Genomic DNA, 60,948 nt, shown 5'->3' with positions numbered 1-60,948 from the left:
GAGCATATGGGCAAGATTCACCAGCCAGATACCCAGGAAAGAATTTTCTATAGTAACTCAGAGCTCACCCCATCTAACATCCCATCACAGGCCATTGGGCCTATTTACCATGAATATTTAAAGATCAATTAATTACCAAAAATCATGTTATCCCATCATACCATCTCCTCCATAAACTTATCGAGTTTAATCTTAAAGCCAGATAGGGCTTTTGCCCTCACTGCTTCCCTTGGAAGGCTATTCCAGAACTTCACTCCTCTGATGGTTAGAAACCCCTTCATCTAATTTCAAGTCTAAACTTCCCAATGGCCAGTTTATATCCATTTGTTCTTGTGTCCACATTGGTACTGAGCTTAAATAATTCCTCTCCCTCTCCGGTATTTATCCCTCTGATATATTTATAGAGAGCAATCATATCTCCCCTCAACATTCTTTTAGTTAGGCTAAACAAGCCAAGCTCCTTGAGTCTCCTTTCATAATACAGGTTTTCCATTTCTTGGATCATCCTAGTAGCCCTTTTCTGTACCTGTTCCAGTTTGAATTCATCCTTCTTAAACATGGGAGACCAGAACTGCACACAGTATTCCAGGTGAGGTCTCACCAGTGCCTTGTATAACGGTACTAAAACCTCCTTATCTCTACTGGAAATACCTTGCCTGATGCATCCCAAGACCACATTAGCTTTTTTCACGGCCATATCACTTTGGTGGCTCATAGTCATCCTATGATCAACCAATACTCCAAGGTCCTTCTCCTCCTCCGTTACTTCTAATTTATGCGTCTCCAGCTTATAACTAAAATTCTTGTTATTAATCCCTAAATGCAATACCTTACACTTCTCACTATTAAATTTCATCCTATTACTATTACTCCAGTTCACAAGGTCATCCAAATCTTCCTGTATGATTTCCTGGTCCTTCTCTAAATTGGCCACTTTTTGTGCCGAGGTCAGTAATAAAAAGATTAAATAAGATTGGTCCCAAAAGTGATCCCTGAGGAACTCCACTAGTAACCTCCCTCCAGCCTGACAGTTCACCTTTCAGTAGAACCCACTGTAGTCTCCCTGTTAACCAATTCCTTATCCACCTTTCAATTCTCATATTGATCCCCATCTTTTCCAATTTAACTAATAATTCCCCACATGGCACAGTATCAAACGCCTTACTGAAATCTAGGTAAATTAGATCCATGTTTCCTTTGTCTAAAAAATCTGCTACTTTCTCAAAGAAGATCAGGTTGGTATGGCACGATCTACCTTTTGTATGTAAGCAGTGTCAGGATGAGCTCCACCCTGACATCTGGTGGTGAGGTGTGGCAAGTTGTGGAAAAGAACTTCAGAGGCCGATCTCATTTGCATAGGCACACCCAGCCCGCCTAGAATGAGACCATAGCTGCCCAAATGGTCACTTTGGCTGCTGTGGGATCCCCAGTGTCTCTGTTATTGGGGCAGGAAGAATAAATTGTTATTACCCTGATTATGGGAATCAAGGACAATGGAACTGTACTTGGCCTTTGGTATGGTGGAGGGACTCACCATCAACTGAGTAACACTCGCTAGGCAAGGGACATGGGTTCTAAAACTATGTGAATTGAGAGACTTGATGGGTATTAGTATGTGGGCCTGTTTTTGAGGGCCTGAAGCACCAATTGCACCGCTGTCTCTCTCCACTGTAGAATGTCAGAGCTAATTTTGATTTCATTAAAAGTCTAGTTACAGGCTGCTGAGCTCACTTTGGGCTGACAGTGTACCAGCACTAGGGCTCCCCTACTACAAGCTGAAATCACTGAGTGTTGTGTTAAGTAGTGGGGGAGCCTGACGATATATTGTGGAGCAATTTGCGGGATGGCTGGAGTGCCTTGTGGACAGGCTGGTGAAGCAATTTGATGTGGCGCAGCTTGTGGATGGCAGGAGCTGCTTGTGGGCTGCGGAGCGGAGTGGAGTGCAGCTGAGTGAAGGAGTTTGTGGGGCGGCTGGCGGAGTGGAGTGGAGCGGAGCAGAGCTATGGAGCTGTGGGGCGGTCATCTTCAGATCATGTAAGGTGCCTCTTACCCCCGTCCCATCTCCACCCAGGTTGGGAGGTAAAGCTCTGCAGATAAACTTTCGAACTCTGGGGCTGCCCTGACCAGGGACAGAGACTTCTGGGTCATTGGACTTTTGGGACTTTGGGTGATTTGGGGTTGCTGGACTCAAAAACCAAAGGGAAAAGGGCATGCCCCAATTTGCTTGGGGTGGGTTTTTTTTGCTCATGGGTTGTGTTATGAATCCTGCTGGTGGTGTTTCCCCAACATAATGCCACATTGTTTCTCTCTGTTATTAAAAGGCTTTTTGCTACACTCAGACTATGTGCTTGCGAGAGGGGAAGTATTGCCTCTTGGAGGCGCCCAGCGGGGGTGGTATATATTTGTCCCAGGTCACTGGGTGGGGGCTCGAGCCGGTTTGCATTGTGTTATTGGAATGGATCCCCTAGATATTGAACCTGGCCCTTGTTGCTGCCAACTCTGACGGGCAGAAGGGTTACATTTAAAACTATTTTGTATTTTGTCCCATTTACCATTGACTTCAATGTTCCTTAACTACTTTCTCCTTCAAAATTTTTTCCAAGACCTTGCATACTACAGATGTCAAACTAACAGGCCTGTAGTTACCCAGATCACATTTTTTCCCTTTCTTAAAAATAGGACCTACGTTAACAATTCTCCAATCATACAGTACAACCCCTGAGTTTACAGATTCAATAAAAATTCTTGCTAATGGGCTTGCAATTTCATGTGCCAGTTCCTTTAATATTCTTGGATGAAGATTATCTGGGCCCCCTGATTTAGTCCCATTAAGCTGTTCAAGTTTCGCTTCTACCTCAGATATGGTAATATCTACCTCCATATCCTCATTCCCATTTGTCATGCTACCATTATCCCTAAGATCCTGTTTAGCCTTATTAAAGACTGAGGCAAAGTATATGTTTAGATATTGTGCCATGCCTAGATTATCCTTGAACTCCACTCCATCCTCAGTATTTAGCAGTGCCACTTCTTCTTTCTTTGTTTTCTTCTTATTTATATGGCTATAGAACCTTTTACTATTGGTTTTAATTCCCTTTGCAAGGTCCAACTCTACTTGACTTTTAGCCTGTCTCACTTTATCCCTACATGTTCTGACCTCAGTAAGGTAGCTTTCCTTGCTGATCCCTCCCATCTTCCACTCCCTGTATGCTTTCTGCTTTTTCTTAATCACCTCTCTGAGATGCTTGCTCATCCAGCTTGGTCTACAACTCCTGCCTATGAATTTTTTCCACTTTCTTGGGATGCAGGCTTCTGATAGCTTCTGCAGCTTTGATTTAAAGTAATCCCAGGCCTCCTCTGCCTTTAGATCCATAAGTTCTTCAGTCAAATCCTTACTAATTGCCTTAAGTTTTGTAAGTCAGTCCTTTTGAAATCAAAAACCCTAGTTGCAGATTTATTTTTGTTAATCCTTCTGTTCAGTTTGAACTGAATTAGTTCATGATCACTTGAACCAAGATTATCCCTTACAACTATTTCTTCTATGAGGTCCTCACTACTCACCAAAACCAAATCTAAAATGGCATCCCCTCTAGTCGGTTCAGCAACTATTTGATGAAGGAATCCATCAGCTATCGCATCTAGGAAAATCTGAGCCCTATTATTATTACTAGCACTCGTCCTCCAGTCTATATCTGGGAAGTTAAAGTCTCCCATGATGACGCAGTTTCCATTAGTATTTACTTCATTAAAAACATTAAAGAGGGCTCTATCCATATCCAATTAGATATTAGATCAAATTAGATCCCGGCGGTCTATAGCACACCCCAAGCACTATCCCAGGGGAGGCTCTAATAGTTTTCTTCCCCAATGTAATTTTTGCCCAGACAGACTCTGTCTTATCCCTTCCATCGCTTCTTATTTCGTTACATTCTACCTCATCATTGATATACAATGCTACTCCACCACTTTTACCTTTATTTCTGTCTTTCCTAAACAGCACATACCCTTCAATATCCTGTCCCCTCTTGCTGGTCTAGAGCTTTGTCATCTAGTCCAACCCCCTGCTCAAAGCAGGACCAATCCCCAATTAAATCATCCCAGCCAGGGTTTTATCAAGCCTGACCTTAAAAACTTCTAAGGAAGGAGATTTTGGGCAAGTCACATGCTCATGCCCAATTTCCCTCAGTCATTGCAGGAAGCCATTACCTACACTCCAGACAGCACGTTTACATGACAGTCCACTCAGTGTAGATGGGCATCTCCCGTGGTCCATTGTCAACCAAGTGTTTCTTGATGAGCCACTTAATTTGAATAGTCCCTCCAAGATCTGCTGAACATTACCTTGTGGGTGTTATCCCAGGAGCAAACATTTGAAATCCAAGTATAGAGCCAATACTTATAACTTCACATACAAAAATGACACATGCATACAGATAGCATAATTATAACCAGCAAATCATAACTTTTTCATAGACACCTCACTCAACAGCCTTTGTAAAATATTTGCTGCAAGTATATAGCAGTGGTTGCAACAATGAGCTATATGGTTATATTTTAATCAGATAATATCACAGTTAATTTTTGAGCGCTTGTTCAGACCTGAGGCACCAAGTACCTGCTCCCTCCTGCACAGCCGGAAAAGGGTGTCTAGCCCTGCTTTCACATGGGGTGAAGCAAGGGACACACACATGCTAAGGAACCATGTCAGTTGGGGTATGAACCAAATATGAGGGAGGGGCCACCTGCTTACAAACACACTACAGGTCTGTAGTGTAGACAGGGCCCACTTCTCTGTCTCATTTTCTCACCCTGTAAAATTAACATAATAAGTCCCATCTCGTTGAACTCCGTTTTATCATTGGGGAAACTGAGGCAGACAGTGGTGAAATGACTTATTTGTGGTCACAGTGACTCAATAGCAAAGCCAGAAATAGAAAATGGCAGGTCTTCCTGATAGCCAGTCCTGGGCCCTTGCTCTTGTTATCCTGACTTCTTTTTTTGAACGTCAGTCACAGCCTCTCTACAGGTTTTTCTTTATCTCCATTTCCCTTAATTCCATGTGGAAAGATTTTCTCTTATCCAAATTGGCTCTAATGCCTGTGGATGTCTGTCCAAAAGATGTGCTCTGCCTCAATCAGAAGGTATGGGCTTGATGGAGGAACCACTACGGCCTGTGTTATACAGGAGGTCAGACTAGATGGTCATAATCATCTTTTCTGGCCTTAAAATCTATGCATCTAGGCATTTTTCTGCTACTATTGAAAGAATTCCGGACATATTTTCTGTCATTCACTTGCAGTTGGAATAATTTAAATACAGTAAAAGGATTTCTTCTTCCATTGTGTCCTGAGCACTTTTGATTGCAAACAATGTATGTTAAACCAACAGGTCATAATTTCAGATTGTCACAGAGTGAGATGGTTCTTTACAGAGGTGGGGCTCAGCTGCACCTCTGCAAGGTTTAGCCACCTCTCAAAGAAGAGGGAATGAGTGTAGGGGTCACCTGACAAGGGGCAACGTGTCATAAATATAAAGGGAAGGGTAATCCCCTTTGAAATCCCTCCTGGCCAGGGGAAAGCTCCTCTCACCTGTAAAGGGTTAAGAAGCTAAAGGTAACCTCGCTGGCACCTGACCAAAATGACCAATGAGGAGACAAGATACGTTCAAAAGCTGGGAGGAGGGAGAGAAACAAAGAGTTTGTGTGTCTGTCTATATTCTGTCTTTGCCGGGGATAGACCAGGAATGGTGTCTTAGAACTTTTAGTAAGTAATCTAGCTAGGTACGTGTTAGATTATGATTTCTTTAAATGGCTGAGAAAAGAACTGTGCTGAATAGAATAACTACTTCTGTCTGTGTATCTTTTTTGTAACTTAAGGTTTTGCCTAGAGGGGTTCTCTATGTTTTGAATCTAATTACTCTGTAAGGTATCTACCATCCTGATTTTACAGGGGGGATTTCTTTATTTCTATTTACTTCTATTTTTATTAAAAGTCTTCTTGTAAGAAAACTGAATGCTGTTTCATTGTTCTCAGATCCAAGGGTTTGGGTCTGTGGTCACCTATGCAAATTGGTGAGGCTTTTTATCCAACATTTCCTAGGAAAGGGGGGGGTGCAAGTGTTGGGAGGATTGTTCATTATTCTTAAGATCCAAGGGTCTGTAGTCACCTAGGCAAATTGGTGAGGCTTTTTACCAAACCTTGTCCAGGAAGTGGGGTGCAAGGTTTTGGGAAGTATTTTGGGGGGAAAGACGTGTCCAAACAGCTCTTCCCCAGTAACCAGTATTAGTTTGGTGGTGGTAGCGGCCAATCCAAGGACAAAGGGTGGAATATTTTGTACCTTGGGGAAGTTTTGACCTAAGCTGGTAAAGATAAGCTTAGGAGGTTTTTCATGCAGGTCCCCACATCTGTACCCTAGAGTTCAGAGTCGGGGAGGAACCTTGACAGCATGTGATTAGGAACCAGGCCTTCTGGGAGATATAAGGACAGCCTGTGCTGAGCCTGGACTGAGATCCCAGGGAGTTCAGACTTGGTCCAATCTGTTAAGGGCCAGGAAAGAGCCACAATGAGCTCACTGGAAGAGGCCCTGTGAGGAAAAGACAGAATAATTTTGGGGATAGGGCAGATGACCCAACTGGTTTAGGCTCTCAGGGACAGACACCCACAGGGGGTTGTGGGGGCTTATGTTCTCCTTCCGCACGGTAGGTTTTCTGGAGGAGGAAACTGATGCAGTGAGGGGAAGGGAATTGACCCCAAGGCCACACTTGTGAGTCTGTATCATAATACATATGCACAATGGAACTGCACTAAGGTTGTACTGACACCAGAGAAAGTCCATTTTGAGGTCCCCAGACTTCATTTTGTATCCCTGGCTTCCATTTTGAATAAGCAAGAGTCACTCCACCATTAGATGGAAGCTGCAGGTCACATAGCGCTAAATATAGAATTGGCAGGAAAAAGGTAGTAAAACAATGACTCAGCAGATCATAATACCGTCAGATAAATAATGGTTGCAAGTCTAAAAACAGAATTGGCAGTTAGCAAAAGAAGAGAAACAAATAGGATGATGCCATGTGTCTAAAAATAGAATTGAAAAAGGTATAAAAGTCAGTGTGTCAGAACAGTCGGTCATGCCTGACCAACCTGATTGTCTTCTATGAGGAGATAACTGGATATGGGGAAAGTGGTAGACATGATATATCTTGACTTTAGCAAAGCTTTTGATATGGTCTCCCACAGTATTCTTGCCAGCAAGTTAAAGAAGTATGGACTGGATGAAAAGACTATTGCCAGCAGATCGAGGGAAGTGATTATTCCCCTCTATTCGGCACTGGTGAGGCCACACCTGGAGTATTGCATCCAGTTTTGGTCCCCCCACTACAAAAGGGATGTGGACAAATTGGAGAGAGTCCAGCGGAGGGCAATGGAAATGATTAGGGGGCTGGGGCACCTGACTTACGAGGAGAGGCTGAGGGAACTGGGCTTATTTAGTCTGCAGAAGGGGGGGGGGAGGAGGGAGTTGATAGCAGCCTTCAACTACCTGAAGGGGGGCTCCAAAGAGGATGGAGCTCGGCTGTTCTCAGTGGTGGCAGATGGCAGAACAAGAAGCGATGGTCTCAAATTGCAGTGGCGAAGGTCTAGGTTGGATATTAGGAAACACTATTTCACCAGGCGGGTGGTGAAGCACTGGAATGGGTTCCCGAGGGAGGTGGTGGAATCTCCATCCTTAGAGGTTTTTAAGGTCAGGCTTGACAAAGCCTTGGCTGGGATGATTTAGTTGGTGTTGGTCCTGCTTTGAGCAGGGGGTTGGACTAGATGACCTCCTGAGGTCTCTTCCAACCCTGATATTCTATTAATTTGGTTAGGACTGTTTGTTTATTTTTATCAAAATAGTTGTCCTGGCAAAACTTCTATTGCAGACAGTTACATCTTTATAAAAGTGCCTTAAATCAATATAGCTTATTTCCCTCCCTGTACTGGAATAGCTATACTAGTGGTATAAAGCAACTTTATACTGATCTGTGTCTGCTTTGTACTACTTTAACTATACTAGTAAAGCTCAAGCAGTACAACTTCCTAGTGTAAACAAGCCCCTGCTCACCCACACCTGTGCACCTTTATATTAAATTTTTTAAAAGGTCAGGTTCTTGCTAACAGGGAAGAGAGATTGCCTCCCAACAGGAAAAATGACACTCAGATACGTGGCCCTCAGATACTGTGCGGACGGGCACCCATTGAAAATGAACCAGATGCATAGTTGCCTGGTTATGACAGCCACACTGCCATTCATCTGGTAGCATCAGCATTAGGTGCCAGGGTATTTGTAATTTGAAATTAGAGTCGGTCAGAACACAGAATTTCCAGGCTGTGGGAAATTCTGACATCTTGAAATTTACATTTTTGTCCTGCATAGGGACAAAAAGTTGAAATCTTGAAATATCTAGCAGATTGGAAATTCTGAAATATTTTTATTTTGAAATACCAAAGCATCCCTATCAAAAAAAATTTATTTGAGAATGTCAGAACACTGATATAAAATATTTAATATATATTAAATATATGCATAATAAATTTAATATTAAAATTAATATATTATAAAAGACAAGATTAAACGAAAAAATCAGAACAAAACAAAATACCCTATTTTCATTTTGTATGGTTTCAAAACTCTTCTGTTGGAAACTATGCTGAAATTGGCATGTTCCTGTGAAACATTTTGCTTTTGTCAAAACACCATATTCCAGAGGGAAACTGTCCCATCTAATTTTTTTGACCAGTTCTACTTAAGTGATTTTTTTAGTTCTTTGTAGTCTAAGATGAAGCCTACTCAACCCCACCATTTGAAGATGGACCTAAATTCTGCATCTTGGCAGGGGGTTAGACAAGATGACCCTTGTGGTCCCTTCTAACCCTATGGTTCTGTGATTCTATATCAGGGCCTGGAGTTTAAGGGTCTGTGTATGCTGAAGAAACATTTAACTGACTTTAAAAACAGCACTGCTAAACTGATTTTCGACCCTGTGAGTGCTGTAGTAGAGACCAGCTTCCAGGCTGTTTAAGGCAGCATGACCTACTTTTAGTGAATTAGTTTTCTGACTGAGAGTGCTCCAAGCACCCTAAGAACTGGCTGAAGTAGATGACACTTTTAACAGGTCTAGAGGACAGATTCAGGCTAATCAGCTTCGGTCTGGACTATTTTAGCAACAGTGTGAATGAGGACAAACTAAAAGAGTTCAACTGGCCATTCTGCTACTGTCCAACAACGCACCAGTGGCATTTCAAAATCTCCCACAAAGCACTGTGTCTGAGAGCTGAAATAGTAATTGTGGGGTAGGTATCCAGAGAGTGTTGATAATGCAACAGCTTAAGAGCAGAACTATGCAGACGTGATGCAAAACTGCAATGGTTCTTGAACTGATCCAGTGTGGCTGGGGTGGGAGCACCGACATGGGTCGGTTCCAGATGGTTCAGTCCCCTAGTGCGAGGTTAACCTCGCACCAGCAGCAGGAGTGTCAGAGCACTCCAAGCAGAGCTGGGCACCAGGGATGGGGTGAGGCAGAAATCCATTAATCTGGTTTGCGGCTATCCGGCTGGTGAACTGCTCTTGACTTAGCTGGACAAGCATTGAAGCCTAAACTCCCTGCATTGCCAGAGCTGTTTCCCTTCTGATGCCTTTGCGAATCTGGAGAGGAAATTCCCAGCAATAAAACCCACTGAGGGCTTCCAAGGGGGAAATTGCAATCAAAAACAAATCCGCAGTGCTCAGCAGCTTCTAGTCCCTCCCCCACTCCCCAGTGCCCGTCCCTCCCTGTTCCAGCCCCTCCTGCTGCAACCCTGCTAGAGAAAGCCAGGAAGGAGGAACTCCTGTTGCTGACTGGTTGGCAGCCCTGCAAGTGGAAATATTCTGAATGCAGCAGCCATGGCCTCAGGAAATAACCTGATGGAGAAGCTCCAAGACGAAGTGTCCTGCTCCATCTGCCTGGAGTATCTGAGGGACCCTGTGACCATCGACTGCGGGCACAACTTCTGCTGTGTGTGCATCACTGACTATTGCGAGAGGTGGGAGGGCTCCACAACTGAGGTGTTCTTCTGCCCTCAGTGCAGAGGAGGGTTCCTTCAGACCACGTTTAGGCCCAACAGGCAGCTGGCGAACATTGTGGAGGGCATTGAGCAGTTGGCACTGCAGCCAGGCAAGGAACCCAAGGAGAAGCTGTGTGAGAAGCATGGCAAGAAGCTGCGTCTCTTCTGCGAGGATGATGGGGAGGCCATTTGCCTGGTGTGCGACAAGTCCCGGGTGCACCGCTCCCACACTGTGATCCCCATCGAGGAGGCTGCCCAGGACTACAAGGTAGGAGCAGTGACAAGCATCCAACTAGCCAGAGCCATGAGAGGGGTCGGGGCTGTTGGGCAAAGCTCCAGGGATGTGCTCCACCCCCATTCCCAGTCCCCTGAGTTCTGGGCTCTTAGGAGCCTGGGCTGTGGTTCCTGCCTGGGGTTTTAGACAGGGAAGGTGCCTGTCTCTGACCTAAGCCCTGGGCCCTGGTTAGGGGGTCCCATCTGTAGCCATGGAGTTCTCCATTCTCCAGAGCCCATGAACAGAGTTCTCTCAGCCAGAGAGGGCATCCACAGAGCAGCTGTGAGGGGCTCTCTCCCCAACACAGAGCTTCCCAGGCTGCGACCCCACCCCCTGCTTGAGCAGGTTGGGCACCCAGCCCAAGAGCATGTGAACAAACTGATGGAGGACATGGTTCTACACTGCTACTGGCCCTGGAGCTGGGCCCCTCACCACTGCTGCCACAGAGCTGGGCACTGGCTGTCTGCCCCCTTACCACTGCCTTGTGAAGCCAGGCTCTGGCCTCCCCCTCACTGCTGCCCTCCAGAGATGAGCTCCATCTGGCCTCCCCCTCACCGCCGCCCCCTGGAGGCGAGCCCTGTCTAGCCACCCCCTCACTACCACTCCCTGGAGGCGAGCCCCGTCTAGCCACCCCCTCACCACTGATCACCGGAGACAAGCATTGTTTATCTTCCCCCTCACTGTGGTGCTGGAACAATTTGTATAGTGAGTCATTGAGCCACACTGTAAACCCTGTATAAAATGGAAACCACTTTAAGCCAGGGGTGCTGCCGCACCCCAGCACCCGCAGTTCCAGCACCTATGACTCCCTCCCTGGAGACGGGCCTCATCTGGCCTCCCCCTCACCACTGCTACCTGGAGGTGAGTCCTGTCTGGCCTCCGCCTCACTGCTGCCCCCTGGCGGGGAGCCCCGTCTATCTGACCCTTCACTGCTGCCTCCCAACCCAGAGCCGGGCCCCATCTAGCTGACCCCTCACTGCTGCCCCCCCGGCAGAGCCAGACCCTAGGTGGCTGTGCACTCACCACTGTCCCCTGGAGCCGAGCCTGAGCCCTTGTTTTGGAATGGATAACTGCCGAGAAGAGGGGAGCAGGACCCCTGCCCAGTCACCTGTGACAGCCCTGGGGTGCCAGCCTCTCTGCTTCTTCCCCTGACTAGTTCAATGGTCGCTATGGGAGTGAAGGATGCTGTGAGGGACCCATGCCCTTACCCAATGCTCCACAGGTCGAGGAGCGGTTCTCTGTAGCCATTGGAGCCCCATTTCGGAATCCTTCTTTGAGCCCCCCAGTAGAATGGATTACCTAGGGAGGTGGTGGAATCTCCAAGGCCCGGCTTGACAAAGCCCTGGCTAGGATGATTTAGTTGGGGTTGGTCCTGCTTAGAGCAGAGGGTTGGACTAGATGACTCCCTGAGGTCTCTTCCAACCCTGACATTCTATGATTCTATAATTCTAAGTGGGCACTGGGAGGATTCAGCCCCATTTTCTCCCCACAGATGAAACTGCAGGAAGCTCTGGATCTTTTGAGACAAGTGATGGGAGAGATTGCAAAGCTCCAGGCCCAAGAGGGGAAGAAAACCGCCCAGTGGAAGGCAGGTGTCGTGAGTGTGATCCCACCACAGCCTCCCCTGTGCCATGGGACTGGGTGCCCCAAGCAATAGCATGAGGGTCTGGCACATTTGCTAAGGGGGGACATTCACACTGAGTACCTGATTTTTTGCTCACATTGGTTTTACTTCAATTTAACTCCAGTGGCTCCTGATTTTTCCCTGTGTAACTGAGATCAGAATCAGGCCCCAAGACTATAATGGAGCATCCCGGTGGGACACGAGTGGAAAATTCCCTCCAGAGGGGACTATGACATAAGTCTGGCAGAGCGGGGGAGGGCACCGTTGCTGCATTGTTCCCAGGAGAAGAGCATACAGCAGAATGACATCACAGTCACACTCCTCAGCCTCTGCTGCCAGCCTGAGGCTAGCTTACCTCAATCACAACAGTTTATCATAATGGGCCCCTCTGGCAAGGTGTGAGGCCTGCTTGGAATGTGTGTGTCCCCCAAACCCAGCTCTGTTAATAGTTGGAGCCCCCCACATTTTGCAAATGAATCTGTTTCCCCAGTATCCTGGAAACTGATTGAGTCACTTTCAAACTGTCCTGCCCAGGCAGTTGTGCAAGCCCTGCCCATTGCACAATCCGAGGGACCAGGAAGTGCTGTGTCACCGCAGAGTCTGAGCAGCTCTTGTACTGGGCTTGCTCCCAGCTCTGCTCCGTCCGAGGGGGGGCAGGGCCCAGCTTCGTGGTGCATGGCTCAGTCTGACTCCCTGCCATGGCGTTTCTGAGGCGTTCCTGGCCCTGTTGGCATGGCATGGAACCAAAGTACTGCTGCACCAGGCCAGCCGGATAGGCTTAGCCAGAGCCAGCCCATTAGTTACACATAGCTGGGAGGGGCTTTGTAGAGCCCATGGCACACTGCAGTGGGGACTGCATGGCTCAAGGGCTGATGATAGGATATGGAGTCTTTCACCCCTTTCCAGGTCCAATCCAGCAGTGACTGAAAGTTGTTGCTGGCTGATGATCTCTCTAGTGACTCATGGACTGAGTTTGGGGCGGTTCTCAGTCCACTTGCCAGCAGACAAATGTCCACGACACAAAAATACCCACACCTGCAACTGACATCAATTGGCATCTTGTTGGCAAACAAACAAGGGAGGGTAGATCTCAACCTTTCAATCCCGCCCACAGGTTGCATAATGTGTGTGTGGGGGAAGGCGGGGCGCAGGGGGATGTGCACTGCCCCTGCCCATGTAGAGTGGACCTTACCTCTGGCTGGTTCATCAGGCTGCGGAGCTCGTGGCTGTGCAATCACTGTGCTCCATTATCCTTTGGCTGGCATTCCCTCCTGCCCTGCTGTGGGGCCGAGGTGGCATGCCAGTGCAGATGAGCCCAGAGGAGTCTGTGTGCCCAGAGCTGGAACTGCAGGAACTGTGTGCCGAGCAGGAGCCATTCCTGCCCACTGCCTGTGTAGCCTCACCCACTGGAGCTGACCAAACAGCCATTTTCTGTGGGAAAACCTCTAGCACAAACAATTTCCACCAGCGCCATTAATAGCTCAAGAATAGAGGGTGGGGAGGGTTGAGGCTAAGGGGCATGGTGGCATGATGGCAGGGACAAGTGGGGATGACAGAATGAATGGAGGGGCACCCTAGGGGCAAGGGGGACAACAGCAGGGACAAAGGGGCAGTTTGTTACAGTGTGCTAGGAGCATATTATTATAGCATGAAACAGGGGTGGCCAAGCTTACCGGCCCTCTGACCCACATACGACAATCTTCAGAAGTTCAAGAGCTGGGGCCCGGTGCTCGGGGCTTCGGGCCCGGTGCTCGGGGCTTCAGCCCCACAGGAGGTGCCTGCCGGGGTTTGGGGCTTCAGCCCCACTCCTGCTGAAGCCCTGAGACCCCCATCCCTGCTGTGCAGAAACCTCTACCCCACCATCCCACTGCAAGGCAGAGGTCCCAAGCTCCCTGCTGAAGTCTGGTAGGTGGAGAATGGGGGAGCGGGGGGAATGTGGGGAGGCTCTGTGAGCCACACTTTAATGCTAAAAGAGCCACATGCGGCTCATGAACCAATTTGGCCACCCCTGGCATAAAAGATCCCACAGGGCCCAACCCTTCTCCTTTAAACCCCCAGCAAATGGGCCATGGTTCCCAACCCACAACCTTTAGACCACCAGTAAATGGCCTGTGCCCAACCCACCACCTACAGATCCCCAGGAAACAGCCTGTGAGGCCCAACCCACCTCCTCTAGATCCTCCCAGTAAACAGCCCACCAGCCTACTACCTACTACCCCATAACCCTCAGCAAACTGCCCTGTTGTCAAATTTGGCCTTACCCCACTGGGGTTCCTTCCTCCCTCACATGGTTTCTGCCCCTGCAGGAGAAGGTGAGGGAGCAGAAAAAGCTCATTGTAGCTGAGTTTGCCAAGCGCCATCGGGCTCTAGAAGAGGAAGAGCAGCTGCTTGTGTGCAGGCTGGAGGAGGAGGAGGAGGAGACTCTGCAGAAGCTTCGGGGGAATGCGGCGTTCCTGGTAGAGCAGAGCTCTAGCCTGGCCCAGCTGATAACGGAGATCGAGCAGAAGTGCCAGCAGCCAGCCACTGACCTGCTCAAGGTGAGAGCCCCTCTCATGGTGTGATGAGCTTCCTCCGGGTGCCATATGGGACTGGGATACCACTGAGCCCGCCTGTCCCACCAGCTTGGGTTCCCCTTACTCTGTGCTGCTGTGACAGGCTCTCAAGCCCCCTTCCAGCACACACACAGGTAGGAACACACCCAGCGGCGGTTATATTCACCCAGATGCTGAGATCTGCTCTGCCTGGGACGCTCAGCTAGGGAATTGCCCAGCACTCAAATGTACAACGCCTCTGGAGTGTAGACCCAAAATTGTATCATCTTGCGCTGCACAGAGAACTGTACAGCGTAAGCTCATTGAAATCTGCTCCCTCCCACAATGTGGAGTAAGATATGCACAGCTTTTTGCCCCCCACCCCAGTTATGAATTCCACAAACTGGTTTTAGAGAAAATAAAATAAAAACGAGTTTATTAAGTGATTATAAGGGATAGCAAACAGATCAAAGCAGATTACCTAACAAATGAAACCAACACACAAGCTAAGTTTAATATACTAAAGAAACTGGTTTTAACTAGCAAATTCTCACCCTAAAGGTTGTTTTAGGCAGATTGCAGAGGTTCTTGAAGGCAAGCTGCTCTTGCTTTCATCTTAAAACTCCAAGTATTTCTTTCACAGGCCAGACACCCGCTAACCTGGGTTCAGTCATTTCTTCCCCAGTTCAGTCTTAGGTGATTACAGCAGTCATGTTTGGCATAGGCGCCGACTCCATGGGTGCTGCGGGGCTGGAGTACTCACAGGGTAAAAATTAGCAGGTGCTCAGCACCCACCGGCAGCCAAGCTCCCCTCGCCCCGCCTCCTCCCTCTCTCCCAAGTGCGCCGTGTCCCTGCTCCTCCCCCTCCCTCCCAGTGCTTCCTGCCGCCTGGCTGCCCACTCACTGTGGGGAGGTTTGTAACAGGGAAGGGGAGCAGCCACTGGAGCAGCCTCCCAAGGCCCTTTTGGGGCATAGGTGCTGACTTCTGCTCCTGCCGGTGGGTGCTCAACCCCCCTCTGCCCCCAGCCCCACCCCGACTCCACCCCTTCCATGAGGCCCCGCCTCTGCCCTGCCCCCATTCCAACTCCTTCCCCGAAGTCCCTGCCCCAACTCCACCCCCTCCCTGCCCCTATTCCGACTCCTTCCCCAAATCCCTGCCCTGGCCCTGCTTCTTCCCTGCCTCCTTCCCTGAGCGCACCACGTTCTCACTCCTCCTCTCCCCCCCCCCAGAGCGGCCAAACAGCTGTTTGGTGGCAGCTGGATGGGAAGTGCTGGGAGGTAGGTGGAGGAACGGGGACGCAGCGCGCTCAGGGGAGTAGGCGGAGGAGGAAGTGGGACAGGGGGGAGGGGAGCTTGGCTGCCGGTGGGTGCGGAGCACCCACTAATTTTTCCCCATGGGTGCTCCAGCCTCGGAGCACCCATGGAGTTGGTGCCTATGCTTTGGGGTCACTGTGGGGAGCCTCTGACCTGGGCGATGCTGGATGGTCAGAATGGTACCTCCTGGCTGTGACCTCTGTGGGTCTAAGAACGTTTAATTTTCAGTAACACCCCCGGTCTCATGGGCCGTTTTCAGCTACTTCAAGCCAGCCAGCTGCCAGTCCCAAGGGACCTTCCTGCTTGCTTAGCATCGGAGTGACTCAATGAGACCATTGGTTGGGAGGATCAGTAACACTTTGTGTTCCAGCAATACCATTGGAAATCCTGAGACTCCCGAGACTCTTTCTGCGCTCGCTGGAGACCGCCCCCCATACCTCCTGATTAAGTCCAGTTTCAGAAAGGCATGATCTGCTGAGGCCACAACAAGGCACAGTGCTGTGCAAGACAGGGCTGGGAGCTGGGTTGCTGCAGTTGGTGCTTCACGCTGCAGTTAAGAGCCCTCTCTCTCAGTGGCACTTATCTGGCTGCCCTGGTGTCAGAGCCTCACAGTCTTCAATGCATTTATCCTCACACACCCTGTGAATAAGGCAGTGCTGTTATCCCCATTGTACAGACACTGAGGGCCAGAGAGACTCAGTGATTCACCCAAGCAGTGAATGGCTGAGCCAGAAACTGAACTTCAATTTCCTGAGCCCAAGGCTGGTACCCTGACCACTCACCATCCATCCCCTGGTGGCTGTTTTCTACCAGGTACATTTCCAAGCCTCTTTGCAAGAGAAGAAGAAACTGAATGTTTTAAAAAATGAAAGTCGAGCTTCTTCTTTATGTTCCCAGGCCCAGATTTTTCAAGGTATTTAAGGTATTGAAATCAGTGGGAGTTAGGCACCTAAATACCATGGAGGATCTGGGTCCCAGGCCCTGTACATTAGGGAAGTCCTTAGCCATGGGCTTCCTTGGGCTGCAAAGGCTGGAAGAGTGAGAGAGAGAGATGAATCTGGAGAAGGCAGGATGCTGGACTGGCTGGGCAAAGATCTGGCTTGGCATTGAAAATCCTCACTAAGAGGAAGACCTTTAATTGCTTTGTGTTTTCTCTCCCTTTAGGATGTGAAAAGCACGTTGATCAGGTAGGAGAGACATTTCAGGTCCCCATTGTGTTCCTGTTAGAGGCATCATAGATGGGCCCTATGGCTGGCTGTTGTATGCTAAATAGCTAACGTCTTCTCCTTAGGAGCCACAGTGTGAAGCTTCAGGAGCCAGAGGCCGTTCACATGGAGCTACAGGATTCCTATGAGGTCCCCAGGGTGATGGAAACACTGCAGAAATACGGAGGTAAAGGAGGGCAGATACAAAGGGGGCAACCAGGAGCTGGGCATGGCAGTCTATGGGAAGGGAATGCAGGGGAGCTCAGGGGGCTGTGTGATTTGGGGTTCATGGACAGGGGTGAAAGTAAAATTGATCTCTTACCATTACGGGGGGGGGCGTGGCTTCAGCCCCCACCAGAAGGGCTGGGGTCTTGGGCAGAAGGGGTGGGCCTGGGGCTTAGCATCCCCCAGCCCATCTGCGCTGCCTGGCCTGCGCTGCCCGGGGCTCCGGCCACTGATGTGGAGCCTGGACCCTTTTAAATCGCCAGCCCCGGGGCGGCTGCTCCTTTTGTGCCCCCCCCCCCCCCCCCCCCGCCGCCGTCGGTGGCCCAGGGAGATGGAAAAGGGGAGACGACATTAAAGTGTTGCCACGGCAGCGCTTTAAGCAGGGTCCTTTGCCGCGGCAGCGCTTTAACGTCGCTGCCCCTTTTGTGCCCCCCCCCCCGTTGGCAGTCCTGATGGGGGGGCGCAAAAGGGGCCGCCAATGGGGGCGCAAAAGGGGCAACAACGTTAAAGCACTGCCATGGCAGCGCTTTAAGCAGGGTCCGTTAAAGTGGTGCCATGGCAGCGCTTTAAAGTCAGCTGTAAGGGCTGGTACCGGCAGTCACTTTTTACCGGTGTGCCGTACCTGCCCTACCACCTTACTTTCACCCCTGCACATGGGTCTCTGGGTCAAAGGCTTGAGCCCCCAGAACAAAATGCTCAGGTGAAGGTTTATTTAGTGTGTCGATGAAAGGGGCAGAGGCCCGGGGAGGAAATACAGGGCCAGAGAAGAACCACAAGTGCCAAGCACAGAAGTGTGTGTGTGTGTGTGTGAGAGAGAGAGCATGTGTGCTTGTGGGTGTGACTGCATATATGAGTGTGTGTGTGTGTATTAGACAGATGTGTAGCTCATCAGCTCTGCTCGCAGGGCCTGTGTGCATCTCCTAGATCTGCCTGCAGTTTTATGCTTGGACAGAGCCCCAAATCCAGAGCAAAACCATCATGATTTGCCTGGATCCAGGGCCAATCTGGGTTCCCCCACCTACCTCAGCCAGGGATTTTCAGAGAAGAAGCTCCTAAGCCCAGGAGACATAGGGCTGATTAGCCCCTACTGGAGCCAGGAGGCGCAACAGTGTCCTTTGTACAGTAGCTGAGGTCCCAGGTGCAGACCCCTCACTGCCCAATGCAGCCCTCCTGCCCAGAAACCAATCCAGCTGTGCTGTGTGGAATCCCCTATGTAGATGCCCGGCTGGTGGGTCATTCTCACATGCTCAGAGTCACGATTTGGCAATTTGGGATTGAGGAGGATTTTGCCCACATCAGACTGGCAGATACCTGATGGGTGGGGCAGGTGTTCCCCTTCCTCTGCAGCAGGGAGCAGGGATCACCTGCTGGGATCATCTGGGCAGATCCTACCTAATTAATTTCCTGCCCTGGCAGGGACCTTGGGCATTGGCAACACCTCGGTCTCTTCTCTTCTCTGCCTGTGGCCTACAACAATGGAGTCTCCTGGGGACTGGAATGCTTTGGTCTGACTGAAATCATTGGGCTGTTTTAGACATGTTCTTAGTGTCCAAACTGAGAAATAAAATCTCCCTTTGTATAAACAGTGTGGTTGTGTTCTCTGCTTCCAGAAGAGGCAGACCTTTAATTGCTTTTGTGACCATGTCGATGGCCTGACAAGTGCCCCAGTGCACTTCTGAAAAGTGCATTTCCTATCTACTCTTCCTACCCAACAAAGATGGTTTGGGTGGAATGAACCCTTCATTGCCTATGAGGAGTGATTAATAAGACTGGGACTTTTCAGCTTGGAAAAGAGACGACTAAGGGGAGATATGATAGAGGTCTATAAAATCATGACTGGTGAGGAGAAAGTGAATAAGGAAGTGTTATTTACTCCTTTTCATAACACAAGAACTAAGGGTCACCAAGTGAAATTATGAGGCAGCAGGTTTAAAACAAACAAAAGGAAGTATTTCTTCACACAACAGTCAACCTGTGGAACTCCTTGCCAGAGAATGTTGTGAAGGCCAAGACTATAACGGTGTTCAAAAGAACTAGGTAAGTTCATGGAGCATAGATCTTAAGAGGCATAAGAACAGCCACCAACAACTATTAGCCAGGATGGGCAGGGATGGCATCCCGAACCTCTGTTTGCCAGAAGCTGGGAATGAGCGATAAGGGATGGATCACTTGATGATTACTGGTTCTGTTAATTCCCTCTGGGGCACCTGACATTGGCCACTGACAGAAGACAGGATACTGGGACAGATGGACCACTGATCTGACCGAGTATGGCCGTTCTTATGCCTCCTAAGATCTAGTGGCCCCTTATAGCCTGACCTAGTTATCACAGCCCAAAAATTTCAATGTTACCCCCATATCAAGCCGAGTAACCTGTTTGACTAAAGCATCTTCCAAAAGGCCTCCAGGCTGGATTTGAAGACCCAGCCCAAGAGAAGGATAATCGATCCCCTTCCCCTGTGTCTGTCTGCTTTCACCTTCAGATACAGCTTCTTGCTCTAACTTTCTCCTCTAGACTGAAGAGCCTTTTAGATCCCAGTATTTCTCCCAAGGGAGGTACTCCGATACCTCTCAATTGTGTTGATAAACTGAACAGCCTGAGCTCCCTGGGTCTCACTGGAAGGCACTGAAGGCATTCTCCAGCCCTTGAACCATTTCTAAACCCCTTTCTGCACCCTCCTTAATTTTTCAACACTTATTTAAATTAGGGCTCTCAGTTAATTGCAGTTAAGTCCCACAATTAATTGCAATTAAGTGCACTGTTAAACAATAGAATGCCAATTGTAACATATTAAATATTTTGGATGTTTTCCTACACTTTCAAATATATCAATTTCAATTACAACATAATACAAAGTAAACAGCACTCTATTATTTTTTATTACAAATATTTGCTTTGTAAAAATGATGGAAAAAATAGTATTTTTCTATTCACCTCATACAGGTACTGTACTGCAATCTCTTTCTCATAAAAGTGCAACTTACAAATGTTATTGGGGTTTTTTGTTGCATAATTGCACACAAAAACAAAACAATGAAAAACTTTAGACCCTACAAGTCCACTCAGTCCTACTTCTTATTCAGCCAATTGCTAAGAGAAAGAAGTTTGTTTACATTTACAAGAGATATTGCTGCCCACTTCTTAAATACAGTGTCACCTGAAAGTGAAAACAGGCATTCAAATGGCATTGTTGTAGATGTCTGTGATGCTCTGTACCTCAGAGGAACATCCTACATCCCCATGTTCATCTTTATAAAATGATTACGTGGTATCCAATGCAAAGTTTGTCATGTTGGGTGTCTTCAGAAGGCTCAGAATGCACTGAGCATGTTTGTTAGAGTAATGTTATATTAAGGTTATAATTTCATGTTTCTAGTTATGCGGCTGAAAATGTATCCTCATGGCTTAAAGCAAGCCCGTGCAAAAACATGAACAGAGAGGCAGTTCGCACCTTGTGAGGGCAAGGATGGGACCAGCCCAGCCCAGCCTCACAGGAACAATGGATACTAGCTCAGGCAGCAACAAAATAATCTGTTAGACCAGGGATCTCAAACTCAAATCACCAGGAGGGCCACATGAGGACTAGTACATTGGCCCGAGGGCTGCATCACTGACAGCCCCCCTCTTCCACAAGGCCCCGCCCCTTCCCAACCCCCATTCCAACCCCTTCCCTGAATCCCCACCCCTGCCTCGCCTCTTCTCCGCCTCTTCCTCCGAGTGCACAGCTCCCTGCTCCTCCCCACTCCCTTCAGGAAAGCGCTAAGCACCACCAAACAGCTGTTTGGCGGCAGGAAGCACCTGGAGGTAAGCAGAGGAGCAGGGATGCGGTGTGCTGGGGGGAGGAGGAGCGGCAGGAGGGGAGCTTGGCGGGCTGCAGGAAATAACTGGGGGAGCAGGGCGGGGAGCTTGGTGGGTTGCATTAAATAAACCTACAAGCCGCGTGTTTGAGACCCCTGTGTTAGACCCTGGAGGGAGTCACCCCCTTCCTTTGTGCAGTTTGGGACTTCAATGAGGTAATGCTCACTTGACTCTGAAGATGGCAGGAGGAAAGAAAGGACATGGCAAAATATCTCTCCCTTTTATCATGCTCTCTGTCTTCCACCAACGTTGACAGACACCACCAAGCAACTGAAGAGCTGACCAAAGAGGAGAGCCTGAATGAAAAGTAATCAGCCAGCCTGTGGTGAGAAGCATCTAGGTTTGTAAGGACATTGAAAGTGTTAAGATCAGCTTAGGATGCGTTTTACTTTTATTTCATTTGACCAAATCTGATTTTGTTATGCTTTAACTTGTAATCACTTAAATCTAGCTTTATAGTTAATAAATCTGTTCCTTTATTCTACCTGAATCAGTGCATTTGGTTTGCAGTGTGTCCGGAACTCGCCTTGGCAGAATAAGTATGGTACCTATCAATTCCTTTGTTAAATTGATGAACCCATATAAGCTTGCAGCGTCCAGCGGGCATAACTGGACAAGGCAAGAAGGAGGTTCCTAGGGTTGTGTCTGGGCCCGGAGATATTGGCTCGTGTCATTCAGTTGCACAATCCAAGGAGCAGCTTCCATGCCACAGGCTATGTGTGAACAGCCCCGGAGTGGGGGTTGTCACAGCAGAGCGGGGTAAGGCTGGCTCCCAGAGTCAAGGATTGGAATGACCTAGCAGATCACTGTTCCAGATAACCCCAGGGGAACGTCACAGGCTTCCACTCTTCCCTAAAGGTAAGTCCTATGCCCTCAGTGCCTCAGACTGAGCCTCTGGGCTCCAGCATGCCTGCTTCATACCGTGGGCTCTGCCCAAGGGCTCCAAGTGAAATAGAATCCTCTTCAGACCCTGCCCTTGGCAGGGATCGTTGCACCTCAGCAAGTCTTTGTCGTAACACCAGGCAGCCTTTTCAAAAGAGGTCAGAGCTTCTTGTGTGTTGGAACACAACAGCAGGAAGCCTTATGGTAGCACAGCGAAGCCATGGTAAAGAAAGGTCAGAATTCAGGCAGGCCGCTGTTATGGTGCTACCTAGCCAAGCTCCTCTCTCTGTGTCAGTCCCCTGGGACAGCTAGTATGTCTCTCCAAAGGCCAGCTTAGATCTGTGTGTACAGCACCTTTGGTCACATGAAGTGTCATTTTGATGGGCAACTGAAATCCCAGGACATGGTGCTGCTGAATCTGTACAAGCGCATCTTCCCTAAATGGACTTATGACCCGCACATGCTGGAGCTGGTACCGTGGGTGAGAAATGAACAGCAGCTCCCTGTGCAGGAGGTGGAGATGGAATAACCCTCCAGGCTTAGCATGGCTGCTGTGGTTCGCACCTTCTGCACCCCACATGGGTGCCTGGGTGTTCCAAGCCCCGTGAGAACTAGGGAGAACTGCTCTGGACTTGTTAATGCTGTGTCTTTCCTGGGGTTTGTGTCCAGCATTCACGCTGGCTACTGCAGCATTAGATCTGGCTCACAACTGCCAATGCCCTGGCCACCAATGTTAGTTTATTTTAATGGCAAATATATCTTCACTTTAATTAAAGTCCAAGTCCCCAGCTTTCTTGCGGGGGGCAGAGGGGGTGGCTGGATCGAGTTATTGTGCACAGGGTATTGTGCACATTGGGCCTGCAGGCTTTGTTCATTCCCTCCTGCCAGGCTAGAAGCTCCTGAAGGTGCATGAGGGATTGTGTGTTTTGCCCCCTCCCCTGCCATGTGTGTGTAACTTGAGAACATAGAAACATAGGCTGCCATATGGGGTCAGACCAGTGGTCCATCTCGCCCAGCATCCCTGGCAATGTGGGCATCATAGTGCTAATGGGGCAGGTTCATGCGGTGGAACGCCAATTCTGGGCTCGGGAAACAAGCACAGACTGGTGGGACCGCATAGTGTTGCAGGTCTGGGACGATTCCCAGTGTCTGCAAAACTTTCGCATGCGTAAGGGGACTTTCATGGAACTTTGTGACTTGCTTTCCCCTGCCCTGAGGCGCAATAATACCAAGATGAGAGCAGCCCTCACATTTGAGAAGCGAGTGGCAATAGCCCTGTGGAAGCTTGCAATGCCAGACAACTACCGGTGAGTCGGGAATCAATCTGGAGTGAGCAAATCTACTGTGGGGGCTGCTGTGATGCAAGTAGCCAACGCAAACAAAGATCTGCTGATATCAAGGGTAGTGACCCTGGGAAATGTGCAGGTCATAGTGGATGGCTTTGCTGCAATGGGATTTCCTAACTGTGGTGGGGCCATAGACGGAACCCATATCCCTATCTTGGCACCAGAGCACCAAGCCGGCGAGTACATAAACCACAAGGGGTACTTTTCGATAGTGCTGCAAGCTCTGGTGGATCACAAGGGACGTTTCACCAACATCAACGTGGGATGGCCAGGAAAGGTACATGACACTCGCATCTTCAGGAACTCTGGTCTGTTTCAAAAGCTGCAGGAAGGGACTTTATTCCCAGACCAGAAAATAACCATTGGGGATGTTGAAATGCCTATAGTTATCCTTGGGGACCCAGCCTACCCCTTAATGCCATGGCTCATGAAGCCATACACAGGCAGCCTTGACAGTAGTCAGGAGCTGTTCAACTATAGGCTGAGCAAGTGCAGAATGGTGGTAGAATGTGCATTTGGACTTTTAAAAGGGCGCTGGTGCAGTTTACTGACTTGGTTAGACCTCAGCAAAACCAATATTCCCACTGTTATTACTGCTCGCTGTGTGCTACACAATATCTGTGAGAGTAAGGGGGAGACGTTTATGGCAGGGTGGGAGGTTGAGGCAAATTGCCTGGCTGCTGGTTACGCACAGCCAGACACCAGGGTGGTTAGAAGAGCACAGCAGGGCGCACTGGACATCAGAGAAGCTTTGAAAACCAGTTTCATGACTGGCCAGGCTACGGTGTGAAAGTTCTGTTTGTTCCTCCTTGATGAACCCCCCAGCCCCTTGGTTCACTCTACTTCCCTGTAAGCTAACCACCCTCCCCTCCTCCCTTCGATCACCGCTTGCAGAGGCAATAAAGTCATTGTTGCTTCACATTCATGCATTCTTTATTCATTCATCACACAAATAGGGGGATAACTACCAAGGTAGTCCAGGAGGGGTGGTGGAGGAGGGAAGGACAAGGCCACACAGCACTTTAAAAGTTTAAAACTTTAAAACTTATTGAATGCCAGCCTTCTGTTGCTTGGGCAATCCTCTGGGGTGGAGTGGCTAGGTGGCCGCAGGACCGCGTTCTTGGGCGTCTGGGTGTGGAGGCTATGGAACTTGGGGAAGAGGGCGGTTGGTTACACAGGGGCTGTAGCAGCGGTCTGTGCTCCTGCTGCCTTTTCTGGAGCTCAACCATATGCTGGAGCATATTAGTTTGAACCTCCAGCAGCCTCAGCATTGATTCCTGCCTCCTCTCATGACGCTGCTGCCACCTTTCAGCTTCAGCCCGTCACTTACTCTCTTCAGCCTGCCACCTCTCCTCCCGGTCATTTTGTGCTTTCTTGCACTCTGACATTGTCTACCTCCACACATTCGTCTGTGCTCTGTTAGTGTGGGAGGACACCATGAGCTCAGAGAACATTTCATCGCGATTTCACCCTGCACCCATCCACATGACGAAGCCCTTTTTTTCGACTTAAAGGGCTCTTAAAATCGATTTCCTTACTCCACCCCCGACAAGGGGATTAGCGCTGAAATTGGCCTTGCTGAAATTGGCCATTTCATCGCGTTTTTTTCGCCTTCTAATCTTTGCTAGTCTCTGGGAAGGAGAAGATCCTGTGATCCTTGAAACACATGCAGCTGGTGGAGAGGAAAAAAAAGGGACAGTGGTATTTAAAAAGACACATTTTATAGAACAATGGGTACACTCTTTCATGGTAAACCTTGCTATTAACATTACATACATAGCACATGTGCTTTCGTTCCAAGGTCGCATTTTGCCTCCCCCCAGTGTGTGGCTAGTCCCTCCACCCTCCCCATAGGTAACAGCTGGGAACATTTCTGTTCAGCCATAGGCAAACAGCCCAGCAGGAATGGGCACCTCTGAATGTCCCCTTAAGAAAAGCACCCTATTTCAACCAGGTGACCATGAATGATATCACTCTCCTGAGGATAACACAGAGAGATAAAGAACGGATGTTGTTTGAACGCCAGCAAACATACACTGCAATGCTTTGTTCTACAATGATTCCCGAGTACGTGCTACTGGCCTGGAGTGGTAAAGCTACTGGTGGACAGAATAAGGCTGCCCTCCCCAGAAACCTTTTGCAAAGGCTTTGGGAGTACATCCAGGAGAGCCGCAAATGCCAGGGCAAATTAATCATTACACATGCTTGCTTTTAAACCATGTATGCTATTTTAAAAGGTACACTCACCAGAGGTCTCTTCTCCACCTGGCGGGTCCGGGAGGCAGCCTTGGGTGGGTTTGGGGGGTACCTGCTCCAGGTCCAGGGTGAGAAACAGTTCCTGGCTGTCGGGAAAACTGGTTTCTCCACTTGCTTGCTGTGAGCTATGTACAACTTCATCATCATCATCTTCCTCGTCCCCAAAACCTGCTTCTGTATTGCCTCCATCTCCATTGAAGGATCAAACAACACGGCTGGGGTAGTGGTGGCTGAACCCTCTAAAATGGCATGCAGCTCATCATAGAAGTGGCATGTTCAGGGCTCTGACCCGGAGCGGACGTTGGCCTCTCTGGTTTTCTGGTAGGTTTGCCTCAGCTCCTTAAGTTTCACGCAGCACTGCTTCGGGTCCCTGTTATGGCCTCTGTCCTACATGCCTTGGGAGATTTTGACAAAGGTTTTGGCATTTCGAAAACTGGAACGGAGTTCTGATAGCACGGATTCCTCTTCCCATACAGCAATCAGATCCTGTACCTCCCGTTCGGTCCATGCTGGAACTGTTTTGCGATTCTGGGACTCCATCATGGTCACCTCTGCTGATGAGCTCCGCATGGTCACCTCTGCTGATGAGCTCTGCATGGTCACCTGCAGCTTGCCACACTGACCAAACAGGAAATTGAAATTCAAAAGTTCGCGGGCCTTTTCCTGTCTACCTGGCCAGTGCAACTGAGTTGAGAGCGCTGTCCAGAGCGGTCACAATGGAACACTCTGGGATAGCTCACGGAGGCCAATACCGTCTAATTGTGTCCACAGTACCCCAAATTCGACCCAGCAAGGCCAATTTCAGCGCTAATCCCCTTGTCGGGGGTGGAGTAAGGAAATCGATTTTAAGAGCCCTTTAAGTCGAAAAAAAGGGCTTCGTCGTGTGGACGGGTGCAGGGTTAAATCGATTTAATGCTGCTAAATTCGACCTCAACTCCTAGTGTAGACCAGGTCTAAGACTGTAACTCGTGTATGTGTGTATGTTTACCTGCTTTAAGCCTGTAAATAACTCTCATTTCTTTTTCTTAACTAATAAATCTTTAGTACATTTATTATCAGATTGGCTACAAGCATTCTTTGATATAGAATCGGAAATGCTGTTGACTTGGGGTAAGTGATTGGTCCTTTCGGACTGGGAGTAACTTGAATATTGTTGTGATACTTTTAGTGTGAGGAACCATCGATCACAAAGGCAAGCTTTGTGATGGTTAACCCACAAACCAGACTGACCACATGTCAGGAGACCGGGTTGTAGGCGGTCAGGCATAGTGGTCAGAGTGGCAGTCATGCCTGGTGGTGAGTGTCCAAATGCCAAAACCAGGGACTGATACAGGGCCAAAACCAAGAAGCAGGTCCAAAGATTAGAACTAGAATCAGAATTCAAATGCTAGAGCCAAGAATCAAGTAGGGTGACCAGACAGCAATTGTGAAAAATTGGGACGGGGTGGGGGGTAATAGGAACCTATATAAGAAAAAGACCCCGAAATCAGGACTGTCCTTATAAAATCGGGTACTTCTGGTCACTCTAGAATCAAGACAGAATTGGAGTCAGGAATCAGAGCCAAGGGTCAGAACCAGATCACCGGGGGCAGGGAAGTTGGGAGCAGGGCTGGTTCTGAGGCAGGAGCAAGGCTGGGTGTAGGACAGGATCTGGGCTGAAGCTGTGGAGGAGCAGAGCAAAAGCAGGGCTTGGCAAGAGCTGAGCACAGGGAGGCAGAGAATCACTGAGCACCCAGCGAGCAACTGCTGCTGCTGAGTTTAAGAACCAGACAGCTAACTTCTTCAGCCAATCTGGCAGGGTGGTCCAAGCAGGACAGTGTTGGAGGATGGTGCTGTGGGGAAGGCGAGCAGAGCTTCATCATCATGGGCTTGCTTCTGGACGGCGCCGTGCCTTGTGGTGCCGGAGGTCTATCTTGCCTGGTGGGAAACTGTGGTGCCACCATGGCAATCAAGTCCCTGGCCACCTCAAACGTGTCCAGGATGGAAGGGAGCTGCTGCTCCTCCACCTGGCACTCTCTAGCAGGAGAGTCCAACGGCACCAGACTTGACAGATCTCTCTTGCAGGCCCAGAGTCGACGGTGCTGATCCCTGCGCAGGACGCATACTGCTTATGCTGTCAGACTCAGTGCTCTGACCATGGGTGAGTGCCCTCTATTCGTCTTCTTGTGCTGCTTAGGTGGCACTAGTGAGTGCGAGCCGTAGTTTCTCTAACAGAGGCCAGAGCGCTGTGTACAGAGGTGCTTAATGCCAAGTCCTGCTCGCCCAGAGCCGGCAGGGGACAGAGGGCTGCCTCCATAAGGAGTTCTTTGAGCCTGAAGTCCCTTTCTTTCTTTGTTCTCAGGCGGAGAACTTTGCAGATCTTGAAGCGATCTGTTTGATGTGCCTCCCCCAGACACTTTAGGCAGGAGTCATGGGAGTCACCCATTGACATGAGCTTGTAGCAGGTCCCGCACGGCTTAAACTCTTGGGATGGAGGCATGTGCCGAACCCCAAGAGGGGAGAGAATTGGTGTTCGGGGAACCCCCCACTTCTATTGAACTAATTACTGAAAACTAACACTAACTAATTAACTATTTACAGGTTAACAGAAAGTCCAATCACTGGGGAAACTGCTTGCGGAGACAAGAGAGACACACAGCTCCAACGACCGTCACAGGCAGTAAGAACGAATTGAAGAGGTGGCAGGTCGGCAGGGACCTATATACACCGCCATGAAGGTGCAGCTCCGGGGGCTCCACAGCTGACCCGACGGGTACTGCTTGGGGAAAAACCTTCCGACGACTGTGCACGCAGCATATGCACACCTACTTGGAATCGACATGAGCAAGCACTCGAAGAACTTGGCAGATTCCCCCACAATGAAACCCTAATGCAGGGCAGCTTTACCGTTAATCTGTGTGTTAGATTAGGAGTCAGCAAGCACCTGACAGGGCTGTAGCCATGGGTGGGCCTGAGTGGGCTGCGGCCCACCCACTTAGCATCCAGGCCCACCCAGATCGGGGCTGGAGCCCCCCGAATCCACAGGCTGGGACTCCCAACACCGGGTCGGTGTCCATCCGTGTCCCGCTCCTGCCAGCACCACATGCTGCTGCCCTGGTCTCCAGCCCTGCCCCTGCAAGGTACACCCCCGCCCTCCCCCAGGCAGCCTCATGGTCAGGTGCCTGCTGAGCAGTGAAGGACGGCTGGAGATGGCGGGGGAGGCAGGTCTGCCTATCCCCAACCGCCCCATCATTGCCCGCCCAGTTTCCCTGTCCTAGCTACGCCACTGCCTGTAAAGCTTTTCCTACAGAAGGAAAGTGCTCTCTTCAAATCACCACTCTGCCAGCAAAAATAGCTGAAGACTGGTTCTTATCACCCTTCCCTTGAAATTTCAGCAAAGCCTTAAATACAGGCCCTGGCAGAATTCATCTGAAAGGAGATCCCAACACAGGTGTGGTGAAGTCAAGGGGTACTCAGTCCGAATAGCAGAGGGTACAGTTTCTCAACCAAGAAACAGGCCTTCTATCCCCAATATTCAGCTAAGCTCTATTCACGCTACCTCTACCACTACCCGACCCCAGAAAACGTCCCATTGAAAAGCGGCTCTCTGACAAGGCCCCCTTTGTACACTGGAAAGTGATCTCAGCAGGATTAGAATTAAATCCCATTTCCTTTACCCTTTTTAAGAACACTAGTACAGCTGTTTTAGTCTCCAGAGTGCTTTAGAAGCATTCCCAAGAGCCCCTGTGTGAGACAAGTCATCCCATCGTACTAGTGGGGGAAAAAGCGGGCACACACAGCCTGACACATTTCAGGCAAATCACTTAATACTGAAAAAACTCTCAGAAGTCCTGCTAGAAGCTGCCTTTACGCCATAATGCTGAATTTACTATATTTTCTTTTCCATGACAATAGAGTGATGCCACAAACACAGGATAGCAGGCTCAAGTTCAAAGAGAGGAAGAACTGGGTTACAACCATGCATATATATGCAGAGACCCAATAACAACAATCATATCCAACATGCAAATGCAAGCTTTTGCAGCACTGAGTTCCAAATTTATATACACCCAGAGACAACAGTAGCAGGGGCATGTCTAAATGTAAGTAACATTTAATAGGTTTTTAAAGAATGGAAATGGTTCAGTTCATAACCAGCATTTCCAAAAGCAAGTAAAATCCCATCACCCCCTTCTAGAAGAGGAAAAAAGATGCAAACTATTAAGATAGTCCGTAGGTTTTTCACAGCAGGCAAAGAATATCCCGGATACAATGATTTTATCATTTGTCCGTGATGTGTCTTTGTATCTGTGATTTTAATAAACTCACCGTCCAGTCACGGCTCCTGCCCTGCGGAGCTAGGCCTGGCTCCCTGCTCCCCATTGTGATGGAGGGGCTGCTCGGCCAAACGTGAGCATCGCTGCAACCCCATGCACCAGGTTGCATTACCCAGGAAGGAAAACCAGGCAGGACAGGAGCATGGGCGGTGAGTTCTATGGGCCTGTGGTGCCCGGGCACCAGGAATATTCCTGTCCCAGGGGCCCGGCTCCAGCAAAATTTCCCACCTCCCCCCACCCCACACACACTCCCCCTGCACTTCCCCCGGCCCCACCTGCCGCCCCGGGCGATTTAAAACAGCTTTGGGGCTCCCGCCGCCACACAGCAGTGCAGCGGGGCTGAGCAGCTTCCCCCACGCTCGTTCCAGGTGGCTGCTGGCAGGTCCTTGCAGCCTGTGTGAGGGGGTTGTGCCGCTGCGTGCTGCCCCCGATCCAAACGTCCCTGCGGCAAATGGGAAGCTGCAGGGGTGGTGCCTGGAGACAGCAGCGTGAACAGACACCCCCTCCCGGCCTGCCCCGCCTAGGAGCCGCAGCCAGAGGGGATGCCCCAGGTAAGCATCAAATGCCCTCATCCACTTCCAGAGCCAGCACCCATACCCCCTCCACAAACACACCCTTCGGCCCCCAAATTTCCTCCTGCACCCTCACCCCTGCACCTCCAAACTCCCTCCCAGAGCCCGATCCCTCACACCCCCTGCACCCAAACTCCCTCCCAGAGTCTGCATCCCCACCCCCTTGTGCACCTCAATCATCTGAACCCCAGACCCCTCCCCGACCCAAACTCCCTCCCAGAGCCTTAGGCAGGTGTGTGTGTGGAGTATGTGGCGGGGGGGTTCTGGGTACCACCAAAATTTCTACAAACCTGCCGCCCCTGGACAGGAGCTGCCACTGCAGGGTGAGTGTGGGGAAGGCTTGTTCTCCATCCCCATCACCACCTCACTTCGGCCCCTCCTCCTTGTTTGTCATGGCATTTTTGTTTTAAAATATCAAAAATCAAACCCGTGACTTTACTAAATTTAGCATGATTGCGCCGTGATTTTTGATAAAAAATGCTATGACAAATCTTCAGCACGAGTTATCATCTGAGATGTAATGCCCCCTCTGAAGTCTGTATATTTTTGAAGATTTTATCTACTGAGTTTTCACACAAGTAGATATTACTCACGCAACTCTTTCAAGAAACTGCTTTAGGGAGCAAATAATTAAATTGTTCCTATCCCCAAGAGTATGATTCTATAAAATGTTGAAAAATTAAAGATTTTTAGAAACTACCTACTTAATGACATCAGAATTTTCCAAATAAAAACAAGAAACACTGCATCATCCTTTTCAAATGAATTTAATGCCATTGGAAGAAAATGCATTGCCAGCACTAGAGAGTAAACTCTTACTTAGCTATAGAACAGGTACAGCACAAATGAGTTCCATGTAACCTTGTGCATGTCTTTGTGAGGAAAACAGGTATCACCAATAATCAGTGCATGTTACTGCACAGCGATTCTCAAACTGTGGGTCGGGATCCCTTTTTAATAGGGTCGCCAGGGTTGGTGTTAGACTTGCTGGGGCCCAGGGCTGAAGCCCAAGTCTGAGCCCTGCAGGGCTCAGACTTGGGCTGAAGCCCTGGGATTAGGTTACAGGTCTCCCCACCCCCTGCCTGGGCCTGAAGCCCTTGGGTTTTGACTATGGCCCCTTCTGGCCCAGGGGAGCTAGGGCTCGGGCAGGCTCAGGCTTTGATTCCCCTTCCTGGGGTCGCATAGTAATTTTTGTTGTCAGAAGGGGGTCGTGGTGCAATGAAGTTTGAGAACCCCTGTTATAGCAAGTTCTCATCTTTCTCTATTAGCGTTTGCCATCCTAATGCCATGTGGGAAGTAGTTTTGTTTTGCTGTATGGGGGTGGCTTGCTGCATCAGGGCCTCTAGTGGTGGAGCACGTACGGGCTCTGGCTGGGAGTTCAGCTGTGGCTCCCGCCTTTCCTTTTCAGAGGCATAGGGCTGGCTATGCTGGCTACACCCACCAGCCCGTGCAGAAAGGCCTCAGGCCTAATTCAGGCCCCTTTGGATTTTGTATTGCTACTGGTGATGCTAGCACTCCTTCAGCCGTTGCCTTTGAGGAATAAGTTCTTGGCTCTTTCAGCTGTGCTGGTGGGTACACGAGAGGGAGGAAGGGCTTTTTGTATCCTCTGTTTCCATTGCACACCCACACAACCAGGCATGGGGCCTGATTTTCCCACCCTTCTGTAACCCAGCAGTGAGTGTGTGTGTTACAGGTCCTACTCTACTGAGCCACAGAGCATATGAGCTGTGACAGGCCCCAGCTACAGAGCCTTGTTTCTTTAGCTCAAGCTCTAGCATCTTGTGCTCTCAACTCTGGAGGTCCCCAAGATGGTGGCCATCACACTTACATGGAATTATCTTACTACATGAGCACTACTCATGAAATAAAGTACTAACTAATGTAAATGAGCGTGGCAGAATCAGGCCTCTAATAAGTAACAGCTTCGGGATTAAAATAATTTAAGTATTGTCAAATTTCCGTTCTGATCACTCTGTTCAGGAAGACTCTGCCAGCCTCTGTTAGGTAGGGCTCACTTTCCTACAACAGGAATCCATATAGTTTTCAAAATGGAGTTTTGCACGATACGTCCAATTTCCCGCTCTTTTAGTTCTCCTGGAAGTTGTAAACAAGTTCCAGTCAGAACGAGTTTTCCTCGGGGTTTCCCAGGAGGGGCTTCCTGCCTTTTCTAAGGGGTTTTCTGGGCAAGGTTATAAAAGGCTGCCCTGGACACAGCCTCTGAGCTGTCCATCTGAGTAGCAGCCAGGGACGGGCACGGGTCACAGGTCTTACCTGCAGCCTCATCTGTAAAGAGAAGAGAAAGAAGGAGAAGAAACAACGCTGACTGTCAGAGAGACAGATGTTTATCTTCAACTTATCGCCTCGAACCACTGGTTGAGGCAAGGGTGGGGAATAACTATTTAATGGAACATGCAATTGCTTTGGAAGATATCCATGTAGCAATAGCTTTACTGATACCTGCAAGCACACTCTATTTGACTTGTTGAATCCAAATCTGCTGGAAATTAAGTGCTATAGAAAGAGCCTCCTCATCTCTTTAATACCATACGATTTTCTTTCTACTAAATTCCTGGAGCTGTCCCTTCTGAATGCCCCTTATGTTTTGGGGCTATAAACATTACTTGTTGGGCTGGTTAGAAAATGGGGGGGAAAAATTCACGAAGTATTTAATTTGCATCAACATTTTCCAACCAAAAATGATTATCTCAATTCTCTGGGCTTGTGATCTGTTATAACAATTATCAAAAAGTGTCATGTTTTCTCAAGTGACTTGCTAACATATTTTGCCACCAGGAGAAATATGGAATAATTCTAATGAATTACCACAGATTTACATTGGTGTAACTGAAATTATGCATTCAATATCCTGTTTCAGGTTAGTAAAAATAAAAGAATGCTCTGGGTTTTGTGGAAGTGTACAAGATATAGATTTATAAAAACAACATGAAAACAGGTAGCTATGCTGGGGAAAGGGGAAGCCTTATTGAAGCTGGTGGGCATACCAGTTGTCCTTTAGTCAGGATCAGTGTAAAAATAATCAGGCTCTTTTGTGGAATAGATAGCTGACTTAATAGAAGTCACCATCAAGTAAAGCTGGAATAGGAGTTGAGCCATACAGTGGAAGGGGCTTTTACTGGGGTCTGAATGCAAATGCAGGGGGATGGGGTTCGGGGCGGGGGGAGAAAGAGAGGGAGTGTGACACCGCAGATGCACAAAGGAGCCCCAAAGAAGTATTTGTAGGGTGATCTCAGAAAAAGCTGAGAAAGAGAGAAAGAGAGCGAGAGAGAGCTTTTGGGTAGACTGCTGGATAGAAAGAGGCTTGGAATTTGTGACTCAAGAAACTATTCCTGCTGTCGTTAGGGAAATAGAACTTTCTGTATGTAACCCTTCTGCCTGTCAGAGTTGGCAGCAACAAGGGCCGGGTTCAGTATCTAGGGGTTCCATTCCTATAACACAATGCAAAACCGGCTTGAGCCCCCACCCAGTGACCTGGGACAAATATATACCACCCCCGCTGGGCGCCTCCAAGAGGCAATACTTCTCTCGCAAGCACATAGTCTGTAGCAAAAAACATTTTAATAACGGAGAGAAACAATGTGGCATTATGTTGGGGAAACACCACCAACAGGATTCACAACGCATGAGCAAAAAACCCACCCCAAGCAAATTGGGGCATGTCCTTTCCCTTTGGTTTTTGAGTCCAGCAACCCCAAATCACCCAAAGTCCCAAAAGTCCAACGACCCAAAAGTCTCTGTCCCTGGTCAGGGCAGCCCCAGAGTTCGAAAGTTTATCTGCAGAGTTTTACCTCCCAACCTGGGTGGAGATTGAGGGGCGGGGCATTAAGGGGCACCTTACATGGTCCAAAGCTGATGGCCTGACCTCTCCATGGGGCTCCACTCTGCCAGCCGCCCCATGAGCTACTCTAGGAATCCAAGAAGCTGCTCTGCTCACAATCCAGCAAACTGCTCCACCATATATCTTCAGGCTCCCCCACTACTTAACACAACACTCAGTAATTTCAGCTCTTAGCAAGTTTAGCTCTTTTGTGATTTCAGCTTGTAGTAGGGGAGCCTCAGTGCTGGTGCACCATTAGCCCAAAGTGAATTCAGCTCAGCAGCCTGTAACTAGACTCCTAAGGGAATTGAAATTAGCTCTGATAGTCCACAGTGGAGGGAGATGCAATTAGCACATAAGGCCCTCATCAGGTGGCCCATACCACCAAGTATTAACACCCATCCCCAGCCAGTCTCTCAATTCACAGAGTTTTGGAACCCATGTCCCTTGCCTAGTGAGTGCTACTGAGTTGATGGCAAGTCCCTCCACCATACGAAAGGCCAAGTACAGTTCCACTGTCCTTGATTCCCATAATCAGGGTAATAACAATTTATTCTTCCTGCCCCAATAACAGAGACACTGGGGATCCCACAGCAGCCAAAGTGACCATGTGGGCAACTATGGCCTCATTCTAGGCAGGGTGGGTGTGCCTATGCAAATGAGATCGACCCCTGAAGTTCTTTTCCACAACTTGCCACACCTCACCACCAGATGTCAGGGTGGAGCTCATCCTGACTCTGCTTACATGTACATTCTTTGTAAGTAAACAGGATTGCGTCAAAAAAAAAAATACCTGACTCCATCATCCATTTCTCCCCCTAATGGAAACAACTCACAAGACCCAAAATATTCACTAATTGCTCAGGTCAAAAGGGATAAGAATATTGTGAATTCTTTTGTTTTCCTGTTCTTAGATAACGAATAGACCTGCTTCAGTAAAGAACCATAAACACTGAAAATACTGTTTTGTTCTCTCAGAGCTAGCTCTCAGTAGATCTAGAAAATAAGAGTGTTTGTTGTTACCCAATCCTTAGAATTCAATTATTTGCACAAATCATGTCAATTTTTCTCTGATTAGGATTTAAAAATAAGCAATTTGATATTCTGTATAGTGCTTAGGAAATTTGTAGGATTAAAATCAGCATGTATTCTGTATACATGGCTTTACCATATATGCAACCTCGCATCTACACTTGTAAGAGGACCACATTTCCTGAAACAGTTTCAAACCACTTCAAGCTAGGACAGTTTTAAGCTACTTTATGTTTCCAATGTGAATGGTGTCCAGCTGTGTCTATTAATTTTTTTAAATTATGACCATGATCTAAGATCCACATTTTCAGAACTTTCTTACATCATTCATATACTGGGATGAATAAGGCTGCTTTCCTGAACTGTGGTCCATATTTGGAACTTGTCTTTGTAGTTTAGATTCAACCACCCTTCTTAAACAGTTTTAACATATCTGGGCCTCCAAGTATGTTAATTTAAACCAGTTAATCTTTGTTAAACACATTTAGGCCTTGGCTACACTTGTGAGTTACAGAGCAATAAAGCCACCCAGAGCACTGTACCTCAGTCCCCGTCCACACTGGCAAGGCACGTACAGCTCTGAGTCTCCGCGGCTACAGCACTTCTGGTACTCCACCTCCCCGAGAGGATTAATAGCTGTTGCGCATTGGCTGAGACGCTTTCCTGATCACTCTTGTTACAGTTTTTTGTTACAGTTTTTTCCACAGTATGCATCCGATGAAGTGAGCTGTAGCTCACGAAAGCTTATGCTCAAATAAATTGGTTAGTCTCTAATGTGCCACAAGTCCTCCTTTTCTTGTTACAGTGTGTATGGTAACACCCATTGTTTCATGTTCTCTGCGTATATAAATCTTCCCACTGTATTTTCCACTTTATGCATCCGATGAAGTGAGCTGTAGCTCACAAAAGCTTATGCTCAAATAAATTTGTTAGTCTCTCAGGTGCCACAAGTACTCCTTTTCTTTTTCCAGCTCCAGTGTAAACAGGGAGTAATGTTATTACGCACTGATTGACCTCCGGAAAGTCCCCATAATCCTTTTAACTGAAGCGTCCTCTCTTGTTTTGTTGTGAACTCCGGACAAGGCAGTGCCGTTTCAAAGCTCCGTTTCGGGGGCTGCTTATCAAAAAAACAAACACAGCCACCGGTTGGCTTTGAATGAGTGAGAGGCAGACAGGGGGGCTCCGTTTGGAGTGCCGACAGCTAATGTTAGCTTGAAGAGAGAGTCGGCGGGGAAGGCGGTTGGGGTCTGTTTAGCGAGCGGCTGCTTAACTCATCTATGAGGAAAAAAGAAACAGCTGCCATTTGCTTTCAGTGAGTGAGAGAGAGGTGGGGTAGTGAGGGGGGGTCTGTACTTTCAAGACAGCGTGCTGACACACTCTCAGCACCCCAAAATCCCACTCTCTCCCACCCACACGCTCTCTGTCACACTCCACCCCACCCCCATTTGAAAAGCACGTTGCAGCCACTTGAATGCTGGGATAGCTGCCCATAATACACCGCTCCGAATGCAGCTGCAAATGCTGCAAATGTGGCCACGCCAGTGCACTGTCAGCTGTCAGTGTGGACAGACTGCAGCGCTTTCCCTAATCAGCTGTACGAAAGCCGGTTTAACTCACAGCACTGTACATCTGTAAGTATAGCCAAGGTCTAAAACTCAAAATTATTTGACATCAGATTTAAAACCATTTGAGGAAACATGATTCTCTATAAATATATAAGGGGATTAATTAGTATTAAACTGCAAAGATCAGATTTTCAGGTGAGGTAAATTGGCAAAGTTTCCTTGACTTTAATGAAATGATATGACTTACATTAGCTGAGGGGTTGGCCCTGCTAACAAATATAAAATTATCATAGAGCAAGCCAAAGTCAAGGAAATTTAATACAGCTACAGCCTAAACAATGCTTTTGACCTGCACCACCATCTGCTGGAAGACACAGAAAATAAAAACAATTGGAAGTTGTTCGATACTCCCTCTGGACCAGATTTACTCTTCTTTACACAGATTTGGGCCCCAGTCGCGGGGCGACATACTCATGTAACCGAGGAGCAGAATTTGGCCCTAATATGGGTTCAGTTTCTCAGTTAGGCCTGTCTTTTTATCGTATCTATTGATATGGCATCCATCCTGAGAGTAGAAGAGCAGCTATCCCATTTCAGACAAGATACATCAATACCTATATTGATTATTCACAATGTTTTTATCTTTTTTGTACTGTTCCTTTTGAGAAATAAGAAAATAGAGTAAAAGTAAAATGTACTTTTTCTCCCAAATCTGTGTGCCATTCCTGATCTTGATTGAACAGGAGAGAGCGTCTTTCCTCTGGATTAAGAATCCAGTTGAGACAACTACCCCAGCCCCACACATTCTACAAGGAAATCCAATGTCAGAGCAGTGGCGTTCAGTGAAGGTTAACTGCTCTCTTTGAACATCCTGATAGATGAAATAAAGGACTGGGGGTCATCATTAAAAGTACCTTAAATGGGAGCTCAATCCCCAGAGCTATGTTTGCCAAATCAGGAAAAAACAAGAAAGTATGTCCTCTCAGAGATTGGCATATTCAAGTGCACTGCATCACCCACTCCTCCCTGTGTGAGACAATCTCTATGCCTCTGTTTCAACAGTTCAAAACCCTTAAAAATATCTTTCTTTACAGCTCAATATAGAAATTGCCAGAACCTAGTCCTGTACTTTTTTCTTTAAAAACAAACAATGAAATGGGGATGTTTGCACTACAATGATATGAATCAATGTCTGTATTTTTATATCTTTATACGCCCAACAAATATATAAAAATCTGCATTAAAATAACGATTAGTAAGTTTGCAAAACTGAGCAATGGAAAGTTAGGAAATGCCAGGATTCAGGGAGTTTGAGTAGTGTGCACGTGCATTTTGACACAGTCTTTAATTGCACAATTGTATTATTTTTTTCCACAGGCCCCTCATTCAGTGACCATTGAAGTGTTGTTTGTTGTTTGCCTTCAGACACTGTGTAAATACTTCTGCAAGGTGAACACATCAAGTCAGGTTCCAGGTCGCAGTCCTTCTCTTCCAGGGGCTCAGTGGCCAGGGCCCAGTATATCTAAAATATCAGGTAAATCCCTGGGATTAGGGTTGTGACTGACAGGGCCTATTTCTCAGGCACCATGAAGTTTTCTACTGTAAGGATGAGGCTTGTCTGTGCAGGAGATAGAGCTTTCTCAGGGGACAGGAGAACAAACTCCCAAAGGAACTAAGGACTATCACTAACCTTCCCACCTTTCCCAGAGCAAGGTGCATTTCTTCAGCCTGGCTTCTCTAATATAAATACAGAGCAATGTGTACACATAACCTCACCCCCCAAACAAACCAAACACAAAACGGCACACACAATTCTCCCCAGGAGAACAGGATGAGAGAGAATGAAATGGACAATGACAAATGTTATTTGCAACCGTCTTGTAGCCATGTCATTCCCAGGATATTAGAGAGACAAGGTGGGTGAGGGATAGGGTGACCAGGTAGTAAGTATGAAAAATCATGATGGGGGTGGGGTGGGATTGATAGGCACCTAAAACCCAAATATCTGGAGTGTCCCTATAAAATTAGGACATCTGGTCACCTTAGCTGAGGTAATATCTTCTGTTGGACCAACTTCTGTTGGTGAAAGAGATAATTTTTCAAGGACCTGAAGGAGAACTCTGTGCAGTTCTTTCACCAACAGAAGTTAGTAAAATAAAAGATATTACCATGACAGATGTTAGTCATATTATTAATGTACTAGGGGAAGCTGCTCAGATACTTCATTGATGAGAACAGTAGAAAAACCTAGATAGAATAAAGTGAAGGAGAAAGAGAGAGCCTCTTTCTGAGATTATCCTTTTCCTTCTCCCTAATGATCCTATTTGCTAACAAATATGTACATTCTTAGTGCTGTTGTGGCTTTGTGCAGAAGTGTGAATTGTCTCAGTAGATTCTGATGTATTTTGTCTCTTAGGCAAAGATATCGAAAACAGGGAACACAAACAACACGTATTATGCAAACCCGCACCACTAGGTGGAAGCAGATATTTTGAGTTGTCATTAATTGAGAAACCATTTCAAAAAGCAAAGTAATGTTCTTGGAATTCTGCTTTAAGCCACAAGGCACACAGCTAAGCAGAGTCATCTTTTGAGTGCTGGATCTTTAATTTTTTTCCATACGAGAACCTGCTTAAAATCCCATTAATAAACTGTGTTCTCTTCACTCTCCTATTTGTCTGTGCTGTGACGGAAAAATAGAATTGTCTGTCAATAATGGCTTTTATTTGAAGCAGAGAGTGAGAAAACATGTGTGTAAAATGCTTTGAAGAAGAAAATCTCTCTAGAAATGCAAATAATTATTATTGTTGTTATCGGGTCAAATTCTACAGTCCTTGCTCAGATCCTAAGAGGTATTTAGGCTCCTAGCTTCCATTGATTTCAGTGGAAGTTAGGAATCTAAAGACCTTTGAGGATCTGGGCCTCATACCCTACTCAGACAAAACTTTGACTGACTTTAATTCAGCCTAGCACTGAGTTGGGTTAAGCCCACTATCTTACTATACATTGTACAGAAGCTTCTTGCTAGCAGGAGTCAATCTGCTAGCTGTTTTTGCAGTAATGCATTTTCTGTTTACCACCTTTGTTTACTTGCATCCTCAGACATTTTGGGCCTTGTACATAATGTGTATAAATGGAATATTTATCATCCTCTCGGACTGTAATGTGTTTTAAGTGATGGTATATTGTCAAGCTGCATTCAGTATGGGTTGATCTGTTGATCCTCATTAGTGAGAGAAGTGTATGAATTACGAGCCCAAGCAGGATCCCGCTGCTCATTGCTGCAGCTCAACTTGCACTGCTGCAGAACACTATTTGTGTGTGTGCACAAGGCTTGTGTTGTGAAAACCTTGCCCCCTGTAAATACATTCAAAGTCAACCTATAATCCAGCTCTTGTAAAATGCAGCCAATTAACACCACAGTGACCATGGGTGGAAAGCTGTGGACTCCCTTTGAGGATTTACTATTGCCCAAGATCTAAGTCAAGCTGAGGCAGTGTTTGGGTGATGATGTGCTAATTTATGAGCTCCCTGATGCCTGCACAGTGTTTGTCATGGCTTTGCCACACATAATTTGTTGTTCTGTTCTTGATCTTAATTTGTTCTGTGGCATGACATAGTTCATGGTGTTGTTGGTGACACTGGGCACTACTCTAGGTAACTCGGGAGGGTGGAAGACCATGAGTGTCGATGAACCCCTCTTGCTCTAGGTCCAGACAAACTGAAGCCCCTCTGCTCCTTGAGGCCCCTCTGCTCCTTGAACTTTCGGTGACCCTGCACAACTATGAGGAAGCTAGCACACAAACAGACAGGTTTGCACACGGCTCGCCAACCAAGGCCAGCTTCGGCCTGGAAAACAAATAAATAAGGCAGAAATGTTTAGCAAAAACCAGTAACAAATAGACCCAAATAAGGCAAGGCTCGGGCAATGCTACTGAGGAAAAACACAACTGGCTGCTTTAGCTGATTGACTGCGGTATTGTACAGGGCAATAGGTAATTGGTTGCATAAGCTTGTATAATAAAGTAGGCAAAGGTATAAAATGGAATCTGCTGCACTGGGACGGATTTGAGACAGCTCAGTCTCCCTGCGCCCTATTTGAAGCTTCAAATAAATCTCTCTGCTTCTCCACCCCATTGTGGTCATTGGCGCGATGCACACCGGGCAACGAACCCAGCTGTTGCTTGCCTCGGCACTCTGTGCCAGCAACAGTGTTACTTGTCACATGCATGAACACTCTTCCCATCACTGGTCCATCCGTAGTGGACTTATATGTGGATGCTTCGCCCTGATGTTAACAGCTGCAATGAACAAGCATTATTACAATTACCTGTGCTTCTACCTGAAGCTGCATTTTTGAAAGGTCCGACTTTATGGAGCCAGGTGTAGACAGTGAGGGGTGCAGAACCCCAGCACGGAGACAGGCAAATTCTCTGTGCTGACCATGCCCTTAGCTTCTTGCAGAGTGGCCTGCTGTTTATGTACTAAAAATGGCGTAGGCCTCAATTGTGTGCCACTGTATACTTTCCATCTTGTGCAATTGCACGAGTCCCGACTTTACACAATGGCATGGAACAGGGGCTTAGTCACATCAGACCCTGAATCAGGGAGAAAGTTCCCAAAATAGGTAGCATTATATGAGTTATCTGCTGGTACCTGGTCAAAGGGGGCTTTTTTGCTTGCTTTATTATCTTCTTGTCTGTTTGTTGTGCTGTTAAGATGTGTTAATTAATGACAGTTAAGGACCATCTTGTTCTCTGTTTGTACAGGTCCTAGCGCAATGGGATCCTGCTCTGTGACTGGGACTGTGAGGCGGTACTGCAATACAAATAATCACATGCTGATCTCCAGAAATACTTTTATATCATGGCCATCCCCACTAGCTTAAGAGATTAGTCATGGTAAATGGAAGTATGTGAACCTGACATCTGCAGTTTAACTCAGTCCCCTTGTCTCCTGCACTGAGTGTTCTTTCTGCTCAATACACACTCAATGGTAGGCATGGCCACAGAATAGGGTTATGAAGGTGGGTCTCTGGGAGGGTTTGACTTCCTCTACCATGGGATGCTATTGCAGGAAGGAGGTTTGCTGGGAAGAGATGGGGTCCATCTGACCAAGAAGGAGAAGAACATCTTCATGCACTGACTCACCAACCTTAGGAGAAGAGCTTAAAACTAAGTTCAGAGGGGGCAGGTGAAAAAAGCCACCAGGTAAAAAAAGGTGACCTTAATAGAGGACTAGCTGTTTGGGGAGAAGTAGATGTGGAAAATTGCAGTAGAATTATAGGAGAAACGAGAGGGAAATCCATGGGGGCATCTGCTTAACATCTTAGATGTCTGTACACACATGCAAGGAGTAATAATAATGGGGAATAAACAGGAACAACTGGGAGTTTTAGTACATAAATCTTAACTGAGCTTAACTGGCATCACAGATACTTGATGGGATAAATCTCATGACTGGAATATTGGTATAGAGGGCTATAGCTTGTTGAGGAAGGACAGGCAGGAAAAAAAGAGAGGACGTATTGCATTGTAAACTTGTTCTGAGGTCCAGAAGCAGGTGAGAAGCAGACCAGTTGAAAGTCTCTGAGTAAAGATAAAAGAGGAAAAAAACAGGGGTGATCATAGAATCATGGGGCCCAGGCCCACTCACCTCACCCTGAGAGGGTTGAATCGTTTTCCATCCTGGTCCCAACCCTTCCCCCCAAACGGGATCCTGCCGCTGCATCCTGCTCATGGGGCTGGTGCAGCGGCCACTGTGTGCAGCAATGGCTCCATCCTCTGACACGGCCCCTGCTGCGCTGGGCCTGCGCTGCAGAGACAGAGAGAGAGACAGAGAGATGCTGTGACTCCTCGGCATCCTTGCTCCACAGCGCGTGCAGCGCAGGAAGGAGGTGGTGGCTGGCAGGAACACACAGTCACGGTTGTGCCGATCCCAGGGGCTAAAGGAGGAGAGCCGACCTGATCCGAGCCCAAGAGGGTCCAGTTGTTTTCTCACCCAACCTGACCCGGACACCTGTGGGCAGGTCCCCTAGGATTTGGGTCAGGTTGCAGGGCTCTATCCAGAAGTCACTTCTGCCAGCCCCCTGCATTCTTTTTTGCTCTCCCAGGAATGACTTCCCATTTGTTGATCTCTCTGGGAATGTGGTGCTTGAAAAGGCACTCATCCAGATGCAGTCACAGCTCAGTTGAATAGAGAGGAACTGTTGACTTTCTGCTTTGTGCCATGATCCCTGTGTGTAAAAGACTCAACCCACATGGCTCTTTGTGGTAGCCATCACACCTTGCATATACCTCTTGACTTTGTTTTCCACTGTCACCCCCAGGGCACTTGTAGCTTTCCACTTTTTTCCCTCCCATTCTGTCAGTTACTTCTACCTCCTTTCCAGAAGTGCTAGTTTGCAGTTTTCTGAAATGAATCTTGGTCTCTCCTCAGGTTTTTAATTTCTCTGTGTCCCGCTTTATTTTTTCTCGGTCCCAACTGATGGGGGGAGGGATAGCTCAGTGGTTTGAGCATTGGCCTGCTAAACCCAGGGTTGTGAGTTCAATCCTTGAGGGGGCCATTTGGGATCTGGGGCAAAAATTGGGGATTGGTCCTGCTTTGAGCAGGGGGTTGGACTAGATGACCTCCTGAGGTCCCTTCCAACCCCGGTATTCTATGATTCTATGATTCTATGATCCTACAACTCCTCCATAGTTAGTCTCATCTGTGAAGTTCTACACTGATGGGCCGCATAAAAGACACCTTTGCACGTGCTACTGTCCGTGTAGATCTAACGGCTGAGCCCATTGCCCCCGGGAGCTGTTGAGGACTTACTGCAGAGACAGGCCTATGGTGTCTTAACGAGCAAGTCTTTCTGAAGTCTACTTGGGATTTCATTATTGATACTGATTTTATGTGGAAGGCACTCTGATACTGTAGCGATAAGTGGCAGTATAAAGCCCCAAGACAGACAGAATCTGAGCTATCTCCAAAAGAAGCAGCATTGGATTTAGAATATAGTTTGCCAGCAGGAAAACCCATGGAAAAATCCCTCTCTTGTTCCAAAGGAAGTCAGCCTCCCTTCTGGAGACAGTTTATTCCAGGAAAGCTCTCGGAATATCTTGAAGCTGCCCAGTCTGTCTCACTTACCGCCTCAGGGAAGGGCAGGGAAAAATATCATGTGACTGTGGTGACCAGTCACCCACCACAAGTAGCTAACAGTGAATAGGCTAACGAAGCAGCTTGCAAGCAACTCAAAGGCTGAAAACTGTTTAGCCAAGTGACTCAAGGAATATTTATGACGAATGACTCCACCCACAGAAAGTTGGGTTGGTTCATTCACAACTTGTGCACAGAAATAAGGACTTGACTCATGTAATCAACTCTGGCTAGTGCAACCGGCTTCAGTCACCTCAGTCTCTCTCTTTTGGTTTTTGTATTTAGGAAGCAAGAAATGAACTAAAAGTGGCAGCTAGCAACACACCTTAGTGACTCTGGCACGCTGCTATTTCAATGATGTCATGTTCGAGCTGGTGTATTGTCTGGAGCTGCCTGAAGAGTTTATTTTCATTACATTGGGCAACCTGTCATCCGCCTATGGTATGGTCACTTCCCTCTTTTCTTTCAAAGTGATTGTTTTTCATTTAAGGACAGGGGATTATCTCTCCACCTAAAAATGTTACCTCTAAACAGAGCTCTGTTTGAGTGTGTGTGTAGAAACACAAGATTAACTGCTGTTGCTAGTTCTGGCCTCCAGATCATGAGCGATCCAGCCGGAGGTGCAAGCTCTAATTTATGCCCCTGAGTGAAGTATCTTAAGGATGGGAATGAGTGGAAGATCAGGTCTAGTGGAGCTCTTCTCCACCCCACTTCCCATCCCGCCCCAGTGCTCTCTCCCCTTACTCTGGGAGTGAGCTGGGCATTGGGCACAGCTGTACACTTGTGGAGGATTCCCCTCTTCAGGGTGAATCCCTCACTGGCTTTCAATGGCTGCTTTAAAGCCATTCTGCTCTGCTTACACAGCGCCAAAGGCCTCGGAACCCATAGCATCCTGCCCCACAGTGTTTCTAAGTGTGTTGTAAGAAGGCAGAGAGCAGCTGATTGTCTGTCTTCCTTCTCCTCTGGCCTTTCTCTGCAGCACTTAAGTGTATCCCTTTTGTGGGAATGATCCTGAACGACATGATCTCCATGTTGGAGTTAGTCAAGGACAGCAGGATGAGACAAGCATTTTGTGGTGGTAAGTGCCAGCACTTCCTGTAGGTGCCCCAAATGGATATTTAGGGGGTCTTGGTACAGATTTAAGTGACTGACCAAGTTTGCAAACAGGCCCTGAACTGTGCTCCCTTCCCTGGATTGCACCAGGTGCTGCGTTCCTTGGCTCCCGTGGCACTCAGTGAAGTTGAGAGTGCTCCTTCCTTTGCAGGAGGTGCTAAGCATTTGTAAGTTCAGGCCCTTTATGACTCACGCATATCGTTTAAAATAAACAGACACAAAGGCTGAAGCTGCCCCTCTGCCAGGAGGCTCCTGGGGGAGGAGGTGAAGGGAGCAGATTTCATTACTGTACATTTAAAAATCCCCTGTTTCCCACTCCTCCACCCATTCTCTCTCCTTAGTTTCTTCATCATCATCATCATCATCATCTCCTTTCACCCTCTTTCTCTGTCTTCTCTTCTTCTCCACTTCTCTCTTCCTTTGCTTTTCAGGTGATGCTCAGTAAGGGGTTAATCCTGTGCCCTTGAGGGAAATGGGAATTTTGCCATCCACTTCATAGAGAACAGGATTGGGCCCTAATTCCTCTTAGCAAGGACACTAGATACACCTACTTTTAGGGCAAAGGGCTCCCCACTACCTTCAAATCCCAGTAAAGCCAATGGCAATTAGGGGCACTGAACATCTTTCAGACAAACTGTAACTCAAGATGAAATCGTACAGTGTTCGGGTTGAATAAACAATAACTGCAGAGGACACGAGTCTTCAAATGATGGTAATTGAAAAAAGATGGAGAGATGTACAAAGAAAAAAGCCTTTTAAGAAACAAGAAATGGAATGGGGGAAAGGGAAATAGCTCCAAATTGATATGAGATTTCAGCATCTAGTCCTGAACTGAGCAGTAGCTGCCATGGAATTGGAGTAAACGATAGGCCTGGGTGTCTTCTCTGAGAAAGCAACTTCTTCTCATTATTACTATGTCCTTTTCACATTGCCTGTCTTCTCTCCTTCCGTGCAGTTCTGGAAAAATGCTCAAGGGCAGTGAATGGATTTATGAACTGGGAAAAGTGCTCATTCCCCAGAATGGGTGAATCACAATTCTGCAAGAACATTCTTCCCTTATATTGTCATGTGACCAGCAACTGGCTGACCTGTGAGGAGCTGGAGGTGAGAATTGCTGGCTTTCTAAACCTTTAGCGGAAATTGTGATGTTACATTCTGTGTGTCTGGCACTCTTTGTGATGATGGCATTTAATGGTAGGTCCTTTTGGATGGAACAGATTGTCATGTAAAACATCGAAAACCCATACGTTTATAATGTCACCACATCATGGAAATTCGGTCTGTACCCAGTGTACATGGAGTCTAGTTTTGTGCACCTAATTTGCAGATGAACCCGGGATAGTGGGCTAAATTAATTCCTGGTATAAGTCCATTCAGCCCCAGTGGAGTTACAGCAGGGATGAGTTGGCCTAGAATGCATACGAATCTGGGGAAATATTTTACCTGCTCTAGTTGTGAGGTGCATTAGAATATAATCCTGACACCAACCCTACGAGTCCTGGTTCTTTACCAGGAAATATTGGGATAGGACCGTTCCAACAGTGGAACAAGGGAAATTGCACTCATTAGAAGTAGAAAAGGTGTGCCTATTGGAAGATATTGAATGAATTCATAGGAACATAAATTCTGTGTCTCATCTATGCAGCTCAAGCAGGCCATCATCAAAGCCCTTGGTCCCATGATGGGCATCCTGCTACACAAAAAGGAGCCACAAAATCTGATATTTAAAGAGATCTCATGGCCCCTTGAGCAATATAAGGAGAAAATTGATGTTTTTCACGTCACCAAGGTGAGGTACCACTCATTAAGGTAACTGTCTCTGTGTGTGCATGTATGAACTTCAGGACGAGTTTGCTGCCAGTGGGGTTTCCTGGTCTAGATAGTGACTTGTTAGATAACAAATATGCACACAAGTTCTGGGTTTATACACATGGTGACCCAGGCAACAAGATTTGTAGGTAACTGCCTCTGATGAAAAGCATCCTCTGTTTCCTGGGGAGGAGGAGAAGGAGACAAAAAACAAAACACCTGCACAACAAGATACTCCCTCCTTGTGATTTCCCAAAACATCCTGCCAACTCTGTGTCTCTCTTTTAGATCATAAGCTCCTCAGAGCAGGGGCTACCATATGTTGTCTCTGGTCGGTACCAAGCCAACTGTCAATGGTTGAAAATTAATAATAAGGAGGCTTGAGGGTCATTGCTTTGCATTGCATAACTCAATAGATATAAAATCATTGCCTGTCTGTTTCATCTACCGTTCTATGCAGCGCTGTTGTAGCCATGTTGGTCCAAGATATTGGAGCGACAAGGTGGGTGTGATAATCTAATTGAAGATATTGTCTCACTCACCTTGTCTCTCTATTTCATCCCCCCTCAGTATCACATGAGCGAGAAGTAAGGGGCCATATTCTGTCTTCAGTGGGGCTACACAGTTGTAAATGAAGTCATGAGACAGCTATAACTTCTTGGTAGTGATATTTACTCACCGTCTATGTTGGTTGAAGCTTTCTAGTACAGAGTATGTGGTCATTTTGGGGGTTGAAATACCCATGATTTGGAGGGAACCAATGCATCATGGACTTGTTTGATAGCATCAGGGCACTACACAACTGTGTAAACATAGTAAAATATGTAGATGGCATCCGAGACATTCTGGAAGCTTCAAGCAGCAAAGGAGAAAAGTGTGTTAGATGCAGGACGGAATTCGATTTTCACCTTTTTTTTAATCAATAACCTGGCAGAGGACATAAAATCATCACTGATAAAGTTGGCAGATGAGATAAAAATGGGGGAGTGGTAAATAATGGAGAGGACAGCTCACGGATTCAGAGTGATCTAGATCACTTAGCAAACTGGGCGCAAAGAAACAATATGCCTTTAAATACGGCTGAATGTAAATGTATGAGTCTAGGCACAAGGGATTTAGGCCAGACATACATGATGGGGGATGCTGTCCTGGGAAGCAGTGACTCTGAAAAAGATTTTGGGGGTCATGGGGCATAATCAGCTGAACATGAACTCATGCTGTGGCCAAAAAAGCTAAAGCTGGGATGCATCAAAAGGGGAATCTCAAGGAGGAGCACAGTGGTTATTTTACCTCTAAATCTGGCACTTGTCTGACGACTGTTGGAATCCTGTGTCCAGTTCTAGTGCCCACAATTCTAAAAGGGTGTTGCTAAATTGACAGAAGAGCCACAGTGACGAAAGGATTAGAAAATATGCCTTACAGAGAGAGAATCAAGGAAGTCAATCTATTTAGTTTAATACACAGAAAGTAAAAGGGTGTGTGATGGGGTTTACCTACCCCGCATTGGTTCAGCGGGGGTTAATCATGCTTTGTGGGCCGAGGAGGTCATGCCCCCTCATCTCTGCTCGGCATGCTTCAGCTGGACCCAGGATACAAAAGAGAGCCGCTCAGCTCAGGCTGGGATGGCTGCCAAAGGGAGCAGAGGCGCATTGCAGGCTCCTGCAGAGAGACTGCCAGTGCTCCAGGATTCAGAGGCCAGCCGGACTGTGGCTGCAGCTGACCCCCAGCCACCCAATGCCAGAGATGGAGGAGAGACCCCAGAATCCCTGAGACTCCCAGCTGCGGAAGAACAGGTGGGAAGCAGCCTAGGTGGACGAAGCATTGATCTACTTGAGGTAGCAGGCTTGACTCAGCATGCTTTGGAAGGATCCCCGCTGAGTTGGTGGCAGATACCCCTGCGCCCTGGGCTGGGACCCTGTGGAATAGGTAGGACCCAGTGGAGAAGGGCTCACCACTAGGCAACACTACCCTGCCGCAAAAGGTGGTTCTATCGACTATGGCCACTAGGCCGCATTGCCCTGCAGCCAAGGGTGGGTCTATTGACTTTGGCCACTAGGCCGCACTGCCATCCCGAGAAGGGCAGCCCAAGTGACTCAGGCTGTTGGGCCGCGGTCCCTCACCCAAGGGCTGCTGCACTGATCCCGACCATTAGGCCATGCTGCCCTAGGAGCCCGGACTGCTGTGGTGGCTAGGGAGACTAGGCCAGTTGGGCCGCTCCAGATCTACTTCAATTCCTCCTCAACCTGATACCACCCTGACGGGGTGGACCTATCCTGTGACAGGGTGACTTAATTACAGTCTATAATATCTTACATGAGGGACTCCTATTATCTAATGGGCTCTTCCGTCTAGCAGAGAAAGGTGTCACTTGATCCAATGGCTAGAAACTGAAGCTAGACACTTTCAGACTGGACATACGGCGTACATTTTTAATGGTGAGATAATTAACCATTAGAGCCATTTACCAAGGGCCGAGGCGGATTCTGACGATTTTTCAATCAGGATTGGTATGTTTTTCTAAAAGCTCTGCTCTGGGAATTATTCTGGGCAAGGTCTCTGGCCTGTGTCATACCGACCGGAGGTCAGACTAGATGATGGCAAGAATCCGGTCTGGCCTTGGAATCTAGGAATCCCCTGAATCTGCTTCAGTCACTACATATGGCTCCTTTGTGTGCCCACCATCTGACTTTCGCCCTCTGTTGCAGAGTCTGAGCCAGCTCTTGGAGGTCTCTGTTGAATATAAGATCCCTCTACCTAAAGGGAAGTTTCAAGCCATCTGCAGTGCTCTGCACAACCAGGTGAGGGGTGGTTTTGCTTGGATCCCTTGAGCTTAGGCACAGCAGATCTGAAGCATATTAACACTAAAAAATCAATGGAATGATCGTGCAGAGTCTGGGGACCTCCTCATGCCTTACTGATTTCTGCAGGCTCAAGAGTAAGCAGGGAGCGGTCTCATTTTCTTAGCTACTATCCAGCTCAGTTTGTAAAGCGATTTCACCATAAGCTGATTACCAGGGGGAGTCAGAGTTGTAAAGTAAAAACTGTGGCTGTGTCTTGATTAGGTCAGCTCTGCTGCTCAAAACACTTTAGCTTCTTTTATCTAATATATTGGTCATTGTCTTGGAGTCTTGCTGTGCATGCAGGACCATCTCCCTGGGGTTCAGACCTCTAGTTGGACAAGCAGGAAGTGGAAGCTTAGAAATGAATTGAACATTTTTCTTTTCCATTGCTTCTGATTAGTTTTTCTTTCACCATTTCCCTTCTTCCCACAGATCTGTTCTCCAGCTAAGCAGCTCAGCATAGAAAACCACCAAGAGCTGTTCCATTGTGTACTTCTGCTAGGTAAGGGGAAGAGACTCTGAGTTACACAGTGGTTTCTTTGTAACTTCCTTACCTTTGTGAGGTACGGTAAGAAGAAGAGTTCTGCAGACAGTGAGGATGTGATTTCTTCCCTCGCAGCCCGTTCTTCTCCTGATGATCTGCTAGCATTTCTACACGAGCAGCTGGAGATTGAGCATGAGGCCGTTCGTGTGGCGTCTTTAGATTTCCTGAGAGCTATTGTTGGTGCTGACTGTAAGTAACACAGGAGCAACTGTGCCAGCTGCCCTCTTGGCCGACATGCTGAGGGTTGAGTTGAGGACATCCAGAGCTAAAAGCTTGAGCTACTAGAGATTGAGCTAAAGAACCAAGGCTTTGTAGGCACGGCAGGGCTGCAGCAGACTCATCACCTCTGCAACTGGGGCACAGAGGCTCTAGAACACACAGTCACCAGTGGTTTGGAGATCCCCTAAGGGACCAAATGCTGCCCTAAGTTACTCCCATATGGCCACACAGAAATCAACAGGTTCAATCAACTAAGTGCTGAATGTAGCCCAAGATATTTGTCAAGGTCTTTTTCAACTTCAAATACAGAAGTTAACTTGGGGCTAATGCATGTTAACAATAATCAGATAAAAATAGAATAATACTCCTGACTCGAGAATCCTAAGTATTATACACTCTAGACTAGATTCTGAGTCCTGTTATGCCGGTGTAAACACAGATTCACTTCAGTCACCTCAGTCTATCAAACTCCTTTATAATATTTCCATCATGGTAGTAGGATGGCACTATTTAGAGAAATGGAATTACTTTAGATTTACACTGGTGCAACTGAGACCAGAATCTGGTCCTATGTTTTCCCCACTGATTCTGTAGAGGAGAGAAGCTTGGTACTCTTCTTAACTAGGGCCCGATCCAGATGATTGCTCCCCTTTCATTCCGATCCAGATGAGAGACTGCAGAATAGAGAAGGCATGTCATTCTCCTGCCGGTGTTAAATGTATCCATGTTTCTAATCCAAGGAGACAAAATCAAAAGCATAAGGACTCTCATATCATATCCTAGCTCCTATTTCAGGCAGAAGGGCTAACAAGAAGTGCTGTGTGTAATCTCTACCCTTGCAGGTGAGGAAGGCAGCTCTTCATTTCATCAGGACGCTGCTCAGTTCAGGAAGTGTGGAGAATTGTGCAGCATGGGATCTGGTAGCATATGTTTTCAGCGAGTTCAGTGTGTCCGCCAGCAAACTGGTAAGGAGAGTTCTTAACACTTAGGACTCGGTCCTACCATTCTTGCATGCTGATTGCTCCCCTTGACTTCAGTGGGAGTTTTGACTCCAGGACAGCTGGACTGAATGAATAGAGCCAGAATCGGATCCGTTATATTGGTGTAAAGTCAAGGTAACTCCACTGACTTGAGTGGTGTTACTCTGGATTTATACTAGTGTAACAGAGACCAGAATCTCACACTGGGTATTTCCATCTAACAGAGTTATCTATGCTGCTCCAACCTCTGATGAGTCATTGAACATTCAGAAAACACCATTTTTCAGTGAAATGTTCCTGTACAAGGAAGCACATCTTTTTGTTTTAAATCGACTCTCCAAAAAACAGAACGATGCCCCGTTCTGTGCTTGTCAAAGCAGACCTAAACTATCAGCAAAACACTCAGGTTATGCAGGTTGCATAAAAAATCTCTTCAATCCGTATTTCTATCCATGGACACAGCTGCGGGCCCCAGACACTTTGTGCTCCATGACTGAATCCGTGATAGGTATGAACATAAACAGTTCAACTTGACAGTAAGTTGTGGAAGATCTTAGCTCTGCCTGGCCCCTTTTCTACAAAGTTGGAGCTTGTGGCAATACACACACACACATCTCTCTTAAAGAAGGCTGCTTTTTCTCATCAGGCCAGTTTTGGTCCCATTGATAGAATCACACTCACTACACACAGAATGACCAAGCTGGTTGGGGCATCAGAACAAAGAGATTGGATCCCCCTGGTTCTGCAAATTTATTTCCCCTGGGCAGAATCGGAATGTTTTTCCTCAGAGATCAAAAGATGAAACAGTTTTTCAAATTTTAAAAAATTGAACACTGTTGGGGGAACTCTTTTGTGTTCAGTGAATCATTCCCTTCATTTTAGGGTTTTCCTAAGCCTGGGATCTGACCCACCAGTTCGGAGTTTCTATTATTCTCTTCCCTTCAGACGTTTGTGCACTTCCAGTGCAGTATAAAAGCAGGCAGAGGTCAATGCTCAAGATGGCTTTGTAAGAGAAGGACACTGGTTCTATTGCCAGTGTCTTACTACTAGCGAATAAGTCCTATGTAGCTATCTCACAGCAGGGTACAACACTTCTCACCCAGGATGTTGAGGAAGAAAGCACGATCCAAACCCTGTGCATTGACATCCTGCAATGTCTGGACACCTCAGTCAATGGAATGACCCAAGTAAGTGACCTCTTGCTACTGCTTCTTGAAATAGGGACGTTCTTCCTTACGTTCCTTGTACCCCTCCACAAGGAAGCCTTCTGCACAGTCAGCATAATGGAGGATCAGCATGTCAAATTCATGTCAGGGATGATGTGACCCCTTCATCATGGAGTAAGCGGTTCACAGTAGGGAAAAGATATAAAGCAACTTAACTGGAAGGAATCATGTTGCAGAGATCGTCTCTTAATTCTTTCCACTGTCTGAGTGCAACTTCCCCTTAGATCCCCCATGAATACTTCTGAAATGTAGAGTTGGTGATCCTAGATTTGAAGAGATATTGGGGCTGGGACTGTGCCTTATATAGGTCTGTCAAGTTCTGGGTAAGCTTATGTTACGATCTAAATATCTCCATAATGCTCTAATGCTGGGAAAGAGGATTCATCTCTGGGTGCGAACCCAATTGCTCACTGTTAGGGGGCTTATTCCTTCACCCACTCACTTCCCTGGTCCTTCTCTCATGAACAGAGAGCAACAATACCCGAAGTCCAAAGGTGGCCAATTGCTCACCAAACAAGATACCTGAATTGACCTCACTCTGGGGTCAATGAGCAGTGGCTGTTAGTTTCCTGGTAGCATGACAGCTTCAAATGCAAATCCCTGGCTGATTACAAAGACTAGGGCCGATATTATCATTAGACCTCTCCTTGGCATCAGTGAGGGTGTGGCTGCTAGAGCAGTGTTGCCACCCTTGGTACTTAAAAGTGGACTGAAAGCAGATCCATCATTTCAAGTAAAGATCCCTAACTGAGTTATCAGTGATCAGTGCTGGAATCTAAGACCATAAGAAGGGCCATACTGGGTCAGACCAAAAGGCCATCTACCCCAGTAGGCTGTCTTGCGACCGTGACCAGTGCCACATGCCCCAGAGGAAACGAACACAACAGGTCATTGTCAAGTGATCCATCCCCTGTTGCCCAGTCCCAGCTTCTGGCAAACAGAGGGTAGGGACGCCATTTGTGAAGGGGACCTAGGATGGCCATGAACATTCGTTCTCATAGTTGTATGTCCATCTAGTAGGAATCTGGCTTTTCTTTCATCCACTTGCCTTCCAAACCCTAGATCTTTGGGAGCCACATGCTCATGATTCCATATTGACTGGGAAGTGGAGAAAAGAGGAAGTGAGGTTGGCGCTCTGTGTCCTGTCCTTCTGAAGTCTAGTATTAATGGTTAGGCTGCAGGAGGACTAGGTCACTTAACTTAGTTCTGTAACTGGAAACTCAATATTTAAACATGAGGAGCATTAAAGGAGGACAGGACTCCTAACTCTCTCATCATAGGCAAGGAGAACATTTGGTCTTTGCTAAAATATGACACATTCAGGGTGAGCCACAAAAGTGTCCAGGGCTCACCTGTAACTTCTGCTAAACTGCAGTGACACCACTGAGCTGTGGAGATCTCTGGGGGGAGAACCCTTGCTTGCCACTCAAGTCCTACAAGTGCTAATAGAGAAGATAAAGACTCCAACAAGAACAGAAGGCAGCATCACCTCAGAGACAGAAATTGACAGGCATTTGGCAACTGCTGAACCTCTCTCAGTAAGTTAGATAACAGACACATCTTTCAGGCTTTCCTGTGCCCTGTGACAATCCTGCTGATGGAAAGCTGGAAGTGTGGTATAATATTACTGTGTGGGCACTTCTCCTCTGATGGACTGTTTCCCTGAGTTTTCCCGGCTCTGCTGTCTGTGGAATAAATATGGCAGTTTTGGAGTACGTGACTGATTTTACTTCATACTATCTGGCCATTAGAAAGTCTTTGGAGCAGGTTTCTCACAGTGCTTTGCAACTCTTCCTTAGGACTCACAACACGCCTTGGTAGATCATACATATTTTTACGTATGTGGGAAACTGAGCCACGAGTTAAGCGAGTTGCTCGCTGTCATTCAAGTTACTGCAGAAGGGAGAATTTAGTACAGCAGATATCAGAAGGGGAGAGAGGGTGTGATGGTGTTGGGAAGAGATCTCCTTTTTTACCATGCTCTCCTTTCAGGCAACATGTGCCATCTTTGAGGTGGTGTCAGCCTGCAGTCGAGCAAAGCTGTGTGGGAACTGCTCCCACAGTTGTTTCCTGTTCTCCTGCAGCAGGTCAGCCAAACCCTCGGACAAAAGCTGCCTTTGCCAACGAGAAGCAGCCCGAGGCGATTCTGAAAAGGACTACAACTTACTGAGGGCAACCCTTGCCGGTAATTAGAAGGAAGGGAGAGAAACAAAGAGAATTCCAGTAGAGTTGTGTGATGCTCCCCAGGAGTTCCCAGGGTTACGAGGCACCTTACCATCACATGCGCTTTGAGTGAGGAAGTCTTGTCTGTGCCTGCTGTGGGTCAGTTCCCTGAAACGACCAGGCTCTGGCAAAACAAACACTGCCACCCAGGCCTCCTCAGACCTCAGTCTCTTTGTACAGGTTAATGACAGGCACACACCAACCCCCGAGTCTTCTGACCATTCCGTATAGTGTCCAGCCCTTTATCCACTGAACTCCCACAGAATTGTCAGGTCTGCTGTTCCCAATGGAACAGTACACACCAGTTTATTACTTCTACTTTAGACTCTCTACTCGATACTTTATTCCTTATACTCTGTACTGCAAAACACACAGCACTTAGATATACTTCTAGTGAAAACAAGAAGGGAGATTATCAAAGAACAGAGATTCCAGTGATTGTGAGTAAGAATGCAAGCCAAAAATGGTTACATGTCAAATGAAATCATAACCTGCTCCTAGAAACTAAACTTAACCAACAGGTTAACCTCCTGTCTAAAGAGGTTTCTCACCCAAAGTTCTCAACCAAGCCTGAGCGCGACCCCTCTTTCATCAAGCAAACTCGCTGTCCACCTACTTCCTAAGTGAAAAATGTCCCCCAAATAGACTAGAGCAAACCTTTGATGTGTACCCCAAAATTGGGTCCCCACCCCCTGTCTACTTCCTGCTACTTTCCTTTCTTTGAAGTTCTCACAGTCCTTCTCAACTGAATGTGAACCCTACATGCTTAATGTACATGTAAACAAACAGATGGATAAACATTTCTTACCTGAAAGAAAACCATTTTGTCACCTTTCCTGGTGACTAGTCCCGAGACACAGATCCTAAGAATGTAATTTTCAGTGCATATCCATGACTCTTGACACAGCATCTGTACATGCGTTTCACAATGATATTGGTGACATGGGCTTTTGTTTGAGACTCATGGGGCAACCTTTTAGTGAACTAGAATGTACGTACCAGCCCCAAATGCTGATGCCTGGCAGGGCAGAGGCCTGGAACTGGGCCATGGAATATTTCTAGCATGTTGAGGGTGGGGGTAGGCTCAGAAACAGAAAGGTTGAGAACCCCTGTTCTACACTTCTCTTTGCTGCTTCATCACCCATTTCAGTGTTCCCTCCATCACCCAGACTGCCAAACCTCTACACCGGCTTCTCCAACAGGCTCTCCATTTGCATAGATAATAGGGAAATCCCTGATGAGCCCCCAGCTGTGACAGAGATGTACACCCCCACATCTTCCACAAACACAGACCACGTTGAGACTTTTTTCCTTCTAAGCACCAACATATAGTCTATTTAATCCCCCTACCAATACATAGCACCTTTATATTGTATCTCAACTTTCTAAACTCTTCTCCAAAAGTCGGATGGGGGGTAAGGTTTTTCCACTCAGAGACCTCACTTTGTCAGGCTCTCCTAGCTTTTTGTCTTTCTGTTTCTCTTAGGGTGACCAGACAGCAAGTGTGAAAAATCAGGATGGGGGTGGGGCTGTGGGGGGGAATAGGCACCTGTATAAGATAAGGCCCCAAATATCGGGACATCTGGTCACCCAAGTTTCTTTCTCTGTCTATTACCTATTAATGGAACGATTGGTTCCTTGACTCACTAGCCCCAATCTGACCTCGTAATCAGGTACACCTCTATCCGGTTAGGCCTTCTGTGAGGAACCAAATTAGTAGGAATAGTGACCAGAGTGCTGACTCAAGTGCAAACCCTCAGCACTCTGTCATCTCATATCTGGAGATATGACCCCAAAATGTCCACACCCTATGCCCCCTGTTTTTGGGTCCTGATCATGTATCTTTTCCATATCACTGTACTCTGCTAGTGCCCATACTGCTTGCAGAAAGAGAAAAATGACTGCAAAATTTTGTCCCTAGCAAAACTAGTCCTATGAGATGTATGAGACTGAAACTTACCTCCCGATATCAAGTCCTTCCAGGGACACTGGTGTCCAGGACATTGCCAATGGATGAACTGCCAATTGAACAGCAGACCTGAGAAGTAACTGGGGCTTCCTGACTCTCTGTTCAAGCTGCACCTTCCTCCTGATTGCTGCAGTTCTGTGCCTCTCTCTTTCCCCAGGCTTTCTATCAAAGCATTAGAGTCTGTGCTTTTCAAGGGTGGGAATGAGAGACTGGTGAGAGCGCCCAGGAAGCAGAGGACTTGGATTCTTCTGGAAAACCCCAAGACTCACCATGAGGGAGTGTGTCTGCTGGTGAGGTAAAAGATCTAGGAGGCATCATTTTATCCTTGGGAATGAGTAGCCAATAGAGTGGCTGAGAGGGAACCTCCCATTTATAGCTTTGTGGGGCGGTGTCCTGGGTGGAAACACACAGCTCCCACTCCTAGATATCAGAGCTGTATGCTCAGAGCAGCTGAGTTTTTCAAGAGTGCAATCTAGCCCATGAGTGGTTTCTTTTGTCTTCCAGTCTTCTGCTAAGATCTGGACTCATAACACCTGAGATCATACAGAGCCTCCTCCCCTGGGTGAATTCCCCCACAGAAAACCACCGAGTCACCAGCACAGCTTTCCTTGCCCAGGTAAGACACAGGGCTCTGAAGAGCAGTTTCACCATTAGACTCTTGTCTGCCTTTCTTTCGGAGTTGTACAGTTCAGTTCATCGGAGTAATTGTCATTTTAGACAGTAGAATAGGTCCTCCTTTATATGGAAACCTCACCAGGAACTTCACGATACCTTTCTGAGTCCTTCTCTCTCTCTGTGGTTTTTATTGCCGTCATTGCCTATACTAGCTACACAACCACAGGTGCTGGCTGAGAGAGATACGGACAGAGTTTGGATGACTGGACCTCTTCTGCCAAGTCCTAGTGCTGATCCTAACCAACAGCTCCTGATTTTGGTTTAGCTCAGCACATCTTCTGAATGAACCGAGTGTCCTAATACTACCAACCAAGCAACCCACAACTACATTCACGTCTATCTTAGGTTCTCATTACTCTAGTATCTGAGTACCTCCAAACTCTTTAATGTCTGTATCCCCACCACACTCCTGCGAGGTAGAGAAGCACTATGTTTCCTATTTTACAGGCAGGGAACTGATGCACAGAAGGACTAAGTGACTTGCCCAAGGTCACACAGGAAGTCTTTGAGGGAGCAGGAAATGGAACCTGGGTCTCCTAAGTCCTAGGCTAGTGTGATACCTGCCGCAGCATCCTCCCTTTCCACAGCCTTCCTCCAACATCTGCATCATATTTCCCACTTACACTAAGCAACTATCTTCGGGGCTCATCCAGTTCTAAGAAAAACAATCTGTGCCTGTGATGGGCTGTACCTGGGCTTTGAGGCTCCTTACAAGAGGTCCCATGGTCCAACTACACCCTGCCCCAGGAAAAAAGCCCCCAATCTGGGTCTGTCTAGAGAGGCCTCATGAAAGCAGCCAATCTGAGCCCATCAGGCTCGTCTAAAACGAGCTGAAGGGCCTTAGCAGGTCAGTTCCTGGCAGGAACTAGAGGGGCAAGAAAGGGTGCTGCTCTCTGGCCACAGAAATTCAGGGGACAGCCAGAGTTTGATTCTGGCAGCCTTTACTTAAGCTGGGTTTGCAGGAAGAGAGTCCCGAAGAGCTTTAACCCTGAGGTGAGGGTGAAGCTAAAAGTGGCCGGTAGGAAGAAGCGACAATGAACTGAAATCAAGCAGTGCCTAGCTCCTGTTTATAGGGTCCGTGGTTTGGAACCCAGAGTTAGGGGCAGGCCCAGGCTCCCATACCACCGACAGTGGCATAAGCCCCCCGGAGGGGACAATGCTAATGGAGAGCTTGAACAAAGGGCAGAATGTAAAGGACCCAGAGTTGGGGCTGGAGACCCTAGTGAGGGCAATGGGAACCTGGAGAAGGAGACGTGCGGCAGCAAAGCCGGGGGGGTCTCAGCGACTGCCCTGGCCCTGCACCTCTGCCCTGCCCGGCTAATGTCGGGGTCTCTCGGTGAGGTCACCCCCTCCCCACCACCTTTGCCCAATGGGCTGAGTTCCTGAAAAAGGCCTTGGTGATGTCACTGCCCCACCCACCCCTCCCCTCCAAGCTGATGTCCTGCCCCTGCGCAGCCTCTTTGGAGGTTGGAGTTGTTGCCCCTGGATCTAGGGTTGCCAATTTCCGCACCCAATAAAACTGAACACCCTGTGTCCCCCTTCGCCGAGGTCCCGGCCCGCTCACACCATCTCCCTCCCCTCCATCGCTCCCTCTCCCCCACGCTCCCTCACTCCCTCATTGTCACTGCGCTGAGGAGGGCTGGGGAGGGCCCCTTTTCTACTGGGTGTTGTCAGGACGGACCTGGGAAGGAGGGCTGCCTGCCAAGCACCTTTAGGAGGAGGCATCGCTCCCTGTCAGAAAATCATCTCCCTCCCTCAGCTCAGGGATGGCCTGAATTGCTCCTTCTCCTGGCAGAGCCAGAGGATTGGAAGCAGCAACATCAAACCCCTGTGTAGCTCACAGGAATGAACACAAACATGCCCTTGTATCTGAACAGATGGCGAGTTTTACCCTTGGTAAAAATTACAAGGCTAAAGAGAAAGGTGGTGGCACCACATCTAAAGAATGAAACACAACACAGTCATCATCGTTACGCCCATCCTTGCCCCTTTATACTTCTACTGTCTCGCTCCGGCCACCGTCGCCCTGTCGGTTCAGTGAGAGTGCCACACTCATTGCTTCCTACACACACAGACTCACACACACATCTTGCAAGGAAAACCTCACCAAGGATTCACATGCACCTGTTGTTTCCCTGCACCCCTGCTCTCCAGAATCCAATCCCAAGGAAAGCTTGTCGGGCCCAGAGCTGGCAGGGAGTCCGGTGCTGGAGTATTGAAACTACTGTGATGGCACTCAGAGGAAAGATGCTGATAGAGTGCAAGTTAAAAATTGGCCGGCCAGGTTTCCAGTCCCCTCACAGGTCATTCCCTCACTCGAGCAAAGGGGCACATCTCAATTCTCAGCTGGCTCAGTCGAGCTGCATCGTTCTTGTTTCCACTCAGTCAGGTTTGAGGCCTGTTTCGCGCCCTGTCTTTGAGAAGACAGTCAGAAACTACTCTCTGAAATAGCAAATGCAGGAGGACGTATTATCGCTCCTGCCTCAACACAGACAGACAAAGAGAAATGTTCTCGCTTTGAGGGTGGGACTCCCTGCCCTTGGCCAAAGACGAGCACCTCTCTTTGACCTTTGAAACTCATTCAGCTTTTCTTTCAACAGGGAGCCCGAGAGCTCAGGTGCTGGAGCGCTGCGTTTGTCAGTGAAGCTCGGTGAGCTCCAATGTCACTCGATTCTTTTACCAGCAAGTCAAAACACAGGAAGGATTCCCTCATTTGACAATACTAGGGTTGTCTGAGGGTGTGTCCACACTGCACACTGAGCCTGTCTCTATGTGGTCTGGGCTTGCTGACTTGTGTTGCCAAGCCGATGTTTGAGCATCCAGACTGCAGGGGAAACTCAGGCCTCACACTGTGTCTATCTGTCAAGGTTCCTTCCCCACTCTGAACGCTAGGGTACAGATGTGGGGACCTGCATGAAAACCTCCTAAGCTTACTTTTACCAGCTTAGGTTAAAACTTCCCCAAGGTACAAATTATTTTACCTTTTGCCCTTGGACTTTCACTGCTACCATCAAAAGTTTAACCGAGTTTTTTATTAGGAAAGAGCTGTTTGGAAACGTCTTCCCCCCCACCCCAAAATCCTCACCAAAACATTGCACCCCCCTTCCTGGGGAAGGTTTGGTACAAATCCTCACCAATTTGCATAGGTGACCACAGACCCAGACTCTTGGATCTTAAGAACAATGAAAAAGCATTCAGTTTCTTAAAAGAAGAATTTTAATAGAAGAAAAAGTAAAAAGAATCACCTCTGTAAACTCAGGATGGTAAATACCTTACAGGGTAATTAGATTCAAAA

The 60,948-nt window shown here is 47.7% G+C and overlaps 1 protein-coding gene across 2 annotated transcripts; it reads left to right on the top strand.

Annotated features, from left to right (window-relative positions):
* Positions 1–9,844: 9,844 nt before the first annotated feature.
* Positions 9,845–20,022, top strand: LOC140900690 (E3 ubiquitin-protein ligase TRIM58-like). 2 transcript variants are annotated; one of them, XM_073318333.1, is made up of 6 exons: positions 9,845–10,344; positions 11,843–11,938; positions 14,281–14,511; positions 16,984–17,006; positions 17,111–17,211; positions 18,666–20,022. In XM_073318333.1, exons 1-6 carry the CDS (start codon positions 9,916–9,918, stop codon positions 18,758–18,760), a joined length of 975 nt encoding a protein of 324 aa, XP_073174434.1. In that variant the 5' UTR covers positions 9,845–9,915; the 3' UTR covers positions 18,761–20,022. The 2 variants fall into 2 exon arrangements, with proteins under 2 accessions (XP_073174434.1, XP_073174435.1); XM_073318334.1 differs by lacking the exon at positions 16,984–17,006 and having other exon boundaries at positions 18,666–18,754.
* The last annotated feature ends 40,926 nt before the right edge of the window (positions 20,023–60,948 follow it).

This window comes from Lepidochelys kempii, chromosome 20 (assembly GCF_965140265.1).
Source record: "Lepidochelys kempii isolate rLepKem1 chromosome 20, rLepKem1.hap2, whole genome shotgun sequence".
In the NCBI taxonomy this organism is placed as follows: Eukaryota; Metazoa; Chordata; order Testudines; family Cheloniidae; genus Lepidochelys; species Lepidochelys kempii.
Note: the sequence above shows the minus strand (reverse complement) of the source record. Positions and strands in the feature narration are given on the sequence as shown.

Excerpts from the sequence above, each read along its gene's own strand:
- LOC140900690 (XM_073318333.1), top strand. The coding sequence starts at position 9,916 with ATGGCCTCAGGAAATAACCTGATGGAGAAGCTCCAAGACGAAGTGTCC. Across the intron at positions 11,939-14,280 it reads AGAAAACCGCCCAGTGGAAG|GAGAAGGTGAGGGAGCAGAA; the intron begins GCAGGTGTCGTG and ends CTGCCCCTGCAG. Across the intron at positions 17,007-17,110 it reads GTGAAAAGCACGTTGATCAG|GAGCCACAGTGTGAAGCTTC; the intron begins GTAGGAGAGACA and ends TCTTCTCCTTAG.